The sequence below is a fragment of the Solanum verrucosum genome, unplaced genomic scaffold (genome assembly GCF_900185275.1).
Source record: "Solanum verrucosum unplaced genomic scaffold, falcon-dt-bn FXZP01000059.1, whole genome shotgun sequence".
Taxonomy (NCBI): domain Eukaryota; kingdom Viridiplantae; phylum Streptophyta; class Magnoliopsida; order Solanales; family Solanaceae; genus Solanum; species Solanum verrucosum.
The window spans coordinates 385,983-458,071 of NW_026020346.1; the positions used below are offsets into that span (position 1 = coordinate 385,983).

At 32.4% G+C, this 72,089-nt stretch overlaps 2 protein-coding genes across 2 annotated transcripts; both read right to left on the bottom strand.

The window, feature by feature from the left end:
• Positions 1-33,527: 33,527 nt before the first annotated feature.
• On the bottom strand, positions 33,528-35,036 carry LOC125837472 (cationic peroxidase 1-like). The gene is made up of 3 exons (XM_049516582.1): positions 34,821-35,036; positions 34,539-34,733; positions 33,528-34,079 (listed from the first exon to the last, which is right to left on the bottom strand). The coding sequence occupies exons 1-3, from the start codon at positions 35,034-35,036 to the stop codon at positions 33,528-33,530; spliced, it is 963 nt and encodes a 320-aa protein (XP_049372539.1).
• A 14,592-nt stretch (positions 35,037-49,628) lies between these two features.
• LOC125837471 (cationic peroxidase 1-like) lies at positions 49,629-52,064 on the bottom strand. The gene is made up of 4 exons (XM_049516581.1): positions 51,815-52,064; positions 50,933-51,124; positions 50,678-50,843; positions 49,629-50,024 (listed from the first exon to the last, which is right to left on the bottom strand). The coding sequence occupies exons 1-4, from the start codon at positions 52,019-52,021 to the stop codon at positions 49,639-49,641; spliced, it is 951 nt and encodes a 316-aa protein (XP_049372538.1). The 5' UTR covers positions 52,022-52,064; the 3' UTR covers positions 49,629-49,638.
• Between the last annotated feature and the right edge of the window lie 20,025 nt (positions 52,065-72,089).

Below are 72,089 nucleotides of genomic sequence, written 5' to 3' on the forward strand. Positions count from 1 at the left end.
TGTTCCAAGGGGGAGATAATGTAACACCTCCAAATCTAGTAAGCTAAGCTAGGGGCTAAGTGCTAAGTCAAGGGCTAGAGAAATTGACCTTGGCACCCTCCGCGAAGGTTCACACGGGTCGTGAAGGGAACCACGGTTCGTGGTGGTGCGCGTGGACCTAGACACTGAGTGACCAAAGGAAGGTCACCTCCCATGAGCACCAAGACGGCTCGTGGTGGTCACCAGGGGTCGTCGTGACACTCGTGGAGGTGAGGCAATGAGCACTCCAAGTCTGCCCAAAATGAGACCCTCTCCACGAGCCACTAGACGGCTTATGAAGGCCACCACAGGCCGTGGGAGAGGTGTGGTCATGAGTTAGGTTGAGAGGGGTTTAGGGGTGGTTTACCAAGTCACTGGTCCAAGACATAGATGGAACCACGGCTCGTGGAGCCTCACGTGGTGATGGGGTAGTTCACTGAAAGTTAGGGTCTTTTGGCTCTTTTCCGATTTTAATTAGATTAACACTATGTCATTTTACCTAAGCCTAGGACCCCTATATAAGTAATTTTAACCCCAAAACTCACCCATTCAAGTCATTATTTCCCAAATCGAAAAGAAATCTCAAAGTCTTCTTCTCAAATATTTCTCTCTCTAGAGCTTGAAGAAGATCAAAGAGTTCAAGCTAGGATCTAGATCTAGGTCAAGCCTCAAATCCTCAATCATTTGTGGGCTTTGTTATCAAGGTATGATGGTTTTTAATCCATGAAATCCTTTCTTCCATGGAGTCCCTAAGATTCGCCAATTGAAAAGTAGAAATTCCCCAATTTGAGTTAGGATTTTCTTCTAAAGTTGTAAGTATTGATGGATGTCCATCCAAATGATTGGGTTATGATTGTTTATGCATGAATTGATAGGATTACATGTTTTTAGGGAACTTTGATGTTGTTTTAAATTTCCGCTCATTTCTATTATCTTATGTTATAAAAGCTAAGTGGCTTGTATGAGGCCTCTTGGGGTCTTGTACACCTTGTTACATTTGGGGGTACCCCTGAGTCATGACAAATGATTACTCAAAAAGGCCTCTTTAAGAGGTAACTGCTCTGTACTGATTTTTTTGAAAACTCTTTTACATTTCTTAAGATAATACTCTCTTTATTTATGTAAAATGAAATATTTGAGAAATACTTAGTTCTCTTATACTCTTGCTCAAATCTAGGTTACAACTCTTTCTCAAACTCTTTTTTACTTTCTCAAAAACTCAGTTTAAAACAAAAAAGTTGGTTTTAAAAGATTCTCAAAATTTAATACTCAAGATAGGGTTCGTGCTGAAATATAGACAGTTCATATTGAAATATAGACATGAACAACTCAACTCTAATTAAGATCTCAACAACAATATAGAAAAAAAATCAATTCTTAGAACTCAACTACACTACATCTCAAGAATAATCAACTAATAGGGTTCATGCTAAAATATAGATATGCACAAATCAACTAAAGAATATCAATGCATAACATATAGCAGCTCAACCATTAGAAAAATAAATCAACTAAACCCATCTCAAAAATTCTCAAAACTAAGGGTATAACCCTAGATTAAACTTTTACCAACTGAATTGAGATGTAGGGTGTAAAGTAGAACTCATTCAATCACTATGAATAGCCTTACATATCTAGAAAAACAGAGTTCGTGAAGAATCTTGAAGAAGAGTTTGATTGGAACACTTGGAACCCTAAATTGAAGAAGAACCTTTCTTGAGATTCCTAATCTAGTTTCTTGAAAACTCTATGACCAAGAATTATGATTTTTATTAATGATTCGTAATTGTATGAAGGAATTTGATTTGGAAAGAATGAAATTCTTGGAGAAGGACATACTTTAAAGAAGAATCTTGAAAAGATTAAAAGAATCTTGTATGAAAGTCTTCTGCTTTGATTTTTTCTTAGGGTTTTGCCCTATGGTTTGAAGAGAAGAGAATGAGAGATTAAGAGATGAAAATCTGATTGTTTTGGGTCTTTAATTAGTCAAGAAATTTCTTTAGGTTTTCTTAGAGGTAAAAAGATAAAAACGACCCCTTTTAATATTTTTTCATCGGCTAATTCATCATTGCACTATATCAGATTACTAAAATGATCATAACCTTTTATCGAAACTTAGATTGATGCGAAATTGGTGGTGTTGAAAAGAAGATTCAAATACCTTTAATTTGATAGGTTATGGGCCACATATCTCTTTATATTCTAAGAGATATGATCGTTTGAAGTTGACTAAAGTAGAATCTTACATCAAAACTTAATCGGTATGGAAACTTTCAACTCAACTTTGTGCTAGGAGATTCTAATTACCTTAATTGATATCAAAAATCATTCCTACATTAAAGAATTGACCTTAGCACCTAATAACAATTTTGAATCACTCAGCACGACCTTATACATACATAAGAATAGTTTGATACTTAACTAAGAAATTTTCGAAGTGTAACAATGCCTTAAGCTAATATGCCTTAATTTTTCATTATACATTTTATTATGAGCTACACATAGTAATCATACTATAACAAAATATAAAAATGAATGGCATAGATTGTGGAGACAACTTAATATCTAGTAAGTTGCTTCTTAACCATTTTGCTTCCTTTTCGACATCTTCTAATGCAATAAATTCAAATTCCACTGCGAATGAGAAATATAAGTTATTTTTTTGGATATCCAACTAATGGCCCTAACCCCCCCCCCCCCCTCTTCCACCCACAAAGTAAATATAACCTAAAATAGCGTTATTATTATTTGTACTTGTAAATAAACTCGCATCAAAATATTCTTTTAATATGATAGAAAAATCATTATAATATGTCCAAATATTTTATTTTCTTTAGATATCCAAGTACTATTATCATAACTTTTCAATGAATATTATTTGGATTGCTTGTAAATCTTAAAAGTTTATCGACTGTAAATGATGTATTAGGGTCTGTTGTGCATTGCATATATTAAACTATCCCAACGATCTATTGTACTTGTATACTCTAATTAAGTCACATTTCTTTCAATATTTCAGTAAAATTTATACCTAAGCTATATAAAATTTTATATTCATCTATGTCTAAATAATTGAACTTGTTAATACAGTAGGTTTGTCATAAAATCACTTCTTATTATTTCTTTTGACTTTGATATCTAAGGTATTATCTACTATTTTCAGATCTTTCATTTTAATTAAAGACTAAAATTAGACACTGCCTATTTTTAGAAAGTTCAAGCATGCCTGTAAAATATATCAATTGTCATCAACATAACAATTTCATAATCTTTGTAAATTTGTAGTAAATATATTTATCAGAATTATTAGGTACGAACCCATTTGATAATATCATGCTATCAAAATTTTTATGCCATTGTTTTTGGGTGTTTGTTTCATATCATAAGAATATAATTTCATATGAATTTCTTCACTTAAGTTTTTATTTAGGAATGATGTTTTAAATTTCAACATACATTTGATGTATATAAATATCATGTAAAGATGCCAAAATAAAAGTAATTTAATAGATGTTATATAACTTGCAACCGGAGTAAATGTATTAAAGTAGTCAATACCTTCCTTTTGAGAAAAATGCTTTGCAACAAGTCACGCTTGGAGGGTTTGTATAAAACTGTATGTATTATATTTCCTCTTAAATACCCATTTACTATCTTTAGATTTAGATCCATGAGACAAATCAACTGAAACTCCAGAATTATTGGACATTAATGAAATCACTTCATCATTAGATGTCTCTTTTCAAAAAGCAACATCTCTTGAAGACACAACTTCTTTAAATATTTTATAAGGATCTTCTTATATACTCCCTCCGTCCACTATTGTTTGTCAGGTATACTAAAAATAAATGTTCAAAATTAATTGTCAATTTAAACAATCAAGAAACAATTAATCACTTTTTTCCAATTCTGCCCTTAATAATTTACATAACTATTGGTTTCAAAAAGTAGTCATTTTAAAGATACAAGACTACTTTAATGTGAAAAAAGTTGCTTTTATAGTTTTCAAAAAGTACAAACCATTTTAATAATAATTGATAGTAGGGTTATATTAGTCAAATTGCACCTTATATTAATTTTTTCTTAAGGATTATGCATGATCTTATCCTGACAAACAATAGTGGACGGAGGGCGTATTAAACAAAGTAGACATTTGATTAGAGACTTTAGTCTTATCTCTCTCCAGCAGAAAAAATATAAATTCAGAGGAGCTAAAATCAAAACCAATTTTTTTTCTTTCATAACTCTTTGACTTCTTCTTGGCTATAGATGAGTATTGCAATTTATTTTTAATTAAAAATAATTTCAGAATGTAACATCTTTTACATTCTGATTTGCTCTCGTCAACTTCTTATCAACAATATCATTAAAATATTTATTTTCGAAAAATTAAACATGAACATACTCTACAATAATATTACATTCTACGTCGAGTAATTTATATGCTTTTGAATATTGTGTGTATCCTATATAAATATATCTTTCATCACTCTAAGACAATTTTATCCTTTGATGGTAAGAAACTCTATAAAAAGATATATACACCTATACTTTAAAATAATAGATATTTGATTTTCTATCAATTTAAAAGTTCATAAGTGAAACATGCATTCTTTTTTAAGGTACTATATTTAATATATGACAAGCAGCAAGTAGAGTTTCACTATCATGATTCAACTTATCGAGTCGTGCAAACATCAATCATTTCTTTTTTTCTGTTAAATTTCATCACAAAGCACGTTCTATTATATTTGGAGTCATCATATAAAAATTTGAATATCAGAAATGACGTCAGACAATTACTGCTATGCTTGGATGGATGATGTTGATATTGTAATTTGAGAATGAAACATAGAGATACTTTGTGATATCAATATGAAATGAACTTTACATTATATTGATCTATTTTCAAATTTTACTTGGATAACTCTCTCCACTATCTTTAAAAAATTAGGAAGATTATTAAAAGTTACTATTAGCTTAATAGCGCCATAATATAACATCAAGCACCTGTGCGGTAGCACGGGCACACTATCTATTATTATATACATTTATATGCATATGTGATAACGAATTTAGCTAACATTGAGATAAGTGTGTACTTACATTATTAATAAATCAATCATCACCAATATATGTGCCTATCTATAAAAGTAAATTATATATCCATTTCTAGCATGTCACATTTACCAATATATAAAAAATAATTCACCAAGACATTAACCTAATCCTCAATAGTATATGAATAAATAATAAGTCACGTAGAATTAGAGAATTCATATTCCCTCAGGCCTTGCACCTAGCTGTATCATTTCTGCCGCTTACCAGTCACCTCTTATACTCACTCACTAAATCACAAGTTTGTCTCTCATTTATATTTACATGCTAAATTTTTTAAAAAAAATTTATCTACGTAGTCATGACCTACATGGAATTCTAGGTGTCCATGTACCGCACCGATATGGTACACAATCCAACCATCAAAATAGTCACTGGTCCATAAGTTCACATCAAACTCAAGTCACTCATCATTAAAATAGTAAATGTATTCTTATCATATCCATATTATATCTCAATAAGCTAACATCTGCAGTTACCTCTCGGGATAACACATTAAGTACAAAATGATCATAAATTCATAATTATAAACATCAGTTAAGTTGACCCATTAATACTGTACATTCATATCCACACAGGCAATCATTAATTCAACTATTACAAAACACAGACTGCGTCCGAAGACCAATCAATATGTTATACAACTTATATCACATATCAAAGACCAAAAACGTCTAAGTCCAAATAATATTTTTAAATATCTCAGTTGTAGTACTTATATCATTCCTTGAGGTTACACTAGTTAGTTTTGAGGACAATACATTATTGTGTTGAACCCTTGGAAATACACCAAAAGTCCCCTATTTATCCTATTTTGTCCCAATATTTAGTTAGTATATAAATAATTCACCAATCATGTAACCCTCCTCCTATTTCTCCATTAGTACATCAATATCACAAAGTCAGCCTTTTCTTATCCATAACTAGGGGAGGTAAAATAGTTAATTTTTTAAAATTATTCATTCGATTCAATACATTTTGAATGGGTTGGGTATTCAATCATTTAAAAGTGTATAAAATACAAATCAAATCACGTTATGCATCATAAAATATGGGTAACCCATGAATGAAAGAAACAAAAGAAAGAAAGAAAGAAAGAATCAAAGAAAAAGAGATAAATAATAGAAAGAGGGGAAAACCTAGGAAAATATAAGGAAGGGTAATAATTTTATCCTCTTTTAACAATTTTATATGATATTTGAATTTGAACTGAAATGAAATTTGAGTTGAAATGGAGTTTAGCCTCTTAACCTGTCTTTACATATTGTAACATCTCACAAAAATTCCGAGCTAAAAAACGACCAGACCATACATTGTAAGTGTATCAGCTTGGACCAGGTGATTTCTTACTTGCACATGTGTTTTAATATCCATTTTCAAGTATAAAAAGTGTATGAGATGTGGCTTAGGATCATAAGGAACCTCTAGCACTAAGTTGAGTTCATTGCTTTTCTACTGGATAAATTTTCGCATGAGTTCATATAAGAATCAACTTCAAATGACCATATATCTCATCATATAATGATTTAGGTGGTCCATAACATATCAAATTAAAGTTTTATGAGTCTTCTTTCCAACGCCACTAATATTGCATCAATTTGAGTCCAGAGTAAAAGTTATGATTGTTTTACAAGAAATACTCCCAACAGAGATTTCAAGACTAAAGTTTTACACGTAAAATCTATGGCTCGTTGACCAATCCACATACCGTAGATTTTCCTCATGAAATGAAGTCTTGAAACTTGATTTTTCGGTCAGTTTTTCCTGGATCTAGTCACTTGTTGTAAATCAATATACAAGTCGATAATAGGACTCGTAAAAGGAACTTTTGAGACTTCAATTTTCAGTCTGAATTCCATGGATTGAATCTACAGGTCATAGATCAAACCATGGTCCATAGATAGCTTTGCAGATAAGGTCATTTTTGTCTTTTTACACTCTTTTAACTTTCAAACCACCACAATTTAGCTTATCCTAAGTGGGATTAAAGTTAATCAGTTAATTAAACTTCCCCATTCACGCCCAATACTCAGACAATCAAATCCAATATGTTCTATATTTTCTCAAGCAAGAATCTAAGATCTTCATCTTCGAGCTTCAATTCAAGGATATAAACTAGGATTTTCATTCCATGTATGAGAAATTTCATCTGTAGATCCCCTTTCACCTATTGAGTCCCAAAGAAAACCTTATTTCTTTAGTTAACGATTCTACAGAGTTTAGGGTTCTTATAAAAGATATAATTTTCATCATATTTCAGTTCTTCTTCATGGATTGTCATTTATTATATTTTCTTACTTACAATTCAATATAATTACATAATTATTTGCATGAGGCCTCAGTTAAGAGAACTTTATGTTTTCGAACCTGTAATAGCCAGATTTCATATTTCATTTAGAATACAGAAATTCATCATAATCAGTTTAATACTCATTTTTTCAATTCCACGTATATAATTAATATGCTTTCAGATAAAGTATATATTAGTTCAATATCAGTTTGCAATATTTATGAGCTATTAAGTTTACTAGTATTATTTTGTTTATCAATTTAAATTTGATTGAGAGAATTACATGACACTGAGTGAGCATAGGGATGAAGAATCACCCGTCTGTTTAGGACTGAGACCCATAATAGCAATCCCTACGTCCTAGAACTACTTGTCACCATAGGTTAAGGGTCACCCGTTAGATCAGGACTGACCCCTTAGTCCTTTTGGATATCGGTTTAGTGGATCCATGTCATGAGTGTTCTTATTCTTGGAAAGGTACATAACGCCCTCGGAATTTTCGTAAACTCCATTTAGCTAAACAGAGTTTGTCGATTGGTAGTATCTCTCATAGTCGAGCTTCAATATTATTGCATTGACATTGTATTAAGGTATTTCAATTTCATTATGTACCAGTTGCATGCTTTACCATTTGGTTATTGCATCATTTCATGCAATACAATTAGTACGAAATACGATTTATAGATGACGAAATTATTCGTCCTTGATAATCAAATTTGTTGTAGTGTCAGTATTGAGTTCGCGATTAGTACGATCATGTATCAGCTCAATGGTAGAGTGTCACGACCCGAGCTACCCCCGAGATGCGGACACGGGACCTAGGACCACGAGTGATCCCAAGCTAACCCTGCTGGCATGATCATGAGCATACTAAAGATAATAAACTGATGCGGAAGCTAATTCATAAATAAATCTGAAAAGATGGGGAATACCCATATACTATAACTGAATATATCAAATCTGAGAGTTTAATACAAAAGAAATATCAAACTCAAAACACTAAGCCGAATCTAACTATGTCTGAAATAAGCCTCTAAACTGACTAGAAATGTTGGGACATGCCCCAACTAGATCTAGCAAAACTGAAACTAAAGACTAAAACCGATAAAGATAAACATGTCACTAGTCCTCGAAGAATGAGGACTCACCACTGATGCTGCTGAACTGAAGATCGAGAACTGATCTAAGCGTGATCTGGATGCTGAGAACCTGAACCTACATCACGAGAAGATGTAGCGCACGTATGCGTCAGTACTTGAAAGGTACTGAGCATGCGAGATAGAGTAAAGCTGAAATAACACATAACTGAACAAAGCATACTGAGCAATGATATAATCTGAACATGATATAGATACTGAAAATACTGAATACTGAGCTAACTGAATGCAATGCCCAAATTTATAACATGCTGAGACTGAATACTGACTGTACTGAAATATGGTCAATGCAATAGAGTCTGACTAAACTGTGGGAGCTACTAATAACCGACATAAAACCACATGAGCTAAATGTGGAGTCCGATGTATACGCCCCATCGAGAGGACCCAATATACCCTGCCAGAGGTATAGAGGCATGCTGGCGTGATCACTAAACTGATGTTGCCCACAGAGGGGACTTACACCTACGTGGCTCGTAGTTCTGGGACTATATGGGTACGCTGAAACCCTAGTCCAACTCAGTATTATGCTACTCCCAATGAATTAAGTGGTTAACTAATTATGACTGAATTTCTGTAAATACTAGATAACTCGAAACTGAACATGCAAACTGAGAATGCAACAATTAATCTGATAATGATGCATTCATAAACTGAGGCATGTATAACTGAATATATTATGAAATACTGAATAGCTTAAAATACTGACATGTAGATACTCATACTTGAAAACTCCTTTTTAGAAAACAATACTCTGATCATTGATGACTTGGGAAGTCATACTGCATAAACATTGATGGTATATCTAGATACCATACTATTCATACATTGATGACCTACTCAATTGTCATACTAATCATGTTTTAGAAGCTCTTTCTCAAACTCATCTTAACTTTCTCAAAAACTCAGTTTAAAACTCAAGTGTTGTCTTAAAGAAAAGCTTCTCAAGATTTATAACTCAAAATAGGGTGTATACTGAAATATACTGATAATGTGGCATAAAACTGGAGCATGTATATCTGAATAACTGAAATATCTGACCTAGCATGTGTAATTCAAGAACTAATGAAATACATAGCTAGGGTTCTGAAATTTATGTAAGAAACTGAGCAATAACATGATAATCTGATTTGGAACATTTAAATAAATAATTCATGATGATCTGTTGAAATTCTAGAAACCCTAGGTCTGTTCATAATCATGAAATCAAGAATTTGACTGAATTCTAGGGACCTAATGGGCGAAAGGAACCCACTAGTGAAATCTCACATACCTGGTGACGAATTCCACGGAGAAATCCTTTGATTTCGGGGCTGGAACTGATGGAACCTTGTTGCGTTCTTGAACTAGGGTTCTTGACCTTCTTTTCTCCTCTTAGCGTTCTAATTCTTCTAAGTTTGATTAATGATTTGACTTAGGTAAGTTCTAGTTATGTTTCTAGGTTTAAACTGATTAAAATCTCATGATTTAGAGTCTAAACGACGTATCTTAGGGGTTAAATGAAATAGGAAAAGACCAAAAGACCCTTGAATTAGCTGCTGTCGGAGTGACTGACGGACCTGACTGACGGTCCGTCAATCAATCGACGGTCCGTCGATTGGGTCCGTAGGTCGAGTCTGCCCGACAGGGCTTCACTAAAACGGGCATAACTTTTTACTCGAAGGTCGGAATTTAGCAAACTCGGTGCCGTTGGAAAGATAATTCAATTATCTATCTAACCATAGGTCATGGGACACATAATTCGTTTTGTGCTAAAAGTTATGACCATCTGAAGTTGACCCATCAATAGTTTTCATCTAACTAGCTGCTAACCTCATCTACGGTCAGACATATGGACCGTGGATCGAATGACGGTCCGTGCTGGTCGACTGTAGTTTGTGTCAGAGGCAGGTTAGGAAAGTCTCGATCCACGGACACAGACCATGGACCGTGGTTTGATCTACGGACCGTGGGTCTGTCCGTGAGTCGGGACTTAGCCAATTTTCTGAGCTGGTTTGGGGAGGGGTTGCAGTGGTGAACCACGGACCACCAGCACGGGCCGTGGTCTGACCTACGGTCCGTGGATGGTGACCGTAAGGTGCACCTGCAACTTCTCAAAATCTGCATTTTTGTCTATTTTGAATACGGGGTGTTACATAGAGTTTGGTAAGTCCTTATCTTTCGAGGACAACTCTTATATTTATATTAGTTTTTTTAGTCTTTCAATTTTCAGACAGTTGAAGTTAGCTTGGTCTTTGTCCCAACAACTCATTTTAGTAGAGGCTTTCAAACAATCATATAATATCTTCAGCTTATATTTTATTCGAATATTTTGTTTAGTGTTTTGGATTTAATAAACTACTAAAATTCGGATTCCGCGTCAATAAATTTTAGTTGTTAGTTATATACATCTTAATGTCATGGCAGCACATGAGTTAGCTAAGGGTCGCTAGTGGCTCTAAGCACCGTGTTATGATTAGGGGTAGTGTCAGATCGTGACACATATGCTCCTACAGTGATGTATCATGTGAAACTTCTTTCTCTCTCTATTAATTTGTTTTCCTACTATAGTCATTCTTAGTTTAAGTGAGTAATATTTTTCATTTGATTTTTTTATTAAAAAAATTACAGACAATTATGTTAATGAAAAATAAAATTACTTTTAATTAAAAAAATTAGTTAAGCTTTCATCTCTTAAATTTGTTATCATTTTTATATTATTATTTTATAAAAATAAATTATTATGTTGTAGTTTTATGGCTTTCTTAGATGATCTATTTATATATTTCAATGTTGCGAGAAATTTTAGATGAAGACTAGAAGGTTGAGTAACTAATAAATTTTCTTGCTACTGTATTGATTAGTACATATTTTATAGCAGATTTTATCAATATATTGCACATGTATGATGTAAGGTGTTTTGTTTCTTTTATTAATTAAATAATTATTTAAAAAAAGGTACTACAATTTTTGTGAAAGATTACTGTGAATTGTTATAAGATGACTAATTTATTAATATCAATACGACTAGTTATCGTCTTAACCTAAAAAATGGAAAAATCAAATTGCCTCAAAACTTTAATGCCTAGATATAATATGGTACACTGTAACGATCTGTTTCCGTCGTTATGGAAAATCCAATGGGGAAGGATTTTGGGCCAGAAAACTTGTTTTGTAGTAACTTGGAAGTTCTAGCCTAGGCCAGACTTGGACTGTAACATCCGGCAAATTGAAATAACTAAGAAGAGGCTTAGAATTGGAAATTTTTAATTTTGGAAGGAATTTGAAAATCTGGAATTTTTTGGCTAAGTATGGAAAAAATGAGTTTTTGGCCAACTTTGAGCGGTCATAAATCCTAGCTCAGAATGATTTAGGAGTATTTCCAGTTATGGTTATTAAGCTTGTGGAATGATCTTTCCAGTGCCGCCGAGTTTGCTCAATTCCGAGTTCGTATGAGCGAGTTATGCCCTTTAGAAGTTGGGCAGTTGGCAGGGAAATCTGTCCGGAAAATTAAGGGCATTTTGGTCTTTTCCCTAGCAATTTCTTTTGAGGTTATATTGTTGAGTTAGGCTGATACTTGGATCATTTTGTTCCATTTTAAGAGAGTGAAAACTAGGGCTTGAGTGAGGAGAAGAAGAGAAGAAGAGAAGAAGAGAAGAAGAGAAGATCAACAAGATTCGTCGAGATCATCGTGGATTTTCGTCGGGGGTGATCCCTATCAAGGTATGTGAGCTTTTAGTGTTGGGTGATCCTTTCCCCCACACGCCAAACTCGTTTTACTTTCGAGAAAAGATTGATAGTGTTTGTTGAAGTTGTTGGTTGTATTTGTTGAAGTTTATGGTTGTGTTGGTTGAAGTTTGTGGTTGTGTTGTTGAAGTTTCTTGTTGGTTTGGTGTATGTTTCCGGTGGGGTTTTTGAGTTGAATCTATGGTATATTGAGGGTTTTAATGATTCTAAGTGATTTGGGGAAGAAACCATTCGATTTTAGGTGAAATAAGGTGAGAAAACGAGAAAATAAACTTGCTGAAATTTCTGGGTTGGGGGCCTGGCGCGACGCGCCTGCCAGAGCGCCCCAAACTCCCCTCTGAAGTTTAGGGCCTGGCGCCCCGCGCCACCCATGGCGCCAGGGTCACTTGCCTCATCTTTTTGTCGTCGGTTGCATCGTTTGAGCTCATTTAAAGTGCGCATTCCCTCCCTTTCGATTCTAACTACTCTAAGCTACTTCTAAACACCTAAAAGTCATTCCTAACATGATCAAAATCTTGAATTCATAATTCAAATTCAAGGTAGAGTTGAGAGTTATGTTTTGAGAATTCTTTCAAATATTCTAAGGAAATCCCTTTGAGTCTTTGTGAGGAGTCGTCTACAATTTCTAGTAACTTGTTTCAAGACTAAAGCAAGTGAGTAAGAAAATGAGAAGTGTCGTAAACATGAGATCATTACCCTTGAATCCATAATCCAATTCAAGGTGAGTTAGATTCTAATTCAAGTGAAGTTAGTTTCCAATTCAAGTGAAGTTAGTTTCCAAGTCAAGTGAAATTAGAAGTCAAGCTTAGAGGTTAAGTAAGTCCAAGCAAGTCTTCAAAGCTTTCAAAAGTCTTCATTGAACGTTGTAACTTCATTCTAAGGCTCAAGTTCCAAGTTAAGTATAAGAGTTCCAAGTTAAGTATAGAGTTTCAAGTCATGTAAAGAGTCTCAAGGTTCAAGCTAAGACAAGAGCATAAAGTCGAGTCCATTTTTCCAAAGTTATTAGGGAACTATGTACTTCCCAAAGGAGTCTCTAAATGTTTTTACATTTAAGTAAGAAAGGAACCATGTTTTCCAAAAGGTCCTTTGGGTTAAGTTATGAGTAATTATCTCAATCAAAGAAAGAAGTTAATTTAAAAGCATGAACCAAAGTATTTTTGGGAGTAGTATTGAGCACCGAATTGGGGACACGAGTTCATACTAACTCAACTCTCCATAAGAACCATGCGCCAACATGGGAATTGACGTATCATTCTTTTTAGATGATCACGTAAGTTTAGGCTAGTGGATCCACTAAGCAAAATTAAGGTCCTATATCACGGCAAGGTATAGGATAGTCCTCGGGCAACGTGAGGTATGACGTTGTATCATCACTAGGGATCATAGTGGTGGCTGTCGGTTAAAGAACCTCCCACAAAAGTTATATTACTTAACAATAATTAAAGTTGAGTTTGTTATTGTTTTATCATTAACGAGTTAAGTTGTTTACATTGTTTTACAAGCTATTTATGTATTGCATGTGTCTTATTGCTTTACATATTTGAGTTTAGTTGTTCATGAGTCGAACAGAGTCAAGGTAAGTGTTCTTTTGTACTCCTATCAAGCTTAAGTTGTGGTTCAGCTTTCCAGGTCGCATACTCGTACATTCTATGTACTGATGCCAGTTGGCCTGCATCTTGTTATGATGCAGATACAGGTACCCCGGATCAGCATCCTGCACGTCGTTGATCCAGCTGAGCACTCCAGAGTCAGTGGTGAGCCTCTTTGCATTCCGGAGGACTCAATTATTTTGTGTACTTAGTTTTGTTCTAGTAGGATGTTGCGGGGTCTGTCCCAACATCCATCTCAGTATTTTAGAGGCTTCATAGACAGTCAGTCAGTTAGTATTGAGTCTCTTATCTATGTATATATGTAAATATTTTATTTTGAGACTCGAGTTGCCTTTTGGCATGTTATGCATCAGTTAAGTTGTTTTATAACCTTTCATTGTATTAAGTGGTGCTGTTGAGTTTAGTTTCCGCTGAGTGAAGAAAGTCAGGCCAAGGGTTCGCCTGGGGCCAGCAATGGTCTTCGGGTGCCGGTCCCGCCCAGAGTGTAGGCTCGGGGCGTGACATAGACGAAATCTGAGTCAAGGGAAGTCTAGAGAAATCTCATAATGAATGGGGATCTAATTATGAATTTGATCACATGAGTGGATAGTCAAGACGTTAAGGAGCCTGTTGTCACGCCCCGAGCCTACACCCTGGGCAGGACTGACACTCAAGAACCATTGTTGGCCCCAAGCAAACCCTTGGCCTTGCTTACTACTCAGCGGAAGATTTCAATAACAAGAAACAGTCTAAAATTATAACTCATGAAGTAACTTAGAATGTCTTAAAAGAACATTCGACTAGCCAAGATGGCAACACAAGATTCAACATAAGCCAATAACAAGAAGATGACAATGAACTAACTAACTGTCTATGAAGCCTCTAACAACTTAGATGGACGTCGGGACAAGACCCACGACTTCCTAATGAACTAACTAACAAAGCAATAAAAAGGGGTCCTTCGGAAGCAAGGAGGCTCACCAACAACTCTAAAGATCAACTAGAATCAACGAAGCGTTGGATGCTAATCATGGTTACATGTATCTGCATCATAAAATGATGCAGGCCAAATGGCATTAGTACATTGAATGTACGAGCATGTGAGGTAAATTCTAAACAAAACGTAAGCTTGACTAAAATTTGATAGAAATACTTATCTCAGTTTTCTCAACTCATGGATAACTCAACTCAATGCAGAAATAAACAACAGTAAAAGATACATTTTATATAAAGCATTTAAACAGTACATAGCAACTTAATGTAGTGGGGAAATACAATAGCTACTCATTTTATGTATATAATAAAGTAATATAAATTATGTGGGAGTTTCTCTAACCGACAACCATCACTATGAGCTATGTGATGATACAGCGTCTCGCCCACGCTTCCAAAATTGTCCTATAACTTGATGAGATATAGAACGCCTCAACTAAGTGGATCCACTAGTCTATGCTAAAAAGCATTAAGGAATCATCTAAAAAGTATGATCCTTTTCTGCCCACGTTGGACTCATGGTTTATGGAGACATTAAGTTGTTATGAACTCGTCGCTACATCAGTGCTCAATACTACTCCTAAAATACTCATCTCATATGTTTAAAAACAATAACTCTTTCAGTGGTTCGAGATAATTACTCAAAAACTAGCTTAAAGGCTCTCTTGGAAATCAGTGTTTCTTCTCTTATTTAAATGTGAAAACATTTACTCTTTGGGAATACTTAGTTCTCATATACCCTTTTTGAAGAAATGAACTTCATTTGTTACTCTTATTTAACTCAAAACTCAAGTCTTAAAACAAGATTAAAAAATCTAAAGGCTTCTTGAAAAGACTCTAAGAACTTTCTAAACTTGACTCTTAACTTTCCTTGAATTTGAACTTATGGATTCAAGGTTATGATTCATGTTTATGGATGATTTCTGGGTGTTTTGAAGTCATTTAGAGTAGTTAGAATTGATAGGAAGTGTTAGCACACTTTAGAAGGAAACAAATGGTCTAAACGACAAAAAACGAGTGGGGGAAGGCGACCCTGGCGCACTGCTGACGCGAGGCGCCAGCCCCTGAAGTCTCTGGGTTCTGGAACACTGATGGCGCACCGCCCCAGCTCCTCTAGCGCATTGGGGGTGCTTCACCCCATACCATCTAGTGCATCGGGAGCGCGTCGTCGCAGCCCCATCCCTAGAACTTTCTGACTAATTTTTCTTCTTGTTCTCTGACCTTAATTCGATTAGATTTGATTTTTTTCTTAATTTCTCTTTAGATTCCGTTACCCAATACATGTACCCAAGAATATACTCAAAAACAACTCTCAAAATCGACACGATTATCTCAAGAAACTCATCAATCCCATCCTAATTGAAGAATAAAAGCAAATTCAAGAACACAAATCAAGAACATCAAACCTTCAACTTTTTAGGATGAAATTACGCTGAAATTAACATGATTGCCTTGTGGGTGAATGAACTCAATGATATGTGAACTCACATACCTCTTAGGGATAAAACCCTTGGCAAAATCCGAAATCAAATCTGCAAGAACTCGACGCAATTTAGGCCTTTCTCCTCTTTTCTCTTCTTGAACTCTTTTCTAAAACCCTAAAGTGAATTAGTATTGATATTGCACTTGCTATTTCTTTGTTGAGTACAGGGAATCTTCAGGTGGCTACTGACAAATCTCAGTTAGGAGACTATTGAGCATGACCGGGTGAGCCAGTTCTTTAGGCTGCCATGGATCTTTCTTGTTTAAGTCCACTCTTCCGAACTTAGAGTATTGGTTTAAGCTGTTTTGTTTAGTTTTTGGAGTTGCGCCCCCTTTTCTTAGACTTGTTAGTTAATCAGAGTTTTGGTACAATGACTTTCAGTTCTAGGAGTTAAATTTCCGCATTAGTTATTTTGTTAAACCTTCGGAGTTTATGGGAAATCCATAATTTCTTTTAATCATTTAAACATGCTTCTGTATCTTTAAATGTTTAATTTTTAGTTAATTGCTTAGTTGGGTTGTAGTAATGGTTCTCCCACCAGAGGGTTTGCGTGGGTGCTAGTCACGATGGTCTGGGTGGTAATAAAGTTGGTATCAGAGTCCTAGGTTCATTCATCTCGTTGTACCAAAACGAGTCTAGTCGACTCTTATGGAACGGTACAGAGACGTCTATATTTTTTTTCGAGAGGCTATAGGACTTTAGGAAATCTCTCTGTCTTATTCTCCTTTTGTGCTATAACTTAATTCCAATTGATATCTAGTGATCCAAATTGGTATCTAATCTTGTTTACTCTTCTATCCGCAGATAGTTAACACCTGATACAACGACGTTAGGCTTGTAGCCCCCATCAATGAGCCAATAGAGGAGTCCGCAGCCAGAGGTCGTGATCGAGGCAAGGGCAGGGGAAGAGTAAGGGGCAGAGGCCGAGGAAGAGTGGTATCCGCTAGGGGTGGAGCCCCAGGTAAGAATGTCTCTAGGGAAGAGGCCCCTCCTGCACCTCAAGAAGAGGTATAAGAAAATATGGAGGTTGATGACGAAGAGGATGTTGGACCAGAGGAGGGTGTACCGGATGGGAATATCGGCGTTCCTCAATTAGACCTAGTGTTAGCTCAGTGGATCATGTCTTTTTTGAAGGGTTTGGTCGGCCCTATATTCATTTCCACAGTGCAAATTGCTCAACCTTCAATCAGCCGCCCAGTTACTTCTACTATTCCCAGAGTGCATGGAGCATTAGGCACTGATGTCTTCTTCCGTCCCCTATTTGGTCTTGCGATGACTGGTACTGAGTATGAGATGTTGACTAACTTCTGAAGTTGAACTCGCCTGTGTTCTATGGCTCTAAGAGTGGGGATGCCTATGAATTCATTTTGGCTTGCTATGAGAGACTTCACATGTTGGGCATTGTACATCAGCATGGAGTAGAGTATGTGACCTTCCAGCTTCAAGGTGAGGCTAAGCAGTGGTAGAGGGCCTATGCGGAATGCAAATCGTCGGTTTTTCCCCCACTTACTTGGACGCAGTTCCAGGCTCTGTTCTTGGAAAAGTATGTGCCCTGGACTTTGAGGGATCGTAAGACAGATGAGTTTATGGTTTTGGAGAAAGGTGGTATGATTGTAGTTTCCTATGAAGCGAAGTTCCATGCCTTTTAAAGTTATGTTACTCAGTTGGTAACTTCAGAGGAGGAAAGGATTCGTCTGTTCGTCAAAGGATTAAACTCTGAGTTACTGGTATTGTATGTTCACATGACCTCTGCAGGTAAAAGTTTCAATGAAGTGACATAATTTGTAAATAAAGTGAAAGGAGTTCGACGTGATGGGTATGTTAAGGCTTTAGCTAAAAAGCCCAAGAGCACAAGTAACTTTCATGGTTCCTACTCTAGAGGTTCAGGTAGGCCGACACTTGCAGCCCGACCAATTCAGTCAGCCATGCCCACATCTATAGTTGGTTACTCGGGAACTCCACAGCAGAATCTTATTCAAGATAGTTAAGGATCCGCACTTGTGTCAGGTAGCATACCATCTTTTGACCGCAGTTGCTACAATTGTGGAGAACCTGGGCATATGATGAGAGATTGTCCCCATCTGCGAATGTCTTACCCCGTGCAGCAGCAGACCAGAGCAGTGCTACCAGCGGGTAGTTGTAATAATGGTAGAGGGCATCCATAAGGTGGGTGAGAAGGAAATCAGGGAGGTCGTGGGGGGCCGGGGAAATGGTAATGCAGGTAGAGGAGCAGTGCAGCCACGTAAGGAGGTCGAACGTCAAGATGACAACGCTCAATGTTAATCTTTTTCAGGTAAGACCGAGGCTGAGGCATCTGATGTAGTGATCACAGGTACTATTCTTATCTGTGACTGGATGGGTACTGTCTTGTTTGATTCGGGTTCTACTTATTCATATGTGTTAGTTCAGTTTGCCTTGGGATTTGATATGGTTTGTGATGTACTTGACGTCCCCATCCATGTTTCTACCCCAGTTAGAGAGTTTGTCATAGTCACATATGTGTATCGTGATTGTCTTAATTTGTTTATGGGTTTTCAGACTTGAGCTGACTTGGTTATTTTGGACATGACTGACTTTTATATAATCTTAGGCATGACTTGGTTATCCCTATTTTATTGTACTTAATTGTAATGCTAAGTTTGTGACTCTAGAGATCCCGAGTAGGGAAAAATTAGAGTGGGAAGGGGTGTACAAGCCTAAGCCAGCTAAGGTCATATCCTCCATTCGGGCTAGAAAACTGGTGGGGTAGGGGTGTTTGGCATATTTGGCTCATATTCGGGATGTTGAGACTGAGTCTCCTTCTATTGAGTCTATTCTTATAGTATCTGAATTTAAGGAAGTTTTCCCTACTTATTTGCCTGGTATGCCTCCTCATAGAGATATAAATTTCTGCATTGACTTGGAACCGAGCACTCGCCCCATTTCCATTCCCCTTATCGCATGGCTCCGGCAGAACTAAGAGAGCTTAAAGCTCAAATCCAGGAGCTTTTTGATAAAGGTTTCATCCGTCCTAGTGCTTCCCCGTGGGGTTCTTCTGTCTTGTTTGTTAAGAAAAATGATGGCAGTATGAGGATGTGCATAGACTATCGGTAGTTGAATAGGGACACCATTTGAAATAAATATCCATTTCCTTGGATAGATAATCTTTTTGACCAATTGCAAGGTGCTTCATTTTTCTCTAAGATTGATCTAAGGTTTGGCTACCATCAGTTAAATATTAGGCATGAGGATGTGCCCAAAATGACATTCAGGACCCACTATGGGCACTATGAGTTTTTAGTGATGTCGTTTGGATTTACCAATATGCCTGCAGCCTTCATGAGTTTGATGAATGGTGTGTTTAAATCATTCTTGGATTCTTATGTTATCGTCTTTATTGATGACATTTTGGTTTATTCAAAAAGTATGGAAGAGCATGTCGACAATCTTCGTATTGTTTTGGGTGTTCTTGGGAAACAAGAATTATATGCCAAATTTTCCAAGTGTGAATTCTGGTTGACTTCAATTACTTTTTTGAGGCATGTGGTTTCAAATAAAGGGGAAATGGTAGATCCCCAAAAGATTGAAGTGGTTAAGAATTGGGTTCGACCTAGCTCTGTAACTGAAGTTAGGAGTTCTGTGGGGCTCGGTAGCTACTATCGTCGGTTTGTGAACAACTTTGCTTCTATTGCCACACATTTGACAAGGCTGGCTAAAAAGGAGGTGTCTTTCGAGTGGACAGACAAATGTGAGGAGAGCTTTCAGAAACTCAAGACTCTTCTGATCACAACACGTATTCTAACTCTGCCAGTTGAAGGTAAAGATTTCATTATTTATTGTGATGATTCACATTCGGGCTTGGGTGTTGTGTTAATGCAGAAAAAAAATGTCATAGCTTATGCATCGCGTCAACTGAAGGTGCATGAGATAAATTAACCGACACATGATTTGGTGTTGGCAGCAGTAGTGTTTTCTCTCAAGATTTGGCGACATTACCTTTATGGTGTCAAGTGTGATGTTTACTGATCATCGTAGTCTACAACATGTATTCACTCAAAAGGACTTGAATTTGAGGTAGAGGAGGTGGATGGAGTTACTCAAGGATTATAATGTTACCATTTAGTATCGTCTGGGTAAGGCTATTGTGGTGGCAGACGCACTAAGTCGAAAGACGGTAAGTATGAGTAGTTTAGCTTGCTTGGATGTGTCCAAGCGACCTTTGGCCAAGGAGATTCAGACTTTGGAGTCTAAGTCCATGCAGTTGGGCCTCTCAAAGAAAAGTGGAGTGTTAGCTAGCATTGAGATTAGTCCCACTTTTATTGAGAAGATCAAGGCCAAGTAGTTTGAGGATTAGAGTTTGAATGAGCTTAGAAAGAAGACAATGTTTGGTAAGGCACAAGATGTGGTTCTTGATGCGGGAGGTGTGCTTAGTTTTAAGGGGAGAATTTGTGTTCTTCGAGTGGTTGACTTGATTAAGAAAATATTGATAGAATCACATGGTTTGCGGTATTCCATTCATTCGGGTGTGACCAAGATGTATCGAGATTTGAAACACCTTTATTGGTGGCTTGTATGAAGAAAAACATAGCTGAGTTTGTGGCTAAGTGCCAAAATTGTCAGCAGGTAAAGTATGAGCACCAAAGGCCTGTAGGTTTGTTTCAGCTAATGCCAATTCCGAAATTAAAGTGGGAGAGGCTAGCTATAGATTTCGTAGTTGGTCTTCCCAATACCTTAGGAAAGTTTGATTCCATTTGGGTAGTGGTTGACCGACTGACTAAATTAGCCCATTTTATTCCAGTCAAAGTAGACTATAATGCTCAGTAGTTGGCTAAAGTTTATGTGAAAGAGATAGCATGGGGTCCCCCTTTCTATCATCTCAAACCGTGGTACGCAGTTCACATCCAAGTTTTGGGGAAAATTACATGAGGGGTTGGGAACTAAACTCACTTTCAGCACAGCTTTCCATCCACAGACGGACGGGCAGTCATAGAGAACGTCAATTCAAGTGTTAGAGGACATGTTGAGGGCATGTGTGATTGACTTTGGAGGACATTGGGATAAGTTCCTACTGTTGTGTGAGTTCTTTTATAATAACAATTACCACTCCAACATTGACATGGCACCGTTCGAGGCACTTTATGGAAGGGGATGTAGATAACCCATAGGGTGGTTTAAGACTGGAGATGTAAAACTTTTAGGGATTGATTTGGTGAAAGATGTTCAGGATAAGGTGACAAGTATCCAAGCCAGCCTAGAGTCGACAGAAAAAATATGAAGATGGTAAGGTAAGGGACATGATATTTCAGGCTGGTGGTGATGAGATTCGGAAAGAAGGGAAAGCTTAGTCCTCGATACATCAGACCATTTGCGATTATTTATTGTGTAGGGCCAGTGGCTTATAGGTTGGCTTTACCGCCTAGCCTATCAGGGGTCCATCCAGTGTTTCATGTGTCGATGTTGAAAAAGTATCATGGTGACGGAGAGTAAATCATAAAGTGGGACTCAGTTCTGTTAGACAAAACCCTTCAGTATGAGGAGGAACCAGTTGCAATTCTTGATCGCGATGTCCGGAAGATGAGAACCAGGGAGATAAAGTCTGTGAAAGTTCAATGGAAGCATCGTCCAATTGAGGAAGATACTTAGGAAACTGAGAAGGACATGCGAGACAAGTATCCCAGTTATTCGGCAACTCAGGTACCACTGTACTCTTGCTTTAACCCTCTTCTCTTAGTTGTCACTCGGGGATGAATGATGGACAAATTGGTATCTATTATAATAACATGTTTCCATCGTTATGGAAAAGGCAATGGGGAAGGATTTTGGGTCAGAAAACTTTTTTTGTAGTAACTTGGAAGTTCTAGCCTAGGCCAGACTTGGATGAAATCTGAGTCAGGGGACGTCTAGAGAAATCTGGTAATAAATGGGGGATCTAATTATGAATTTGATCACATGAGTGGATAGCCAAGACATTAAGGAGCATGTACGGCTTCACGGAATCGAATTTGGGCGAGTAGAACTCCCAAAACTGAGCTTGGTGTGAAATGATAGTTTCTTAACGTCAAGGGTTAAAGGTGCGCTGTGAAATGGGAGTTTGGAACTCAAATTCTGAGCTTCTATCTCCATTCAAGCCGCCGGGGCGGGATTATTCCTGCCAGGGCGGGGCCGCTGTGGTGGGACAGTCGTGAACTTAAGTCGGGAAAAACCCCAAAATCGTTATTTTCTGTAAAACTTCATTCTTGAGAGCTAGGAAACGACCCAGGGCGATTCTTGACAGTTTTCCACGATTTCTAACTCTAAAAGTAGGCTAATTACTCCCCCAATCCGTATTTCGATTCCTAGAACTTAGATCTTGGGTAAATATTATGGGGGGAGGGTTTTGGTCTGAAGTTAATAGTGGGAAAAGCCCTAGTTGAACATTAGGATCATGGGTTTGGTCTTGGGTTATTAAGTTTGTTATAATCTGGGTAAATTAGACCTTGTTTATTGATCCTTTTGTAATTACTCATTTGTAGACCAATAACAAGCGAAAAGAATCTGAAAAGGGAAGGCTCAAGTGTCTTAGGAGGATTCAAGCTTGGTTTCGAGGTAAGTGATGACTTGATTTCCTCTTGTGTGATAGATGCCGGATAATTTCTTCATTCTATGTGTGCATGTATGTGAATAGGGAAATGTGAATCAAATCTAATGAAATGATTATGTGTGCACAATACATGTCATGAACCTATTACTTGATTGTATGACTATGAGTATTGTTCATTGTGGGTGTGATTGTGACTGTGGTTGTGCTAACTAGATCAGGTGTCACGTTCCGACACATACATTGAATCGGGTGTCACGTTTCGTCACATATATTGGACCGGGTGTCACGTTCTGACACATACATTGGATCGGGTGTCACGTTCCGATACACTAACAATTTGGGATGGATTCCATGACAGAACTACTTGTGATTATTATGTTTATGTCTATATATCATTGATAATGGGAGATTTTTATGTTTCTCTAAAATGATAACTGAACTGTATTCTGTATATGTGTGCTTACTGTGTCGTAATTGTTCGTTGTATATTATGCTTATGGGTGTAGCCGTGTGATCCTACCAGTACATTGTGTTTTGTGTACTGATACTGCACTTGCTCTTTCTTTGTTGAGTACAGGGTATCTTCAGGCAGCTACTGACAGACCTCAGTCAGAAAACTATTGAGCGTGACCGGATTCAGCGGGTGAGCCACTTCTTTCAGGCTGCCATGAATCTATTTTGCTTAAGTCCACTCTTTTCGGACTCAAACTATTGGTTTAGGCTGTTTTGTTTAGTTTTTGGGGTTGCGCCCCCTTTTCTTAGACTTGTTAGTTAATCAGAGTTTTGGTACAATGACTTTCAATTCTAGGGGTTGAATTTTTGCATTAGTTATTTTTTAGATCTTCGGAGTTTATGGAAACTCCGCAATTTCTTTTAGTCATTTAAACTTGTTTCCGTATCTTTAAATGCTTAGTTTTCTGTTAATTGCTTATTGGGTTGTAGTAATAGTTCTCCCACCAAAGGGTTAGCGTGGGTGTCAATCATGACGGTCTGGGTCGTGACATAGACATTCATAAAACCTCATTTGTCCTCTTATAATATTACTTGATGCAACCACGAGTAAAACATTTAATCCAAACTTCTAAAATTGTTGTGCATGTGAAAAAAATTCTTGAGCTTGTACTATTTTTCTAATTAAAACCGATCCGTTCGTGAGCTAGGTTTAGTTATTTCACTAAGAAATACTAATAAAAGATAAACAAAGGGACACAGACGCAAAATCTTAAATAGTTTCAACTCTTAACCTCATCTATAGAATTGTAACTACATGAATTTACTAATAGCAAGAATAAAGATATTGTAATTTTCTCTTTTGGGTTAGCTAGTTGGGTATGACTAGTTATGATTTTATAATGTTAACTTTTGTTGATTAATACAAAAGTTATTTACCAAAAAAGGAATAACACTATAACAAAAGAGACATGTAGTGGTAATAGATTGTTATTAGATACTACTGCAAAAATATTTATTGGCAATTGAGTAAATGTCATTGCATTCAAAGTCACTAAAAACTGTAACGATATTTATAGAGTGTTGGTACTAAATACGCATATTTATTATTGCCGCTAAATATAATATAACAATGATTATATTATTTTCTTTAAATCTTTTGTTTGTTGTAGTGTAAATAGATTGATTCTTGACAAAGCTTACATAATAAGAAGATAGATAGGACAAATATAAGATTTTTTTCATTCTAATCTTAGCATATATAAAACTTTGCTAGAAAGACATAAAATAAAGTGAAAATTTAGAGGATAAAGTAACTCTGAGTTTCAAGAAATTAAAGGAAGGAACTTTAAAATGTAAGTAAAGCTCTAATAAAGGTGAAAGAGGGAATAAGACCCTTTTGGATCCATGAGAAACCACACCAAAGCCACAAAATCCACACATATAATATGAGAAGGAATGAAAACAAAATACTAGATAGATTCTTGGAGCTATTTTAATATTTTTATTTCAAAATAAAATATGATTCATACCTACAAAGAGTGTATACTAAATTCAAAAAATGAAATTTGAAACAGATTGAATCATGAGAATATCAAGACCTTTTTGTAGACACGTGATTTTTAACCCTTTCCGAGTTTCATTCTATTGTTTAGCTTTAAAAATATATTTTTATAACTTTTATTTATTTTAATTTTTATCTCATTTTAAGTGGATTTTACTTGAGAAAATTTAAAACCACAATAATAGTCGTATTTTTATTAGACTATACTCCTTTTTTTTATTTGCAAGAAAACTGAAAGATTACAAAAAAAATATCTTCTTTGAATTTTCTCATATTTAATATTTAGGTAATATTATATTGTGGGTTATTTTAAAATTAAATAAAAAAGATTGAACCCAATAGAAAGTTACCACATACCAAATTCTATTCCAATTTTAATCAAAAGCATATTTCATTGCAAATGAGAATATTCCACTTTTCCCTCCCAATTATTTGTCTTATCCAAAATTCATAAGGATATTTTAGAAAGATTAGAATAAAAATAGACCACATGTTACCCTAAACCTAGTCTATAAAATAAAAATAAAAATGACTCAAGGACCTAGAGGAAGAGCCACCGCAGCAACTGGAAAAAGGAAAAATATATTATCTAAAAAAGGGAGCTGCAACCTTCTCTTCTCATTGAAACCATTCTTATCCTTTCATGATCTTTCACCATCTAAAAGAATTAATCATCTAACCATTGCGTTGCTAGTTTTAGCTATCATATTACCTTGAAATAACCCCAAAAAATCAGTCACTGATCTCCACCAAAACAATCATTTTTCTCTCCCCTATTGCACCACCGTTATCCTCTGCTAAGTACCTTTAAAATGTCGCTTCAGCCGGTGTCATAAAGGGTGTCAAAGTTTTTTATTCGGTGTTGCCGTCAGGATATTTTGTGCAAGCATTCGTTCAAGCTTTTTAATTCAAAGTTCTTCTATATAAGGTACATTTCTCAATCTATATATTATTTTATATTCTTACAGTTCATTGAACTATCTTAAGTGTGTTGAATAAGTGTTTATTTGCTATTGAAAAAATGTTTAAGATGCACTACATATCAATTAAAATTGATAGACCTTGTTGTCTTGTTTTGTATAGATTCTTATCGGATATGAAGGTGGACGGTAAGATAAATGAGTTAATCACTACAACCTCCTAGTAAATAGAATTTGGGTCCAAACATTCGTTTAAGGTCCCACTAATGTGTAAATGAATGAAGAGGGACAAATTGATTATCTCAAAATAGTAAAGTAAATGCTCCAAGCATTAAGCCCTAATCAAGACACGGATAATCTAAATTGAGATAGCAATTTTGCGTCTTTGATAAAGACAATTAATAAAATATTATTTACAACTTGACGGAGTAGTAAGTATTAATATATGACTTTAGATGTGTACAATAAGTTAAAAATTTTGCATGAAGAATTAATTTAATATAAAAAAGATTTATATATTGAAATACTGAAATATTTAAAAAGCAAACCATTTTATTCTTACCATAACTTTTAAGATTCCTTAATTTGTGAAATATATTTTCCTCTTACTTTATAATTTACAATTCCTTAACTATTAATTTTGCTAATACCACTTACCATATATTATGTGATTCAACTCCTTGTATTAGTAGAACATTATTTATCCTGCAATGAACTTTTATCTTGAATTAGTAAAATATATTATCCAAGAGTTAATTCATAATGAGGGCACTAAAAATATATCATCCTAGTGGAGATCGTAAGTTTGTGTCTTAGATAAAGATAATTAATAACATTTTGTTGGCGTATATAAGTCCACCACAAGTCCAAATATCAGGTCCCTTGGCATAACCATTTAATAGAATGTAGAAGTTAGATGTTAAAGGTAAAAGGCACAAAGTATTTATGTGAAAACCTCTTTCTTGGAAGGAGCAAAAACCACGATCTTCATTACAGGATTTCTTCGTGCTCCACTAACTTTAACCAACTTGTAATTACATAGTCGAGTAATTACAAAGGATTAAACTGTTAATCCTACCAACCTTGTCACAAATCTATTACAAGACTAGTGCAGTAACTCTACCACCCACACATCAACTCGCTCTAGTTGACTCTCTTAGGTAACTCTACTCAAGAAAACACCAAATAAATGATGAAAGGAAACTTGACTAAACTATTGATGATTTGAAAACTCTAGTTAATCCAATTCGATTATAAGACTTAGACAAGAAAATTATCTACTATCCTTGATAAGTTAGGAGTAAATTTGCAATATAAGAATACAATAGATAAAATTTATAATACAACTAAAGATGTGGCAACACTCGATTAGGTTCCTTGTTGAGCATTAACAATGTTTTTCTTTGGAATGACTTTTGATTTTTTAGATAAATTTATTTGCAAAAATTAGGTTTTGATAATGTCACTTATTATTCCTTTTATATGAGAGATAAAAATCTAGGATACGTGCTATTAGTCAAGATTGGTCTATGTATGCAGTGCCTAAGATACAGTGCCCACCAAAGCCTGAAGAAAGTGCAATTTAATAGTTGTACACAATTCAATATTTGTAGGTCAAAACATTTGCAAAGCAACTTATATGGTTCTATTGATGGACAATTTAAACTTCTTCATCAAGGGTTTTTTATTTTTAAGTGAACATGTAATGTTGTTATTACTCTCTATGCCACTTGTTGGGTTTTAAAAGGTGTGAATGGAAAATGAAGAGTTGCGACTTTTATGAAAAGTTGTGACTTTGATGAAAAGTTGCGACTTTTATGAAGAGTTGTGACTTTTATGAAAAGTTGCGACTTCATGAAAAAGTTGTTACTTTTATGAAAAGTTGTGACTTTTATGAAAGTTGGTAATCTTTCCGAAAGATTGTGACTTTTTCAAAGGTTTGTGACCTTTCCGGTAAGGCACAATAAGAACATTTTCACACTACCCTTTGTTTTCTATAAATTGAGGAATTTCCTCTCATTTTAAAAAAACAGAATTTTTCTGGACTTCTTCTACTACTAAATCTAGTATTCTAAGTGTACTTTACTGCCGTTGAGTGGCTCGCTGACACCAATGTTTTGGGTATCAATACACTGGTGATTGAGATCATTCTATCCTGAGAGGACATATTCCAAATCAAACCTCGGTTACTAGAGGGGAATAATTTCCTTAAGGGGACACTGTGCATTCAATGGGCTTGATCTTCTTTCTATTTTTCCAGATTCTGGTATGTGTTACAGATTTTAAATTTGTGAATTAATTTATGTTCTTCTGTTCTTCACTAGTTCATTGAACTTTGTTAACTTCGTGTTTCTGCAAAGTTTGTTGGAATTAGTAAGATTCTTTAAACACGTATTGACAACAATTCTTCTTTAAGGAAAAATATTTCGTATATTTTTTCTAATCTGTTTCTAATTCTAGTTTCTTTACTAGTTTTAATTTTCTAGTTGTGAAAATGTTCTTAAACTTTATTGTGTTTTACCAAGTTCTTCAAAGTTTTGTTCTAAGTATCTTAGGAATACAAGACGAATAACACCACTATGTCTTTCTTCCTCAGACTCTTTCCTATTGATCACTTCATATTCACCACAAACATTTTCATCTTCATCATCATAAATAATAATGTTGTTATTATCTGGTTCTTCATCATCAAGAATCAATTCATCATCATCTCCTGATTGCATTATCATGTTAAATATTCTATTTTTGTACTTCTAAAACTCAGTAGGATACTTTAATGCACGAACAATGATTTAAGCTTCGGTCGAATTGAATATATCACTAGGCTTCTTCTCTATGGATGAAGAATTAATTGACATGCTATCGATCTCCACTCATCTTACACTCTAACAAGTAAAACAGTAATAAGGAGAAAATGTATTGAGGGACTTAAAAGTTTATCCAGTCCCTCGCTTATGTACGCCTTGTTCTTGGATTTTTAAAAATCTATTCGTGTGTAAGAAGAATAGAAATCAAAAGTATGTTAATGAATTCATTCTCCACAGGGAAAAAACCTGTTGAAATATTCGAGTTGTCTCAATATTCTATCATTGCTTGTGCATTAAAACATCTTTCAAAGTTTGAGAAATGAAAAAATAGAATATTCAATATGATAATGCAACTCAGAGACGATGATGACTTAATTAATGATGATGAAGAAGAAGATGACAATAGTACTACTCTTTATTATGATGAAAATGATAGTGTTTCTGATGAAGATAAAGTAATCAAGAATGAAGAGCCCGAGAAAGAAAAATAGATTGGCGTAGAGGGCAACTACAATGTTACTTGTTCTACAAATATGAAATCCTTGATGAAGAATGTTAAATTTTTCATGAAGAAAACTATGAAAGTCGCTCTTCTAAAGGTACAAAACAATTGCGATACAATTAAAGGAACAATGAAAAACATCACCATAGAGTTAAAGAAAGCATTCGAGATTGACTTTGTTCTACAATTGAATGTTGTTGATAAAAAAGGAACACTAAGAAAGAGGATATTAGTGAACATGTCCAGCGAACGTGTAGAAGTTTCTCTTTCTCATGTAAGACAACTTTATTCTAAGTTATTTTTTTTCAAAAAGCAGTGTGCAACAGAGTGACAAAGGTAATTTTAAGAAGATGGAGACTGACCAACATATTCAACACAAAAAACTTGATAGTGAATAGAAAAAGAGAACAATAGATCAATCACTATACAACATCGGAATCTTAATACAGGATCACCAACAAAAGAGTGCACATGTCACGACCAAAAAATAGATGTGATGACACTTGCCTTATCCAACCAAGAAAGTTCAACCTAAATCCTAAATATAAGAATAATGTGGAAGTAAAATAGAACTAAATACTATCATAATCTCAACAATGCGGAAACATAACATAACTAAATTATAACCCCAAAAATATGGTTCTCACATGTAAAAGCCACTAAGTATTACAATAGATTCAAGAAGTAAAAGTCTGAATGTCCTTATTTCTATAATAGTACAAGAACATACTGAAAGTGGAAGAGGAGTATACAGAGATGACAAACAACTACTTTACAACTCTCCACAGTAAGTGTAAGACGTAGAAGAAAAGCAGGAGTAATCACAAAGATCCAAGCTCTTAATCTACACAAGGGTTGTAATAAGGGAATGAGTACCAACGACACGGTTAACTCAAAGTAAAGCAATATAGAATTCATATAATCCTAACACTTAATCGAACATCCACAACTACAACCTTCACAAAATCAGCAAAACATAATTGTTCACATTTAATATAGCACATAGAATGTATAACAACGACCCAATGTATACATGTGACCATTACAGAGTATCATATCCATCAATCAAAATTTCCATCAATAGGCACTCACAAGGTTCAGAAACGGTAATGATGTGCAATGCAATGAAATGAAATTTTAATTATAGTGATGCACGTCTGTGCTAATGATACACATCTATTGAGACTCGTCGTAAACCACGGGGGACTCATAAAGTCCATGTATCCGCTGGAACCATTTCGCTTCGGCACATATCAATCGCCAGAAATATTTCACTTCGGCATCACAAGAACAATTTTCCTTCGGCGCATATCAATAGATCTTATCACAGTGTTTCTAAACCAATGCAAAGAGGTATGCTCACATAAATAAATAAGGAGATTAAAAATTACTAATTACAATCCATATCCACACAATCATGATACATTATCAATAGAGAATTAATTAAACAATTTGAATTATCCAAAACACATCATACATCAATATACCATCAAGTTGCCTTTTTATTTCCCTTATTTATAATTAGTCATTCAAAATGATCATTTTACCAAAAATATCAAACTACTCACCAAATCCAATTACTCTCCGTACACATAATATGAAAAGTACGAGATTCTATATTCTTAACAAAGGTTAAGACCTTCAGTTTCCTCAAAAAAATAAACAATCGCTGGTAGTTGAGCATTCATTTTCCATTGGGTCTCTAAGTTACCACAATCTATTCAAATGAGTAATCACAATAAGAATCCAAAACTAACAACACCAATATGAAAGATTTTTTAAAATTGGGTCAAATTGACCCAAAAATCCATTTCTGAAAAACCTAGAGTTAAATTTTGAAATTCTTTTAAAATCATGTGACCCGAAGAATTTTGAAATGATTAGTGAAAACAACACCAAAAACGGAGTTGAAATGAATCTTAAATCACCATTTTAACCAAACTTTATGCTCTTGAAAACCTCCAACTTTGAAGATCTAAATCCCTAAATTGATGTTTAAAATCATGAATAATAAATGGAAAATAAAGATTTAGGGTCACAAATACTTACCCAAATATCTTATCTAAAAGTAACCTTGAAATCGCCTCTACCAAGCTTTACATGATCGCGAAGCACAGACAAATGAATTTGTGTGATTGCGACAGACCACACGTGATCACGATACACCATAAAATGACTCTACGTGATCATGAGAGAAAGTCCCACAACCGTGATGAAAAAACACTGGCACTAGAACACAACAACATCAACAATTCACACAAGATACAAAATCATCGAATGAACCCTCAAGGTTCGTTCGAACTCCAAATACATAAATTAGATATGCTACCTAACTAAACCCAACTTTCCACACTCAAGGGAACCATCAAAACATGGATCTAAGGTCTCCTTGATCTGATACTCGTGAAAGTCGCAATAAACTAATTTAACACTCAAAAATACAAAATTTCCCTCGAAACCTCGAAAAATTCAACCAAGACATCACGTAGACCTTAAATCATCCCCGAATCCAATGAAATTGTCAGAAATGCATTCAAACTCCAAATGTTGACCAAATTCAGCTCAAGGTCTAAATTTACTTAAACTTCCAACTCAAGGCCTCGATTCCATACGAAAACTCTAAAATAGAAAAAAAACTCCTAGAAAAAAATCCACATTCCGAAGCTGATGGAATTGATGAAATTCCATTCCTAGACTTGAAACTCTATTTTATTTTATTTTACCAAAAACCACTTTTAACAACTTTGTCATCATTGGCCTTGTCATAACGACCGGGACAAATTGTTACAGTATTGAGATTTGAATTTTGAATATGAAAAAAAATCATGGTTTGGGAGATTGAGTTTTACGATTTGGGAATTCAAAAGTTGAGGTCTTAATGTAGGTATTGAACATCGAGTGAAAAAAAAGTGAATATTTATTTGAAATTTGAAACATTTTGAGCAACAACAAAAATTTCTACATAAGGGATTGTAATATTTGAATCGTCACTTCATTAAGATGAAATCATGAACTGTAAGCTTGAAAATTATAAAACTGATAGGTCATGTTGGACGGATTTAGTTATAATTCATTGTTTAAGTCATGATAACTCATTGTTTAACTTATGTTAACTTATCTTAAAACTCAGAGTACCTCAATTTTGGGCAGAGTTGGGTAATGACCCAATTATTACTTAAGATCATCTTGACCGGCCATATATATATATATATATATATGTATATATGTGGAATCAATTTTAAATGTGTTTAAATGTGCATGAATTATGTAATAAAAATGGAATTAAGTAACATAGATGATGAAAATGATATGATATCAATGCACACCACTCATTTACTTAATAGGTGATTTTAAATTGATCTAACCTTTAGACTTATCCGATTGAACTACTATGAAATAGTTTAATTAATAGGCATAATATATAAACATAATCATTAACTTGACTTTAGCGGATAACTATGCCCTCTAAAGTGTGCATAAGTAGGCACTTAAATTTGTGTAAAATTGAACAAGTAGACACACGTGTCCTACATGACATAATACACGTAGGACACAAAATTGTCATGTAGGACGAATGTGTCCATTTGTTCAATTTTATACAAGTTTAAATGCATACTTGTACACACCTAATGTTAAATTTCATAATTGTCAGTTGACGTTAAGTATTATGTATTATGCCTAATTAATACTATGTCTTCTCTTCAAATGGATTATGGAAGTCCAAAAGCAAGATATGCAGTAATAGTATCAATTTCACTAGTTCTCATTCTTTATTTAGGGAAGAAATAATGATTATTTTTTTTGCCTTACATATTACAAATTGTAGTAGTACATTGTTAGCTGCTTTGCGTGTGTCTCGGTACCATCATCTCCATATTTTTTTAGGTTTATGTAGAACAATAATTATATGTTTAATTTTTTGTTATTTACTGTAATTGACATTTGACACATTAATTATAGTATAATTTCTTGATGGAAACATCCATGTAAAAAATTCAATGAAGAAAAAGGTGAACCTCATTCAAAAAGTTATAAATTTGAAGCAGATTTTAATAGGAGTACGTCAAGAATATTTGTAAAGCCCACACAATTTTGCTCTTCGGATAAACTGGTGTACACTATGTTATAACCGTGTCTAAACGTGTAATACACGTGCAAAGCACAAAACTTAGCTAAAAGGAAATTATCTCATTCAACAAGTAGTTCCTTAAGCATATTCAATTACATAAAAACCAATCAAATTTTCAAAGTAGCTATAGTCTATAGATGGAAGTGGAACATAGAAGTTCCTCAACTTTATTACACACTCATTCACTTCATTAATTAATTTCTTCACCATAGTCAACACCTCTTAGTTCAACTTCCTGCAGTTTACCCTAATCTGACCTTGATTCCCAGTTAATGGCTTGATATTACCCATCTTAATCATAGAATTAGCAAAATCTTTAGAGAAAATCCAAGGATTTGTGCTATAAGTGTTAACAAGATTATCCGTTCGACCACCACTAAACAATTCTTGATCAGAGTGCAAAAGCCCTTTCTTTGCTACCAAATTAATGAAATATTTTGTGTCGAAAAATGATGGAGTCTGATCAAGTGGTGCAAGATTTGAATCACCCCCTGTTCTCGGACAACTAGATTGTCTTTGTTTTGCAAATTTTGAATCAATGCTATTAGTCTCATTGTAAATGCGATTCCTGAAAGTGAAACACTGAGCAAACCCTAATGTGTGTCCACCGGAGAGTGCAACGAGATCTTTTTCATTCAATCCTTGATTCTTGAAATTGTTGATTAGTGAAGATAAGTCCATAAATGGAGATGGAATGTCATTGTTGGCTTGTGTTCTGCTGGCTGTGGTTGAATCCCTTCTTCCTAATTGCACTTGCCATGATGGTCCTCCTAACTATATAGAAAATTTAGAATTACTTTGTTAGTATCATGAGAGGAGTATATATAGAAATTAACTTTCTATACGTGGATGTTAAAAAATAATTTTTATACTATCGTGTCACTATTCATAATTAATGAATTAGTCATTTACTTGGAAAATAAGGTATGTGATGTGTAAGAGAAAACTATATTGTCAATGTATATAAGTTAAAATTGTTCTGTGTATTGATTCACATATTGTGCAATAAGTTATAAATTGTGTCTTAAACTAGCATTATGGAGGATGTTATACTTTCATTTGAGAACATTAAGTTCTCCGTGTGGTAATTTCAATACTTACTTTGACCACAAAGTATTGTAGTTAAATATAACAAAATCATGATGATATCACAAACAATATTTCATTAGTTTAAAAATATTTAAACTTCGAAAGTTGATATAAGGATGGAAATGGAGCTATAAATATACATACTGCAACTACGGAGTCACGTGCTGCAACAGTTAAAATATCTGCACAAGATACAATTGAACGTCCACAAACTTTATCAACCTCCGACTTGATCTTGTCAATTACTTCAAATCCTCTGGCTGAATTGTTATTAGCAAAAGCAGTTTTCTCGCTATCAATTGTAGTCGTTTGATCTAGAAGAATAGAAGCATCACAACCCTATAATTACGGAGACATTAGTAACATACCACACGCAACAATATAATAGCTTAGCCAAAATGAGTACGTACACGAAAATAAACTCACATTGACAAAACAATCATGAAAATGCAAACGCAATATAGAGGCTCCCATTCGCCTTTCTTGTTGAACTGCATCTTGAACAACCCTTTTAATAGTTGGCAAAGCCTTGGGACATACTTTGTAGTAGAAATAAGGTGAAAGAGAGGCTGAAAATGCATGGCTAGTAAGTGAAAATATGACTAAAGAAGAAAGAAGCAAGAAGGTTAGTGATAAGGCCATTGCTTTTCTATGTATTGGTTTTGATATTTGTGTGTTGGAAATAATATTAGGTGGATGTATTTATAGTAAAAGAGATCTTTTGACTTTGGCTATATGACAAATGTTCTAGGTGTAGCAACTCTCACAAGAATTAATGTGATTCATGCATGAATGTTTTAGACAATTAGTAGTTCTCAAGTTTGAATGGATCGTAATTGTAATCACTTCGTTCACGAATATTTGAATCAAACCTACTAATTTGTCAAATAAAACTCCTACTCTATTAGTTGTGACTTCTAATTTACATTATATATAAAAATAAATTATTTTTGTAAATTGTATAATAAAAAAAAAAACATTTTTGGTTAGTCTTTGTTCCAATTTGGTAGTATTTTAGATTCATGCCAGAAAATTTCACTGGGAAGTAAAGTGTTGCTTATCAAAGATGATTTCATTCACATGATTTCAATCTTAAATCTCTGATTAAGTACGACAATGAAACTGATCAAAGGGTAAGACCGATGAAGAGAAGGCTTTAGCCTCCCCCAATTCTTTTTTGAGGCGCCACTATTTACTAGTTAGAGGTTCATCCGTTCATGTGTTAATCTTTTTTTTTTTTTTAAAAAAAAGGAAAATCAGTGTTTAATAATTCAAAGAAAGTACATGTTTGTCAAGAGTGTTATATTTGAAATTTTCAAGGCGTATGAAAGTATTTTTAATTTCTTATTTAGTCGTAAAAAATTGTGATCATTAGATAATGAGAATGTGGGAAAAGGAATATTGTATTACACTTAAAAGCTTCTTAAAATATGGTAATAATTTTCACTTTGATAATGATGATTTATTAAGAAAAATAGTATAACAATACAAATAGAAGATAGGATGCGTTCTCCATTACTCATGATCATTCTCTCCACTTTCCCAAGTCCATATTGGAATGGAAGCCATATGTCACATTTAAGAGTTGTGAGATATTTGACAATTTTTTAAAAGTACATAAATAAATTATTTGTTATTTTAATCATAATTAGGATCTTGTTTTGGATAATTAAATTACAATTTTTAATTCTTAATTGTGACATGTGGCTTCCCTCCAGAGTAGAAACTTTGAGAAATTAAATTGATAGAATGGATAATGGAAATGAGTCTTGTCCTAGAAGATAACTATGATAATTTAGTTTTCTTTATGGAGTACTTGCCTATTAGACGGTGATAATTCAACTTCCGATCCATTATGACTCACTTTCTTTTCTAGTTAGTTCAAACAAAATAACACATTTTTATTATAAAGTAATAATTTACCTTTAAAATGTTATTTTACTTTTAATAAAATAATTTATAGTTAAACAAACATCTATCACTTATTTTATACCATAAATTCTAAAAAAAATTCTTTTTTTCTTAAACTCCGTGTTAAACTAAACTAACTTGTATAAAGTAAGATGGAGGGAGAGAGTACTAATTAGTTAATGAGTTAATTTCGCGTGGATATGGTCAAGAGGTTTACTTTTATCCTATTTACAGGAAGGTGCTTTCAATTAAGAAGAAAAAGTCTTTCACATATTATTATTTGTAATAAATGATATAATAGTGCTTAAAGAAAATAATAGCATAAGTCAACGTATTTTGGAGAAAGTTGTTTTCCAAAGCTCATACATTAATTTTTAACTATGAAAACTTGCTGCAATAAAGAGCAAATGTCAAAGTATTTTGGAGAAAGTTGTTTTTCAAAGCTTATATTATATTTTAAACTATGATAACCGGCTGCAAAATTATTTTATTGTCATGATCAACGGTGGCTAGCTAATGTTGAGCTAATATTATGATAATATAATAAACGAAATTGCCCAACTCAGCCTTTTGACATTTTAAAGTCAAATTTGCTTGTACAATAATATCCTACCTTTGAGGTGTAGTCAATACCAAAGACAAAAAATTTAAAAACCGTTTTTTTTAAATAAAAAAAAAAGGTGGGGAATTAAGAAGAAGAAAAGAAATAATGATTTTGAATAATTGGTATTTGGTACGACATTACTTATGGGGAGACGATTAAAATGTGGAATCGAATTCTCACTAATAAGGTGGAAATTCAAGTAGCCAACCAATTGTGTTATGCTAAGATTCCCCACTATCACAACGTAATATAGAAAATAGCCATTTTTAAAAAATAAATGTATGAAGACATAGGTAAAAGAAAAATACACTTGATCAACAACTTCTTTATTCACGATGGTTAATTTGTTTACTTAATAAATACGTCCTATGCTATTAAAATGTAAAGAATGCTGTCTTGTTTAGGAAGTCCCAATTCTGTCAAAGTTGATTTCTCGATTGATAGTTATTATCTCATAAAATCATTTTCTTTATTGAAGAAAATGAAAATCTAGAACAAAAATAATTTTCTGAAATAATAATTATTTACGGTGACAATCCGAGAAAGCAGCCCTATTTATCTTATTGTTTTTTCTTATTTCTTTGATTTTGATGAATGTGATGAGCTTGTGAATGTAACTCCAGCCAAAAACATCGTATTTGGAAATAATATGGGACTAAATCCTAATGTTTTGTCAAGATGAGATATATTGTGTATCGTTATACATATTATCAATATGAAATATGTAACACCATATATATTTTAAAACAATTAACCCATTAAGTTGTAGACATATGTGTCGAATTTTTTTGCTTTACGTTGTCCGGTGATGAATTGTCGGGAAAATGAAATTTCAAATGGGTGATCATCATATTATGAAATGAATATGGTGGTAAAAAGAATTAAGTTAGAGTTTTAGGCCTAAGGGAGCTTTGATAATAAAAATTCTAGTTCACAATTATTACAAGAAAATTGTTGAGAGTGACAAGGACAAGGCAGTGTGAACCTGATCATTCGTATGTGTTCCCTAATCAGTGTTACTGTATAACTAACTTTCCATTAATTAGTTAGTTACAATTAGCTGTAAGTCGGTTAGAATAATTAAGTGTGATTAGCTATCATAACTACTATAAAAGAGGAGATCTACAATGTAATTAAAGATTGATTAAATAACAAAATATTCTTCTCTCTACTCTTTTTCTTCTTCTTCGTCTTCTTCTTCACTATTCATAAATAACTACATGGTATCAGAGCTATATCAACTGATATCCTAATTGAATAAGACAATCAACAATTCTGCTAAGATTGATCGCAATTGTGTAAAGAAACGCAAATGACGAACAGTACAAATGCTACAACAGTTTTTGGCCCAAATGCAGAATCAAGTTCAGAAAATGGAGTTGGAAATCTAACTTCAGCAATTGATTACAATCATCCCCTCTTTCTTCACTCATCTGATACAAGTTGTAATCACATCATTTCTTTTCAATTAGTTGGTTCTGAGAATTATTCGATATGGTATAGATCGATGAAGGTAGCCCTGTTAGGAAGAAATAAAATGGGGTTAGTGGATGGATCATGTCCAAAGGATAAATTTCCAAGATTAGAAAGTATCTGGGAGAGGGTAAATGTTGTTGTATTATCTTGGATCATGAATTCTATAGAGAAAGGGCTTCTTGGAAGCATCATGTATGCAACACGTGCTAAAAATGTCTGGGAGGATCTATATGAAAGGTTTAACAAGATAGATGGGTCAAGAACCTTCAATTTACATCAGGATATTGTAGTTATAACTCAAGGAACAAGTTCTGTGTCTGTTTACTTCTCAAGATTAAAAGGGTTGTGGGAAGAATTTGAGGTTGTGGTGCCTACCCCGTCATGTGAGTGTGACAGATCCAAAGAGTTTGTAGTACATTTGCAAAAGCTCAAATTATTTCAGTTTCTTATGGGCTTAAATGACTCTTACTTACGAGCAAAGTCTCAGATCTTGTTGATGAGCCCACTTCCATCAGCAAATAAAGTGTATTCAATGATCATGTCTGATGAGAATCAAAAATTAGTAGTGGCTACAACAAGAATATTAGGGTCTAACCCCAATTCTGGTCAACAAGCGTATGAGTTAGCTATGTACTCGAGAAATGGTGATACTCATAAGTTCAAGAAGAATGAGAACTTGTATTGTGATTATTGCAAGCTTAAGAATCACACTAGAGATAAGTGTTACAAGTTAATAGGGTATCCTCGAGGTTTTGGGTTCAAAAAGAAAGAGCCTAACACTGCATATAATGCAATGTTGGAAAGCACAAGGCCTTAGGAACAGGTTCCTCACAAACATCTGACTACATGTCATCCTACTCAAGTCAATACAAGTGACTATGGGCAATCTTCAAATGAAGGGAAAGATCAATTAGAAGCTTGTCATCTGTCAAAGGATCAATATCAACAATTGCTCCAATTTCTAAACAAAGCTCTAAAACAAGTGTATTCAGCTAATGTAGTAGGTAAGGGACCACATATAGACACTTGTTTCAACTCTACTAAAAATATGGTTTTATTCCTTGTTGGATTATCGATACAGGTGTTACTAATCACATGGTGACAGACCTGAGTTCTTTAAACAAGTCCACTGTCCACAAATCTGATAAGCCAAAGAAAGTACATTTACCAAATGGGGATGTTTCCTTAGTTGAATTTATTGGCTCAAGTGTCCTTCACAACAATGATGTTGTCACTGGAGTTTTCCAAGTACCTCAATTTAAATTCAACTTGTTATCCATATCTAAACTCACTAAGGAACTACAATGTTCTGCTACTTTTTTTCCTAACTTCTGTGTATTTCAAAATCTCTCACATGGGAAGGTGAAGATGATTGGTAAAGAAGATGGTGGCTTATACATACTATCAAGCAATACAAGTCCAAGAGATGTCAATATTGCAATTAGTTGTTATGTTCCTTTACTAAGAATAGATTCTAAACTAGATATAGACTTGTGGCATAAAAGATGTGAGCATGTATCTAGCTCATTATTAAATAGAATGTTGTCTTCAGATTTGAGTAGTATAACTGAAACAATTAATAAATGCAATGTTTGTCCTTGTGCTAACCAAACAAGGATACCTTTCATAGTTAGTACATCTAAAAGTTCTGCATGCTTTGAATTAGTTCACATGGATCTATGGTGTCCTTATAAAACCCCCGCTCATGATGGAAATAAATACTTCCTTACTGTTACAGATGACATGTCTAGATATACGTGGATATTTTTGTTGAAACTAAAATCTGATGTTAGTACTATTATTCAACAATTTCTAGTACATGTTAAAACACAATTTGATAAAACTATTAAGTGCATAAAATCAGACAATGGTATAGATTTTTTGAATAGTAGGTGCTCAAACATGTTTACTTCTTTAGGCATTGTACATCAAACAACATGTGTTTATACTCTTCAGAAAAATGGTTTTGCTGAAAGGAAGCATAGATTCATTCTTGAGCTTACAAGAGCAATTAGGTTTCAAGGGAACATACCTATTAAATTTTGGGGTCTATGTGTTCAAGCTGTTGTATATATTATAAACAGGCTTCCTAGTCTTGTTATTAACAACAACACCCCTTTTGCAAAGTTATTTAGAAAGCCACCTACAGTGTCACATCTAAGAGTAATAGTATGTTTGTGTTTTGCTAAAATTTTACAAGAAACTGATAAACTGAAAAGTAGATCCAGAATGGTTGTTCATTTAGGTTATGCAACTACTCAAAAAGGTTACTTGTTATATAATCTAACTTCTCATGTTTTCTTTGTACACAGAGATGTGGTATTCAAGGAAGATAAATTTCCTTTCAAAACACAAAGTCAACAACATACACCTCTGTTCAGATTCACTGGTTTAAATGATGGATATCCAACTTCTGTCACTAACTTCCTACATCATTTACCCATTGTTGATCAGTCTTAGGTTGAAGGAATAGGTTCATTTGAGGAGATAGTTGCAGAAACCGACATTCCTGCACTAAATAGAGATCAGGTTCCTGGTCCATTGGTGATACAAGAAGAAAATAAAAGATCTGCAAGGGGTAAGAAACCACCGCTATTGAAAGATTTTGTGTCCTTTCATACTCAACATACTCCATATTCTTTGGATAAATACATGTCATATGACAAGGTAAACCATTCCTATCAAACATATTTGTGTAAGATCCCTGTCAATACAGAACTTATCACCTACAAAGAAGTTGTTACTGATCCTAAATGGGTTGAGGCAATGAAATCTGAGATTGATGCACTACAAAACAATCATACATAGGAAGTATTTACTCTTCCAAAGGGAAAGGTGCCTATAGGTTGCAAATGGATCCATAAGATTAAATATAAGAGCACATGTGAAATAGAGAGGTATAAGGCAAGGCTAGTAGCAAAAGGTTATAGCCAAAAGGAAGGTATAGATTATAAGGATGGTGATGATAAAGACTGTGAGGACAATATTAACTATTGCAGCTCAAAGGAATTGACATATTCATCAGATGGATGTGTTCAATGCTTTCCTACAAAGGGACCTACCTGATCAGATTTACATGGACCTTCCTCAGGGATTTAAGAGTCAAGGGGGAATAAAGTGTGTAGACTCACTAAATCCCTCTATGGACTAAACTAAGCACCAAGACAGTGGAATGCTAAACTATCTCAGGCATTACTGAAATTTGAGTTCAAACAAAGTGAACGTGATCACTCCTTGTTCATAAAGAAGACAACAACAGGCATGGTACTTGTTCTCATTTATGTGGATGACATGTTGATCATGGAAGTAATCTACTCCTAATTTAAGAAACAAAGGATCAGTTGAAGCAAGCTCTTAAAATGAAAGAATTGGGAGAGTTAAGGTACTTCTTAGGAATTGAATTTGCTAGATCAAAACAAGGTATTCTAATGCATCAAAGAAAGTATGCACCAGAATTAATTTCTGAAACTAGTCTAAGCGCAACTAAACCAGCTGGAACTCCAATTGACACCAACTCAAAACTGACTACTAAGCAGTATGATGAGGAGACACAGATGCCAGAAAATGATCCACTAAATTATCAAGGAGCTTATCAAAGGATTGTTGTCAAACTACTCTATTTAATTATGGCAAGACTTGACATTTCTTATGGAATCCAAACATTAAGTCAATTTCTACAACAGCTTAAGAAATCTCATATGATTGCAACATTAAGGATTGTGAGATATGTGAAAAATTAACGAGGACAAGGTCTACTATTGTCCAACTATTCAAAGAATACTATCATTGCTTATTGTGATGCAGATTGGGCTTCTTGTCCTCTAACAAGAAGATCAATAACTGGTTACTTTGTGCATTATGGGGGTTCACTAGTTTCTTGGAAGTCAAAGAAACAAACAATTGTTTCTAGAAGTTCAGCTGGAGCTGAATACAAAAGCATTGCAACAACTGTAACAAAAATCATATGGCTGAAAGGTCTAATAGAGGAGCTCAGCATTGAAGTCTCACTACCTATCAACATACATACTGATAGTAAAGCTTCTATGCAACTTGCAGCAAATCCAGTCTATCATGAGAGAACCAAACACATTGAGATTGACTGTCATTTTCTAAGAGAGAAAATCACACAAGGTTTGGTGTCTACCAAGTACATTCTCACACAAGATCAATCGGTTGATCTGCTCATTAAAGGACTCACAAAATTGCAACTACAATATCTCAGCTCCAATCTAGGAGTTCTGAATATCTTCTCAATTCCCATTTTGAGGAGGAGTGTTGAGAGTGACAAGGACAAGGCAGTGTGAACCTGGTCCTTCATATGTGTTCCCTATATAACTAACTTTCCATTAATTAGTTAGTTAGTTAGTTACAATTAGTTGTAAGTCGGTTAGAATAATTAAGTGTGATTAGCTATCACAACTACTATAAAAGAGGAGATCTACAATGTAACTAAAGATTGATTGAATAACAAAATATTCTTCTCCTTATTCTTCTCTCTACTTTTCTTCTTTTTCTTCTTCGTCTTTTTCTTCTTCACTGTTCATAAATAACTACAATAATATTTTAAATAATCTCATATGTGATCTAACTTGAGAAGATTATATCTTCTGATCTATAATGAAAACGTCCTAATATCTATGATATTAAATATAGTTTAGTCTAGATTTCAAAACATAAAATCGCTTATCATGTCAATCCGACATCAAAGAATAAAAAGTAATTATCATTTTATCTATAAGTTTAAATTGTATATATATATAAGGATGTTGGAACTTCAAGTATATGAAAGTATTATCTACAAGACCTCTCACAAAATGTGTTGTTAACAGAACACTCAATTAATCACACAATAATATTCCTCCAACTAAGAAAAGACTATTGAATCTTGGTTCAAATTATTCGATCATGCATAGTTATGATTTTTTATTTTTTTGGAGATATCAAGGTTTATTCAAAATATCTCAAGCAACTTGATTATAAATTTTTGGAGATGTTTCGAAACGATTGAAGATTATTTTTTATATATAAAAAATTCAAGATTGAAGACCTCTATCTTCCTTACATATCTTTATATATCAATGAATATCCCTTGTATATCTTTGTATATGTTTCATGTATATCCATGCAACTCTTATATTTCATGTATATCTGTGTATAATCATGAAACTCTATATGTGATATACAGTAATACACACGATATACATAGGTTAGTTATATGAGATTTTTTGTGCGTTTATAGTAGAAAATGGATTTTTTTTTTTCTTTTTCATGAGGATGGTGCAAATATTGAAGACACAATAGTTAGTTAGTAGTTATATGACGTGGCAAAGTAGTTAGTTAGGGAATCAAGTTAGTTATAACTGATCCTTTCTGTTAAGCTATGAGAAAGAGATGTATATATATGTACACGTAATGCTCAGTTGAGATATTATTAAATACAACACACATTTTATTTTCCACGTTATTGTTCTTCTTCTTAGAATAAAGTATTAGAAAACCTCCATTAGAGGTGTTAATATGGTATCAGAGCAGGTGACTGAATCAACATCAATGGCTACGGAGTTGGTTATCCCCTACACTCATCCTCTTTACTTACATTCATCTGATGCTTCAGGATCTGTACTTTGTCCTGTTAAGTTGACAGGGACAGAGAATTATGGATTATGGTGGATATCAATGAGAATTGCTTTGCAAGAAAAACGGAAGTTAGGATTTGTGACAGGGACTTGCAAGAAGGCAAGCTTCGAGGCTAAGTATCATGATCGGTGGGACACCTGTAATGCAATTGTTTTGTTTTGGCTCATGAACATTGTTGCTCCTAGCCTCTTGAGTGGTATTGTGTATGTGTTTGATGCATCTCTTGTTTGAGAGGATCTGCAGGAATGATTTGATAAGGTCAATCGTGTAAAGATCTACCAATTACTAGGGAGATAGCTACAATTGCACAATGAACTGATACTGTTTCAGTCTATTTCACAAAGTTGAAGGAATTGTGGGCTGATTATGATACGATGGTGATATTTCTGAGTTGTGAATGCCCAAAATCGAAGGATTATGTTGAGCATTTGAGACAACAACAACTGATTCAATTCCTTGGAGGATTGAATGAATCACATTCTCAGGCGGGGAGGAAAATTCTTATGAAAACAACTGAACCAACTCTTAATCAGGCATATGCGATGATAACAGAGAAGGAGAGTTAGAAATATGACATGGATCGCAGTACTGTGGGGATGAAAATTGTAATTGAAGAAAATGATGTCACGACTTTTTTGACTGATAAACAACCTTCAAAACCTAGATACAAGAATCCTAATGTATTTTGTGATCACTGTAAGTCGAAAGGTCATGTGAGGGGTGATTGTTATCAGCTTATAAGATATCCTTCATGGTTCAAAGGAAAGAAGAAAGAGGGATGCAATGTACAGTACAATACACATGTTTCCTCTCAGAATCCTCAATTGTTTAATTCTGAATATGGTGTTCATAATGCGAAACATATGATTGCACCATCTTATGGAAATTTACCTTTTCCTCAGAATCATAATGCAGGTGAGATCTGTAAGCAGGGTGGAGGACATGGTCACAGATCTGGTGATTCTACTTGTTTCTTTCCATCTGCATCTCAGGGATCTGGTGGTTACAGTCAAGTTGCAATGGACAATTATTCTCCTGGACATGGAAATGCAGGCATTTATGGTCATAGAGGAGGAGTAAATATGGCTTTCACAGGAGAAGGTCATCATGTTTCACATGGATCACAGTCTCCAGATGTTGCAGGTATCAAGTATATAATTCACCTGGTTCTAGGTGGATAGTTGACACAAGAGCTACTAATCATATGGTATCCACTCACACGTTGCTTTATGAGACTTAAAATATATCCCCAACTGAGTCAAAGAAGGTTCATTTACCTAATGGTCAACAAATATCCATTGCTCTCATTGGGAAGTCTAAGCTTGAGAGGAAACATATCTCATGTTTTGTACATTCTTGATTTTAATTATAACTTATTATCAATTTCTCAACTGACCAAAGAACTTCAGTGTTGTATAGTGTTTTATCATGATCATTTGTATATAGCAAGACCTTCACACTGGGGAGGTGAATGGGACTGGTAATTTCAAGAATGGATTATACTATTGGTCACACAATGTTGGTCTTGTTGCTGCACCATCAACTGCTCTAAGTATGATGGACACTGTTGATTTGTGGCATAGAAGATTAGGATACATTCCTCACAGAATTTTTCAACAAATGCACTTACCACATGTTTCATCTACCTCATAACAACCCTCTTGTAGTATTTGTCCTTTGGCAAAATAGACTAGATTACCTTTTCCTCAAAGCACTAGTAGATGTAATGGTGTGTTTGACTTGATGCATGGTGATGTTTGGGGTCCATATAGAACTCCAACTTCTGATAGTAATAGATATTTTCTTACATTAGTAGACGATTGTAGTAGGATGGTCTGGATATTTCTCCTCAAACTGAAAAGTGGTATTTCCATTGTATTGAAGGATTTTCTTGATCTAATACACAGACAGTTTGATAGTCATATCAAAGTATTCAGAAGTGATAATGGTTCTGAATTTTTTAACTCTCATTGTAGTGAATTGTTTAGAGCTGCAGGTATAGTTCATCAAATTTCTTGCCCTTATACTCCTCAACAGAATCGAGTAGTAGAGAGGAGGCATAGGCAAATTCTTGAGGTTGCAAGGGCCATTAGATTCCAAGCCAATTTGCCTATCAGGTTCTGGGGTCTATGTGTCCAAAATGTTGTGTACTTAATCAATAGAATTCCATTAACTGCACTTTCAGGGAAATCTCCTTTTGTAGTGTTCTTTGGAAGGGAACTTTCTTTGCAGCATCTCAGAGTTGTGGGGTGTTTATGTTATGATGTTAATCATAGTACACATGGGGACAAGTTTGGTGCTAGATCCATTAAGTCAGTTTTCTTAGGTTATTCTGCTACACATAAGGGGTACAAACTTTATAATCTTTCCACCTAATCTTTCTTTATTAGCAGGGATGTTGCTTTTAGAGAGAATGAATACCCTTTTCAGCAAGACCTTGAGTCCACAGAACCTACAACTTATCCTATCCTTGACATGTTTGATTTTGATGACATTCCAATTGACAGGCCTAAGATACCCGTTTCTACCATCAATGAAGCACTTGAGCAACCTTATATCCCTTCAGCACCTCATCAACCTGATATTTTTGAGACACAATCGAGAAGGTCAACTAGATTATCTAAGCCTCCTGGTTGGTTACATGGTTTTGCCCATAATGTTTCATCTTCTCCTTCTGTTCAATGCATTGTTCTACTGCTCATCCCCTTTATACATATATGTCTTATGCCTCTATAACTCCTAGTCATTGTGTCATTTTTCTACTGTAAGGGAACCAGCTTCTCATGAAGAAGCTATACACAATCCACAGTGGATTCATGCCATGGATCAGGAGCTTAAAGCTTTAGATGACAATCATACTTGGCAACTGGTTACCTTGCCTCCTGGGAAGAAGGCTATTGGCTATAAATGGGTCTATAAGGCTAAGTTCATGCACAAGGTGAGGTGGATAGGTACAAAGAAAGACTAGTAGCTAAAGGTTACACACAGTAGGAGGGGTTGGATTATCAGGAAACTTTTTCTCCTGTTGTCAAAATGATTACTGTAAGGGTGGTTCTATCTCTGGCAGCTATGAATGGTTGGGTTTTACATCAGATGGATGTCTTTAATGCTTTTCTGCAGGGTGATCTAGTTGAGGATGTTTACATGGTTCCTTCTCTTGGTCTGTTAAGTGAGAAGGAGTTGTCCAAAGTCTGTAAACTTCAGAAGTCACTTTATGGTTTGAAACAAGCTTATAGGCAGTGGAATTTGAAGCTATGTGAGGCACTTATAGGTTCTGGTTTTGTTCAGAGTCACCATGACTATTCTTTGTTTAGAAAGGGCTCTGATTCTGACCTGGTCCTCATATTGGTTTATGTTGATGATCTTTTGATCACTGGTTCTAGTTCTCAGTTGATTCAAAAGACCAAGTCTATGCTTCAAGCTCATTTCAAGATCAAGGACTTGGGGGAGATGAGATACTTTTTTGGTCTTGAAATTGCTAGGAATAAGGAAGGCATTGTTGTGAACCAAAGGAAGTTTTCCTTGGATCTTATTTCAGACTTTGAGCTGGAAGGAACCAAACCAATCAGTACTTTTTTAGAGGTTCACCAGTCAAGAGTTTGACATGCATTATGAGCCTCATGAAACACATGAAGATGTGACACTTAGTGATCCCACATGTTATCAGAAATTGGTTGGTAAGTTGCTCTATCTCACAATGACAAGGTCATACATCAGCTATGCAGTACAAAACCTTAGCCAGTTTATGCACAAGCCAAAGAAATCCCACATGGATGGGGCTTTAAGGGTGCTAAGGTACTTAAAGAATGCACCAGGTTTGGGGATCATATTGTCATCTAAAGCTTCCAAACAACTCTCAGTTTACTATGATGTTGACTGAGCTACATTTCCTATGACCAGAAGATCTGTGAGTGGCTTTGTTGTGAAGATTGGAGACTCTTTGATTTCATAGAGATCAAAGAAAACAAAATACAGTTTCAAGGATCTCAGCTGAAGCAGAATACAGGAGCATGGCTAATGTTGTGGCAGAAATTGTTTGGTTAATAGGCTTGTACAAAGAATTAAAGGTGGAGTTGGAGTTGCCAGTCAGATTATTTTGTGATAGTAAGGCAGCACTACAGATTGATGCTAATCCTATATACCATGAAAGGACAAAACATATAGAAATTAACTGTCATTTCATTCGAGAAAGTATACAAGAAGGTGTCATTCAAACAAGTCATGTACCATCTAAATTGCAGTTAGCAGATGTGTTAACCAAAGGGTTAGGGAGGACTCAACATGATGTTTTGTTGTCCAAGCTTGGTGTATACAATCTGTTTGCACCATACAACTTGAGGGGAAGTATTGAAGACACAATAGTTAGTTAGTAGTTAGATGACGTGGCAGAGTAGTTTGTTAGGGAATCAAGTTAGTATAACTGATCCTTTCTGTTAAGCTATGAGAAAGAGATGTATATATATGTACATGTAATGCTCGGTTGAGATATTATTAAATACAATACATATTTTATTTTCCACATTGTTGATCTTCTTCTTAGAATAGAGTATCAGAAAACCTCCATTAGAGGTGTTAATAGGAAATGATTCTAAAGATTGGCATTGGAGTTGCAACGACTTGGAGCTCCGAAATTTGGGTAGAAGTCCAAAAAAATAGTTTAATCCGATGAACCAGTTAATCATGTCAATCAATAAAATAGACAAATTAATTAGTTAAATCAATTGGAGAAAGCAACGTGATTGTTATGTAATTCATTGCCCTAGATCAATTTCAACCTATCGAGAACATGAAATATGTTCTTTCTAGGTTAAAAGTTTGTTATTTCTTTTCTTTTTATTTTAGTTAGTGTATAATTATGAATTTGGATTCTATATATTTCTTGTTTAGATAATTATATTTGCATTTGTTGAAGTTTAGTTGAAAGTTAATCACAAGTCTCTATGAGTTTAACATCCGACTTTGAATCACTTTATTATTACTTGATAACTATGTACCTTTGCGTATGTGTTTGGCTGCAACAATTTTTTGCTATGATTGATTTTGGCATGCTACTTAATTGGATCGATATATATTTTAATTTGGCTTCAACTGACAATTAAACACTTCAATTGTGATAATGCACATCTAGACACATCATCTCGTCCTCATTAATTATTTCTTGTGGACACTCGATGCTAATATGGCACATAAATAATTTGGAGGTGTTTAGACTATCATTTTGTAAGTTGGAGTGCTCAACTGACTCCATGGAAATGAGTCAGAGTGTCTAGATGTGTATCCTCAAATTTAGAGTATCTGATTGTCAATTGAGACCAAATTAAGCTCATCTATGTTTTGTGGCATTGACTTATATGTCAACATCCTTTTAGTGTTCTATGCAAAATAAAATTTGAATAAAATGACATTTAAATCGTTAGTTGTTTTCTAATATAGTAAAAAGATATAAAATTTAACACTCTTTTTTATTTCACTTCTTGGAACGTTTACATATTGGAATTGGAGGGGGGCGTTACTTACCACCTTTACCTCCAAAAATGCAAAACATTAAAGTTGGCTGTAAATAGAAAAAGGGTCTAAACATTGCAACCCTCAATAACTTGTTTCTTTTCATAAATCTTAGTTTGTTTTCCTGCAATTTTTACGGATTTGTCCATTGGTTCCAGTAAGAGGGCTAAGATTTCCCATTTTCACCATAGCATTTGCGAAATCAGTGGAGAAAGTCGCGGAATTGGAGCTATAAGTGTTAACTATTGAGTCAGTAGATCCTCCATTAAATAACACTTGATCAGAATGAAGAAGGCCCTTTTGAATTTGCAAGTTCTTGTAGTAAGCATTGTCAAATGAAGTTGGGCTTGTGATGTCTAGTGGGCTAAGATTGTTGTCACCACCACTTTGTGGACAGTTTGCTTTTACTGTAGTTGCAAATGAGGCATTTATATTGGCTTCATTGTATAGGCGCGTTCTGAAAGTAGTACATCGCGCTTGGCCTATTGTGTGACTTCCTGAAATATTCCAAGAAATTAAACATTTATGTGACAAAGTAGAATCATACACTCTCCGTCTCAAAATATTTATCGTATTTTTTGTTTACATGTTTCTTAAGAAAATATTACTCCTTAATTAGGAGGAGTATTTGACTATTATAGTCTCATTTATGTCTTAAATGACAAGAATATTTTGAGACGAAGGAAGTACTAAATAAATAATTGGTAAAGTTGAGGACAAGTATGAAAAGCTTTTTGTCAAAGATGAATAATCAATTTGCTAGGAATATTACTTAATGGACATACTGACAATAAGTAACAAACAAATGACTATATATAATTGACGGTTTTTTAAGTAATATAAATGAACAATGAAAAGGACGTTTACTCTAATAATGTAATATAATTTGCTATTGCAAGTTATTTACTATATTATAATTTAAGGTTAATTACCTTATGCAAGCTAAACAAGCTACAACATGCAAATGAGGCATAATACCATTTTTAACATGTGGTAACTTGTTTAGTTACCATTTTTATCAGGTAACCAATTACTTTATTAAAAAGATTTACTCGTAAATATTAATTTGATTGTGTAAATATTTTTTACTAGATGAGTGTAGAGAACTTATTCTAGTTAATTAATAATTTTGGTTAAAAATAAAACAAACCTGAGAGAGCGACCATTTCCCTAGCGGTTAAACCTTTGTTAGAGAAGGAAGAAATGAGTGCACTGAGGCTCGAAGTTGGTCCAGGAAGATTGCTGTTTGCTGCACTCAAACTTGCAGTAGTTGAGTCTCTTCTGCCTAGTAAAACAGTCCAACTAGGGCCACCAAGCTAACAAAATCCACAATTTATTCATTTTTCATTTTGAAAACAAAAATTACTATTTTTCAAATTTCAAAATAATGGTCAAGTCCACTTACTTTGACAACAGAATCTCGTGCTGCAACAGCTAAAATATCTGCACAAGATACAATGCCAGCACAAGAAGACTCCACTTGAGTTTTGATAGTGTCTATCACATCAAATCCTCTTATCGATCCACTATTTGGTCCAGCGGTTTTCTCTCCCGTAAAGTTTGATGTATCATCTAGTAGCACCGATGCATCACAACCCTGATTCAATTAAGTAAAAAATGTCACTTATGTTTAATTTATTTCTCGTCAAAGTAAAGTTGTTATGAATATACATTAATTGGTCACATATTAATTTAATTAGTGTATGTCACATTAGTCGTTGCTTGTCATCTCAGTGTTATCTTAATCTCATCATCATCTATAGTAGCTTCAATAGTAACATAGAGAAGAAGACAAGAATTATTAATTAGTTAAGATGTTATTTCAAGATTATAGAACTTATTTGTAAGTCAATGGCCTGTAAGTCAAAATACACACACACGCACTTAATTAGTGGTCAATATCAATGTCTTATACCATACCTACCTAGTGCTACTATAATCTCAAAAAAAAAAAGCAACTATTTAAGTTTCATATATGCCACTCAATCAACTATGCTTCAATCTCAAATTAGACAGGTTCAACACACACAGACGTATCCAATACATAATCTATGGGTTCAAGCGGAACCCATAGATTTTGACATGGCCTATGTATATATGTGCTAAAAAATCCACTAAATATGTACAAAAGGTCATATTAATTAGAGTGTTTTAGTCATATATCTATATGAGAAAAAAGGAAATTTTCTTGTTTTCACGAACATATGTATGCATGCATGGACATTAATTATGAAACAAGAAAGTTATTTATTAGCTAGAGAAGGAAATAAGGTTAAAGGTAACTCGCATTAACAAAACAATCATGGAAATGAAGACGAAGTAACGAAGCCCCCATTCGAGCCTCACTAGAAACAGCAGAATTCACCGCGGTTTTAATAACCGAGAGGACATTTGGGCACGATGAAGAGTAGAAATTGGCGGACAAGGATTGAGCAGAGCTCAATCTAAGAAGAAAAGGAAATATTATTAGTAATACCAATGATATGCTAGCCATAGCTACTAAAAAAGATAGAGTAGTAACTACTAAGTAGAAAGAAAATTGCTTTTGCTTCTTATTAGTGTGTGTAAGTTGCAATATGCCCCTTCACATATTTATAGTAGTTTGAGTCCACCCAATTATATTGTCCAATTTATTATGTGTAACTTTTCGTTTTTTAATACTTTGTTTGTCATTTTTGTAATTTTTTTAAAATAATAAAGTGCATATCAATTATTGCAAACTTGCTTGACTGGAAATTTGTATACCAAGATATTTTCTTTAAAGCTTTCGGGTGTGTTTGGCACGAGGTAAAGTACTTTTTGATTTTCTCATGTTTGGTAGGTTAAATTTTTTAAAATATTTTCTCTAGAAAATAAATTATTTTAAAAGTAAATTTTCTAATAAAAGTAAAAAAAAAAAAAAAAGTTTCATAAATGATATTCTAAGATTATTGTATTTTCTCACCATCTAATTAACACACCACACCTAAGCCCAACCCCCACGCGCATATCCCCATTCTATCCCCCATTCCCACTGCAATAATATTTTCTTCTTATTTATCGAACATCAAAAAATAAATAAGGAACTTCATTTTATGATTACAATTTCATGATTAATGTATTTTCTTTTAGTGTGTGTAATTCATGTTTTATTAAATGTAGCTGACATGGTCTCATGCCAACTTGTTTAGTCATATTCATATATAGATTTGTTGTTTTGCTCTGATAGTACCGCTTTTAGAGGAACCAATAATGCTTCAACACTTGTATTTGTCACAGTTCAACCCTTTAAAACGCTATTTGGAGTGGAAGATAGGAGTACTAATTAAGCAAACTTCACTTTTCAATTTACTTGAGTTATTTTATATTCCACCTATTTTCAAATATTTTCTTCAGTTTATTAAAAAAAATATATATATAGTTTTTCTTCAATTTATTCACATTAGTAAATTATATATTCTTTTACTAATTTTTATTTTCATTATTAAGTAACCATTTCTTAAAATGAATTAGAGAATTAATATAGTTAGTTTTAAAATTTCTACTATACCTTAAAATATTATAATTGAAGTAGTAAATTCACTGATCATATAAATAATTTGGGATGTCAAACTCAATTTGTAACTTTTTCCATATCAATAATAAATAGAAGCTCAGTATAATAAAAATAAAAATAAAATATTGAAGTAGTACACTCCCCTTGCATTATTTTAATTTCACTTTATTCCACTTGACCAAGTCAATCAATATTTTCTTTCTTATTGAAATATTCCCAAGTGTGGTTCCCTTTCTTTAGTCACATTTATGTTCACTGGTATTTTATTTTATTTTTTTAATTAAAATTGTTGTAAAGTTTATTTCACTACTTCCAAGTGATCTTCAACCGGCTTTTTATCCCCTTCATATAATAATTAACATGAAGGTCAGAAGAGTTTTTTTATGATAATTGTTGGTGTTTTTAAAAAAATGGGGCAATAGAAAAGATTTATTGAAATATTTCTCAATTGATTGGAATGGCTTTTAATAGCTTTCAAATAAGAATTAAATTTTAAATATCCAACATAAAAAACATAATCGGTATAATTAGAAATTTAAAACAACCTAATCATCAGTTCAAACAACTAGGGGTGACGTTTGGAATTCGAATCGGGATTATCAAATTTTGGATTCGATAATTTGGTAATTGGTAGTTAAAAGTAGATATCAAATACCAAAAGTTTAAACTTCGATTCAATAATTCGATAATCGGTAAATTAAATTTCGGTTTGATATGATATTCGGTAATACTGTACTGAAGGTGTAGCCGATTGTATTATAAAGCTAATAGTATATATTCTCCAATTATTTCTATTTTTTTATGTGGGGGCACGATAAAGTAGGAGATAATAAGTAAGAAGACATCAAGAAAAATAAATTGATACAACTAAAAGACATGTATTTGGATTGTTTATGTTTATTCTTTAATTTTCTATTTGGACTTGTATTAATGAGTAATGGACATGTTGATGTATGACCTTCATTTAGTAAATAATTCCGTATTCTGGAAATACTAAATATCAAATGGTACTAATGTCTCATACCAAATCCAAACCCGAATATCACAATTCTAAGATTTTACTCCCGAATACCACACCAAATACACAATTACCGATTACCGAATACAAAATAACAAATTAAAAATTCGATTTGATTCGATAATTCAGTTTTCGATATTTCATTACCATCCCTACAAACAATGTAACTAAAATTCCAAAATTCAAGTTCATTTTAAACTAAACAACTTATTTTGCTAAAAAATACTACAGTAATTAAAAACAAACTTCAACACTCCTCCTTTGCTTCAGTTCATGCAAATGAAAAAATGGTCATCCTCAATTTTTGCTTTGGTAGTTGATGCTAGATTCATTACTTTTTAACTTGCAAAATTTCTTCTTCTTGTATAGAAGCTTTTTTTTTTGAAAGTTTTTGTATTTGGACAATTATAGGATTTGCAAAGTGTTGTTGTAAGTAGTTGTTTTTCATCACAACAATATATATGTAATAGGTTATAAAATATGATTTCATTTTCACTCACCAAATTTGACAGTTTTCGTCAGTGAGAATTTTTGGGGCATTCAAAGAGAGACTGTTGCTTGCCATTATTTTTGGTTAAAAATTAGTTTAGAAAAGCTTGTGCATTGAAAAAATACGGGCAGACAATAGTAGCTCTGACGAATTAAAATAGGTAGCCATAATGAGTTAAAAGGGTATCCTTTACGGGTTAAAAATGGTATGATAGTTCTTTGAAAGATATCACAGATTCTATAATATCAATGAAACTTGTGATATCACTATTGATGTTTTTTTTTAAAAATGGGGCAGCAAAAGGATTTATTGAAATATCTCTCAATAGATTGAAATGGCTTTCAGTACCTTTCAATTAAGCAATGGGCTTTAAATAGCCAAATAAAAACATAATCTGTATAATTTGAAATTTAAAATAACCTAAAATATCTTAAAAATTCAAACTAAATAACTTGTTTTGTTAAAAACTGGTACAAAACTTCAACAACAATCAAAGAAATGATAAATGAATTAAGTAATAAAGCAATTATTTAACAAAAGCCTTGACTTTCTTTTTTGTTGATAAATAAGGATATTATATTAATAATTATTATGCATCATTACAAAATAGTAACAGCGCGGCCTGGTATTGTTTGGCGGGGCCGGGGGGGGGGGGGGTCTAGTATTAGTACTAATATGACCTTACTACAACAGACTAACACGTTTTATTTATTTTTGTTTTGGAATTGGAAGGATTTTTTTTTATTGAATAGATGATTCATCTATACAAAAAGGAACTGATCTAAACAATATAGTTTCATTGGCATCTCTTTCAAGAGATTTTGAAACATAGGAAGGAGATGTTTCAAAAACAAATAACTTCTTTATAGACATATTTGAATCCATAGTTTTCCTTCCATATTCCTCTTATATATCTGCTACTAGGTTAGCTTCCCTCATTATGTGTTTCACTGTTGATCCGTTCATCAGTAGGAGTAATGACCTGCAATCAGAATTAATGTGTGAGTATATTGACTTAACACTTTCTAAGGTGTTCAGTAATACCTGAGAATCGATTTCCACCAGCAAATGATTAATGTTTATTTATGCGCTAAGTTCAGCTCCTAAAGCAAAGCTAATATAGTTCTGCGTGATGAGAACTAATGACTTATTTTGCAAGCAAACTCTATCAATTTTGGTGGGATGTTCGGATGTAGGTATTTTGGATTGTATTTCTTATTGTTCTAGGCATATTGAAGGATAATTTTGATAAATTCGAGTTATTATTTAGAATAAGTTGAGATACTGAATTGTTGTGGTCATTTTTTTAGGGGACCTTCAATTGCTTTACATAGTGATCAGTACAAGGCTTCAATCCAATTCTCTTCCCATATATTAATTTTATTCTCATTTCCCACATTCCTTAACAATCCCATATGAAGTAAGGAAAATGTTTTTTATAAAACTTTTTCAAATGTATGAGTCTTAAGGGTAGTATTTGGTTATAGTACATTTTCCTCTATTATTATATTTTTCTTGCGAGTACTTTTGTCCAGATCAGTTGGTCGTTATTATGAAGGACTCTCCAATTTCGGCTGGCTAGAAGGGAAAAAATCTTTTCCGTTTGTTTTTTATATTTCTAGCCCACAATCTTTAGTAGGAGTAGTCACAAGGCCTCAATTTGCTAAATGGAGTCACCTCTTTTCTGATGTTGAACCCCCCAGAGAATGTTTCTTTGGATACGATCGATATGTTTACAGTTTTCTTTAGGAGGGATGTTGCATTGCATGGCATAGGTCGGGATGGAAGCTAGGACTGCTTTAACTAGTGTTGTCCTTCCTGCTAGGGTTAAGAACCGAGTTTTTCACCCTTTTAATTTGTTATTCATGTGGTCTATGATATATTGGTAATCCAGACTCTTATGGTGATAACTAGTTATGAGAAGTCCAAGGTACTTCCCCATCCTATTTTTTTTGTCGGATGTTCATAATAGTGGAGAGTTCATTTTTATCCTTTTTAAAAACATTTGTTGAGAAGTTAACTTAGGAAAAAAAAAAAAAAAACTTAGGATTTGTTGAAATTATTTTTACCCCTGATTGCGTTGATAGCGTATTAAAGATTTGTATGGTAGTAGCGGCATTTTATTTATCTGCTTTAGTCATAAGGATGATATCATCAGCAACTAATAAGCAAGATATATGTATACCTATTCTATCAATCTTTATCGACTGTCAATGTTACTTTTGGGTCGCATAGTTTATTAATCTAGTAAGCGATTTCATACAGATTATGAAAATGTATGAGGATAGTCGGGAGGAAATAATTTGTAGGAGTATCATTTATTAGGATTGAAATTGATGATATGGATATGCAAGACATTATAAGGTTAATTATATTGTTAGGAAATTTTAGAATGGTAAGAGATTGTTTTATAAAAGACCATTCTAATCTATCAAAAGCTTTTTATAAATCAATTTTGAGTAGCATTTTTCCAAATTTTTGTTTTGTTTTTTGAAAGGAATGTATAGCTTCAGAGACTATTATTGCATTATCTATAGCTCTTCTATCGGGGATAAAACTACATTGTTGAGGGCTAATGATTTTATCGAGATAAGATCTGATTCTATTTACTATGATTTTGGTGATTGTTTTGTAAATAATATACAGAGGCTTATGGGCCTATAATGAGTAATTTGTTTAGAATTTTTTATTTTTAGAATAAGGCAAATGAAAGTTTCGTTTAATTCCGGGGGAATGGAAGTTCATTTATTTTCTTCTTTTTTCTCCCTTGTTTTGTAGGGGTGTGCAAAAATCGAAAAGATCAATAAATAAATTTTTTAAAATTTTTATTGATTTATTGCTATTGAGTTTATTGGATTAACATATTTTTAATGATTTTATATATATAAAAAATAATTATCAATTCGATTTTATTTTTTTAATATTGTGTTATTGGATAAACTGATAATCCACTAATACTATAATAATTTATTTACCCTTACATAAATTATAAATATTAATATTAGTGCCTTACAAATTATTGTCCTTGTCAATATTTAGCTTTTAATTCACACTTGACAATAACTTTGAGTTAACAACTTCACATTATACAAAATGGCATAACCTAAAGTAAGTTTCTTTCTTTAATTACTGGGAACTTTAAAAGTAAGTTTCTTTCTTTACTGGGAACTTTTTTTTTGTTTCTTTATTTTCAAAAAAATGATATCATAGATTGAGGTAACCTTGACCGATCGGCCATATGGTTGACAAAGGGCTCTTTTTTCCTGTTAAGAAAAATAAATGGAAGAAATTTTAGAAATCTACTCATTTTCAGCATTGCCTATTCCTCTTAATTTCTCTTTAGTAATCCTATTCAAATGAGCATTTTTTTATTGGTTAAATTGAAAAATGAATCGTTAAGAATCGAAAACTGATTAAAATATGTTATTGATTTAGCATATTTAAATATCAAATATTGATAAATCAAATCGATAATACAGAAAATTGAACCGATCAATCCACACCCCCATTATTTTGTCATAAGTTGAAAAAAATAAAAATATAAAATGATGGATAAGATTCAAGAAGAAAAAAGGTGGAAGAGAGAGGAAGTGAGGGCAAGGGGCGTGGAGAAGTGATTGTAGAGAGTAAAGGACCAACTTTTTAATTTATATTTAATTTACTATGAAACGCAAAATTATATCAATCATACGAGTTCATATATTAAGTAATTTTCAATTATTTTAACGAAGAACGGCCTAAAATGCCCTTAAACTATGAGGTTTGGACCGTTAAAAATAAGGATATTTTTTAGCCAAAGGATTGACGTCAAGGATATTTGAGAATTGAAAAACGAACGGAGAATAATTTTATACCAATTCAAATAGTCAAGATGATTTTAAATCCTTTTCCGCTTTTAATATTAATTAAATTAAAGAAACCATATGCCCAATCACCTTCATATAAAATTAAATTGGATTGAACAATCATTATAGTATATTGTGCTCTTGTTACTGGTGGCAAATATTTAAAAAAATATATTTTCCCTCTAGGTAGTATATGCGGCCTTGCTGGAATTTTAGATCCTAATCCAATATTGACTTAATAGGCATCATGCAAAGACATATGCTGTGTGAAAGCAGTAAAGTTGGAAAATCCTTCGATCAATTAGGGAAAAAAATGTACAATTAAGCTTATAATATTGAGGAAAATTCTTTCTTTAGAGGCACAGTTGGAATATAATTAAGGAAGATTATATATGACTTTTGCATGTCGTTTTCCAATTTCAACTTTTTTTAGTATGACTTTTAATTTGCAGTGTCATTTGTGAGTTGTTCTTTTAACTTATTTAGTAGTCTTAATAGATGCTCGTTGGACAAACGTTTTTAGGCAATTATAGGGCAAGTTCCTTTGACTTGACATACTCTTAAGAAAGTGTCAATTAAAAGTATATTTTACAAAATTTATATTATTAATGATGTTTTGTAACTCTAAATTTGATTATTACTATTTTATATAGTAGTTATTTCATACTAAAGATATTTAGAGAAATATCTCAGATGGTCACTCAACTATGGATAGTTCTCTTTGAAAGTCACTCAACTATGGACAATTTTTTTAGAAAATCACTCAACTATGGATAAATTTCTTAGAAAGTCACTCAACTTTATTTTATAAAGCAAAAGTCACTCAGCTAAGGGTAGTTTTTTTTAGAAAGTCACCCAACTATTGCTATTTCACCTAGAAAGTCATTCAATCAATTTAAATATTTTTTTAATTAAATTTTATTAAAATAAACTTTTATTTAAAACAAACTTTTAAAAAGTAAAAAGGTACCCATTATTGTAAAACAAGAGGAAAATAACACTAAACAAGAAAGGGAGACAAATGGTGATGGAAAATATAAATTAAAGTAGAGAGCCTTATTAAATCTCTTCATGTGTGTCTTTCACAAGGGTTGAATATTTCCTTAACAAACCATTTGTTAACAATCTTAAACCAAATGCGTTAGTACATCTTTAAGACATACATTACATTTGGTTGTTGATGGAAAGAAACATTCACAATTAAATGGATTTGTAACACTCCCCCTTGGATGTTTATAGATAATGTGTCTCGTTAAAATTTTACTTGGAAAAATCCTAGTAAAGAAAAAAGAGTACACATATCTTGTAATACGCCTTGAGTGTTGCCTCGTAAAAAATCTTACCAGGAAAATTCAATGGGACAAAACTTTGGTTAAGGAAAAAGAGTACAACACGTATTTTACTTCCCCTAAAGTAAACTTTATTTGATATCTCGTAGACGATACATTCCAATCATATATCTTAGCGTCTCAACTGTTGATGTTGGAAATGCCTTGGTAAATAAATCTGCAAGATTATCACTCAAACAAATTGTTGAACATCTATCTCACCGTTTTGTTGAAGATCATGTGTGAGAAAAAACTTAGGTGAAATATGTTTTGTTCGATTTCCCTTGATGTATCCTCCTTTTAATTGAGATATGCAAACAACATTATCTTCATATAACATTGTTGGTATCTTTGTTTGCACAGAAAGATCACATTATTGCAAAATGTGTTGAGTTATTGATCTCAACCATAACATGACTCTCGACTGGCTTTATAAATGGCTATTACCTCTGCATGATTTGAAGAAGTAGCAACTATTGTTTGCTTCATCTAACGTCATGATATAGTTGTACCTCCATATGTGAATAAATAGCTTGTTTGAGATAGGGCTTTATGTGGGTTAGACAAATATCTCACATATGCATAACCGATCAATTTTTATTTAGATGCATTAGAATGCAACAATCCCATATCAGTTGTTCCTCGAAGATATTTGAATATATGTTTAACACCTTATCAATGTCTTCTTCTTGGACATGAGATGAATCTCGTCAATAAATTTACTACGAAACAAATATATGATCGGGTATTATTGGCAAGGTACATTTGTGCCCCAATAGCACTGAAATATGTAGTTTCATCACCAAGAAGTTCTTTATCATTTTCTTGAGGTCGAAATGGATCTTTATTTATATCAAGAAATCTCACAATCATAGGGATACTCAATGGGTGTGATTTTATCCATGTAAAATCATTTCAAAACATTTTCAATATAGGTTGATTGATGGATAAATATTCCAATTGTCAAATGCTCAATCTGAAGGCCAAGAAATTTTTTTTCTTACCAAGATCTTTCATATCAAATTCTTTCTTCAAACACTCAACAATTTTGAAAGCTCTTTAGCGTTCCAATGATGTTCAAGTCATCAACATAAGCAAATATTATTACAAATTCATATTATGACCTTTGTATAAAAATACAAAGACAAATAGGGTCATTCTTATACCCTTTCTTTAGCAAATATTCGCTAAGACGATTATATCACCTTCGCCCTAATTTTTTCAATCCATATAAGGAAATCTGAAGCTTTATTGAATAAGTTTCTTTTCAAATTTTATATGCTTCAGGAACTTTGAGTGCTTCAGGGATTTTCATAAAATATTGTGGTCTAGTGAGTCATAAAAATAAGCTATGACAACATCTATTAGATGCATTTCAAGCTTTTCATGAACTGTCATATCTATTAGATATCTGAATGTAATTGTATCTACCACATGAGAATATGTCTCCTCATTATTAATGTCAGATCTTTGCAAAAATTCTTGTGCCACAAGTTATATTTTTTATATTACGATTTTATCATTTTTATTGTGTTTTCGCACAAAAATTCATTTGTACCCTATTGGTTTGACACTTTCAATTGTTCAGACTATTGGTCCGAAAATTTCACATTTTTCAAGTGAAGTTAATTCTGTTTAAATTGCTTCCTTCCATTTTGATCAATCATCTCTCTGTTTACATTCATTGACAGCTTTTAGTTTAAAATCCTCATTTTGTTGAATTATTTCAATTGCAACATTATAGACAAAAATAATATACACCACAATATTATTTTGATTCCATCTTTTTCTCGTCAAGACATAAATTATTGTGATTTTCTCATTCTCATTATTTTTAGATACATGGCCTCCTCTGTGGTGTTATCATTTGTTATGTCTCGAAGCTCTTCATGATAAATTGCTTCCATATTATGATCATTTATTTCTTTTCGTTTTCAATTTTTTTTATCTTTGAAATCAATTGCATTACCACGTTTTAAGCGTGGTCAAGACTCATTTGCCTTAAAAAAAAATTTCTATCGGGACATCAACTTGAACTTGAGCATTAGCAATTGGGATATATAATTTAGTAAGCCGTGAAAAGTTAGTAAGTGCATATGGCAATTTATTTGCAATAGTCTGTAAATAAATCATCTTTTAAACTTCTTGCTTACATTGATTTGTTCGAGGATCTAAATGAGTGAGCAAAAGTGAATTTCAACCTATCACTTTCCCAACTTTTTTTGTTCACCCTAATGTTGGGTATACTAATTCATGAAAATGACAATCAACAAACCTTGTCGTAAATAAATCTCGAGTTATAGGTTCTAAATATTTTATAACAGAACGAGATTCATACCCAACATATATCCTCAACCTTATTTGGGGACCCATCTTTGTGCGTTGTGGTGGAGCAATTGAAAATATAACGCACAATCAAAGATTCTAAAATGGGAAATGTTTGGCTCCTGCTCAAAAATAATTGCAATGGGGAGATGTCATAATAACTAGTTGGCCTTATGCGCACAAGTGTTGGTGCATGCAAAATAACATGCCCTCATATGTGAAACACACAATTTTGTCCTCATCAACAATGGTCTAGCTATCAATTGGAGACGTTTAAACAAATACTCTTCTAGATCAGTATGAACACGTACGACATGATGTTCAATTGTTATTCTAGTGGACAAACAGTTATCATTAAATGCTTGAGATGTAAGCTCTGTTGAAGATGAAGGAAGCTGATGATTGGAACATGTCAAAGGAACAGGTCCAACGAAGCTGACTGACGTGTTTACAGGGAAGTATTGAAGATGAAGGATGCTGGAGATTAGAACCTGTCAAAGGAACATGTCCAACGAAGCCGAATGACGTGTTTACAACATTGTTGTAGAGGTAGAGTTAGAGTCACACTAGGATTAAACTACTTGTATCAATTAGGATTATATTACGACTAGGATTAGATTACGATTAGTATTATAGTACAACTAGGATTAGATTATTTATAATTGCATTATTATTATTATTATTATTATTATTATTATTATTATTATAGTAATTATTATTATTATTATTATGGTAATTATTATTATTATTATTATAGTAATTATTATTATTATTATTATTATAGTTATTATTATTATTATATTTATTATTATTATTATTATTATTATAGTAATTATTATTATTGTTATTATAATTATTATAACTAGTATACGTGCCCGCGCGTTGCGCGGAGATTACTAAAAATTATTTAATTGTTCAAATATATTTCATCATTTTGATTTTATTAAAATATAATTATCATCATATTTTTCATGCAATATACTTAATATCATAAATTTTTATATAACTAAAGGAACAAATCATATAAATGCATGCGCACGATCATCAAATAACATTTTTGATAAAACTAAATATTATAATTATATATTTCTTATACAAACGTTTCAAAAATATATTATGATTAAAAATAAATAAGAATGAAAGAATTAAGAGAATATGTTGGTACACTCTCTCAAATTAATATATGAAAAAAAATTATTTATTATTTTCTTTCAATGGAGAGATTTTGCGTAAACTAAATAATTTATTCATTTTCAAAAAAATTTCATAATAATTTTAAAATATTTATCTGAATAATAAATTCCTCATGTTAATGTTCAATTTAAAAGTTGTGTATAAAAATACATGACATCTCTTTATTCATTTCATATTGATCAAGTGTCTACGCTTCTACTCCTCTAAGTGTTATCTAAGTAAGCTAAACATTTTTTATATATATAAAAAAGGAGGACGGACTCTTCAATTATAAAAAAAAAAATTATTTTTGAGTTGAAAAATTGTATATCCACTATAAAAGTTAAATATGTGATAGTTATAACTAATAAGGATTACATTAAGTTATGGAATAGTTTAAAAATTAAGTACAATATTAAAAACATGATTTATATTTTAGATTATATAGCCATATATTATGGGAATGTAATTAATCATTTCCATAAAAATAGACTCATTAAGAGTTGAGAGATGATATATTTGAAAACAGTTATAAATGTTAAAGACAATATTTCTCAAAAGTTTGAAAATAATTTAATAACAGTTAAAATTATTTTAATGTTAATTATAAATACTGTTATTTTAACATATTCATTGTTGCCTACATTTTTGAGAAACAATTGAATGTATTTCAAATTCATTGTTGTCCATATTAGTAATTATTAGGTTTAAAATTTTTATTTTATAAAACTTAAATTGTTTTAAATTAATTTTGTGAATTCAATATAAGTTTTGTTTTTAAAAGACTCCATTATGCATGGAACAATTATTTCAGCCACGTATTCATAATTAGTTAATACTTATTTATAATTAGTTAATATGTATTTTAATAATGATACAATGCAATCTAAAAATACAAATGTGTCTTAATATTTTTGAAATCAAGTATTTTTCTTAATTGTTCTCTCCAAAAGCTTTTGCCCTTTTTTAATGTGTGAGATTATGCATGTATATGTATATTGTGTTGGGGGCAGAGGTTGACCTTTTTTTTGTTTTAATTTTTTTATTGAGTTTGCAGTTTTTATTTAAAAAAATTTAACTTTTGTGATGGTTACTGAGTAAGTTTACACATATTTTTAAAATTTTAATCAAATTATTTTTTATTTTATAATCTTAAATTGCAATTTCAAACTATTTAATTTTCCGTTATTTATAAACTAATTTTAAAAAGGATAATGAAATTTTTGGAAAAGAGTTACGTTGATTGGTGAAGAATTATCCGTTTGTTTGAATATTTTATCACTAACCACTCCTTTAATTTAGGTTAGAAGTGGGAAGTTAATGTGCAGTTAAAATATTTTTTTTTTCATTATTATTAAATAAAAATGTGCAGTTAGATGGTTCAAATTTTAAAAATATCTTTCCAATAAAAGGACCACGACGTTGAGCTTTTTTAAAAAATATTTTTTTTATTTTTATTTTTAATTTTATTTTTAGTGTTTGAAATTTCTATTTTTATTTTTAGAATTCCAATTAATTTTAATAATTTACAAATTTTGTTTTTTTTTGGTAGTGCTGACAATAAACATTATAAATATTTTAAGAGTCCAAAACGTGTTAAACAATATATAACAATCATCTTTTTATTTATTAGTTTTATTTTCAATATTTGATGATTTATGTAATTACGGGTATATAATTTTTTTTTTTTTTTTTTTACATATTTTAGATTTTAATTTAATTCTTCTTTGTGGTAATTTTTTTTTCTGATTTTTATAATATACAGATAAATTATATATCTATATATAGATTATTATTATTATTATTATTATTATAATAATTATTCTATTGTTATTATTATTATTGTTTTTTCTTTATATGAGGAGATTGTGGAAGATGGTTAAAATTTAAAATGTACCTTTCCACAAAAAAAAGGACCACACCGTTAGATTTTTAAATACATACACATAATTAATTTTAAATTTTTTTAAAATATGGTTTAGTGTGGTGCTGACATGTGACACTTTTTCTTCTCCTTTTATATGTGCAATTAGATGGTTCAAATTTAAAATTTTAATTAAATTATTTCTTTTTTTATTTATATTTTATAATCTTAAATTGCAATTTCAAACTATTTAATTTTTAGTTATTTATAAACTAATTTTAATAAACTTTATTATAACAGCTTTTAAAACAATTTTAGAAGTAGAGAGTTAACGTCTACGGTTAGAATTTTTTTAGTTTTTTCTTTTAAATATTTTTTACGTGTAATTTAGTAGAAGTAGATAATGTTAATAAACTTCATTAAAACACCTTTTATATATGCTTTCACTAATTTTTTTTGCATAAATTTTTTTAAAATAGCATTCTTTTTCCGTCTATTTTTAAATACAGATTAAAAAAGATTGATTAAAATTTGTAAATTGTATTTTAATTTTAATAATAGATTATATAAAATTAATTTTACGTAATTATTAAATTAGTGATCATAATCTGAAGTTGCATATATAGATGAATAAGTATAAAAAAAGTATTAAAAATTTAAAAATAAAACAAAAAGTAATGGACTTATAAAACATATAATTAACTTTCAGATTATTTAAAATATAATATATTTAATTTCTACTATGTACATGCGTATATGTATATATTTTCTTGGAAAAAATGCTCAATTTTAAAAGTTTTTGACTAATTCTCTACTCGTTGAAAGAGTGAAAGTTTAACATTGAAATATGGAGATGATCTTCATGTAATTTTTCAATGTTATTGAGAGATTCATCGTCACTATCTAGGCCACTAATGTTATTTCATGAAACTATCTTCATTCATGTCTTTTGATTTTATGCTTTGATCAATAAACTTACTTTCTTGGTTGCTTCCATTTTAAAAAAAATAAAGATAAAACTTGCGTGAATTCATGATTGCTTTAAAAAACTTTCAAGCATATATGCAAAATCTTGTAAATATTCAACCTAAAGATAAATTATTTCACATCTAAATATTATCATACTCAATATTAAAAATCAAAAAATAATCCATAGTCACAACATAATTTTAAAAAATAAAATAATACATTCATTTTTTAGAGTTTTCAATTTCTTTCATAATTTATTTATCATTTTTTAATCCTCTATATAGTACATAAAAAAAACAACATATTTCCTAACAAAATAGGAAGAAAAACACAGAGGCCTCAAAAAAGTGAGATTTTTCCATAATTACCACAAAGTCTGTTCAGTACCATAGTTTGCAACAAACTCCTCTTTCTTGAGATATGAATTGCTCACTTAATTGTTCAACTTCTCTTGATTTTTCTCGATCATTTTTTCTTGACTCGATTATGATCATAAATTTGTGCCTTCTTTTAAGAAGGATAAATATTTTTTTTGAAAACAGTTACGTTGATTGAGGAAGAATTATCTGTTTGTTTGAATATTTTATCACTAACCACTCCTTTTATTTTAGGATAGAAGTGGGAAGTTAATGTGCAGTTAAAATATTTTTTTTCTTTTTTTTCACTATTATTAAATAAAAAATGTGCAGTTAGATGGTTCAAATTTAAAAAATACCTTTCCATAAAAAAGCACCACAACGTTGAGCTTTTAAAAAAAATATTTTTTAATTTTCTTTTTAGTGTTTGATATTTCTATTTTTATTTTTAGAATTCCAATTACTTTTAATAATTTACAAATTTTGGTTTTTTTTTGGTAGTGCTGACAATAAACATTTATAAAAATTTTAAGAGTCCAAAACGTGTTAAAAATATATAACAATTATTTTTATTTATAAGTTTTTATTTTCAATATTTGATGACTTATGTTTTTTACGGGTTTATTTAAAAAAATATTTTTATTTTTACATTATTAGATTTTAATTTAATTCTTTTTTGTGGTAAGTTTTTTTCTGATTTTTATAATATACAGATTAATTATATATCTATATATAGATTATTATTATTATTATTATTATTATTATTATTATTATTATTATTATTATTATATTATCTACATTTTTGTTTTTCTTTAAATCAGGAGATTGTGGAAGATGGTTAAAATTTAAAATATACATTTCCACAAAAAAAGGACCACAACGTTAGAGTTTTTTTAAAAATAAATACATACACATAATTAATTTTAATTTTTAAAAAATATGATTTAGTGTGGTGCTGACATGTGGCACTTTTTCTTCTCCTTTTATATATAGATAGATAGTTAATTTTTTCTAGTAAAAATTTCGGTTATTTTAAACTACCATTAGATTGTAGGATTTTTTTTTATCATTTAAATCTACTATCAAAATTCGTTTACTTTTTTTAAAAATAATTGTATTTACACAAATTATAAATTGACATAATTAATAAAAATAAAAGTAACTAACTGAATAACATTAAAAATATATCTCGTTTAAAGATAAACAAATCAATTTAACCCTTCTGGGAGATAAAATTGACCTTGCAATAGTTATAAAAAAGTAATTTCTCTTTTGATATAAAATAGAGTTTTAAAAAGTAGAATTTAATTTTTTAGTGGTAGCGTAAGTGTTTTATTTTCATTTGTTAAATTTTGTTTTTGAATTTTCGATTTACAACTTAAAATACTTTAACTTTATGAAATTTTTTAAAAGAAAAAAGAAGTATCAAATAAAAATAACTATAAGTAGAAAAGTATGGCACAATTTTCAGTTATTCCGATTTTCATATTTTGAAATTTTTAGCAATTGTTTGTATGCAGAAATTATATAAATATAATAAATTTATTTTATAGTTTAAATAGTTGATATAATTTTTTATAAATTTCAAAAATAAAAAGAAAGTAGAGAAGTCCTAAACATACATTGATTTATGGTTTCAGGTTTTAGGACTCCGACATGGAACGATAATGTATAGTTAGAAATATTTTGATATAATTTCACAAAAACAGGTCTTGTATTTAAAAATTTATTTATTTTAAGAATAGTTTTGAATCATTGCAAAGTATGTTATTATTGTTGTTAATATATTTAGATTTTCACCTCTTTTCAGATTGAGATGGTAATTGTTATAGAGTGAAATTGATTGTTAACCATTGATATATATGAGATTTGGACAAACCCATGAAGGCCCTCGACTAATGAGTAATGCTGCCACTCCTCTACCTTTATTCATAGTAACAACTTGCAATATCATCCAGAGGCTCCTAACATAGTGTTTTCTTATCTTATCTTGCTTGGTAGCTTAAACTATACAAAAAATTATCACTTTCTTGCAAATTATTTTCCCTGCAAAAAACAGAGAAAGAGAACAAAGTCATATTTCTATGTAATATATACATATTGTATATATTTCAAAATTCAGATCAATTAATGTTATCATATCATGGATCTAAGAAGTAGAGTAGTATCTATATCAACCGTCAACATATCTGCAATAAAACAAAAGCTAAACATAATTCCTTTCAAAATTTAAATAAGCATATTGATTAATAGTATAACGTAACACATACTCCTTTCTTATCTTAAACAAAATTAAACATACTCATTTTCATTGATATGAAAAACTATGAATTTATCTTAAAAGAAATATCAATCTATTTCTGAACTCTTCTAAACCAAATGATCTTCTCTTCATACTCATGAACTAATCATAAAAGCAAACTTGAAAAGCAAAAAATGTTACCATGCTTAAGAGAATAATAATTCTGAAATGAGTACAGTTTTTGGGAAGATGTAAATGGTGTAGTTAAGAATGATTTTTGTTATTTAAATGTGTGTTATGCGGTTAACTATTTTGTAGGAATAAAATTAGTTATTTATCTTTTGAAATTTAAAATTAAAACTAATCACTCAAATTTCAAAAACTTATCCGTTTGGATAACTATCATTTTCAAAAAAATTCAAAAATGAAGTAAAAAAAGGAAACCAAAGATGGAGTTACGTAATTTTTTATTTTATTTTATTTTATATTGTATTAATTGTTTTTGCAAAATCGTATCTATTTTGAGTGTTAACAATTTTTATTTTTTTCAGATTTTAAATTAATATTAATAATTCATAAATTTTGCATATTTCCTTAAAAGATAGATAAATAATTAATAATCTATAATATATATATTAAAAATATTTGTTTTTGTGGTAGTTATCTCTTTTTTTTTAAATAAGTAATGCTAAATTTTAATTTAATTCTTTAAGTGGGAAGTTATGTTTTTTTTTAAATAAAAATTTCAACTAAAATCCCGTGTTTTCGGTTTTTTTTTTTCCTTTTCTGTTTGTAATTTTTATTTTCCGATTTTAAGTTGATTTAATAATAATAATAAATTATTATTATTATTATTTACAATTTCAGATTTTATATTAATTTTCCAAATTGATGCCAACTTATTCCTGAAAATTCTGAAATGACTAACGTGTTGATTTTTTTTTTTTTTGAATTTTAAAATTAACAAATTACACTCAAATTTTACAATTCTAATTTTTATTTAAATTTTGAAAAACAGTAAAAAAATTAAAGTAACTGTAAAATTTTATTTTTTTATAAGCGGTAAAAACTGCTTTTTAGTGAATTAATAATTATTCTTATTTTCATTTTTTTAAAAATAAATAATATTAGTAATTTATTATTTAATTCTATTACATATAAAAAAATAATTTATAATTATTTTAAAACCCATTTTTGTGGTGCTGACATGTGGCACTTTTTCTTCTCCTATTATATATATATAGATTATAGTAATTATTATTATATTAATTATTATTATTATTATTATTATAGTTATTATTATTATTGTTATTATAATTATTATAATTATAGTAATTATTATTATATTAATTATTATTATTATTATTATTATTATTATTATAGTTATTATTATTATTATTATAGTAATTATTATTATTATTATTATTATTATTATTATTATAGTAGTAATAGGTATTGTAGTAGGACTCTAAGTATAGTTAACTTCTGACTCTAAAATTCTCTCCCTATATAAGGAGCCTGTAACTCAAGATTATTTTCATCAATACAATACTTAATTTCTCTAATTCTAGACATGAAATTTCTACATGGTATCAGAGCATAAACTCTCTTCCTCTCTCTGAGTATTGATAAAAAAAAAACACGTTAAATTGCAATGACCACTTCTACCAACACTATGTCGACCTCCTCACTTCACCAACTCATTGTCGCTTGCTCCATTAAACTTAAGCCAGCAAACTACCTAATAGGGAGGACACAGATATCCTAATTGTTTCAGGTGATGAAACTAACATATCTCATCTATGAACCAAATAAAAGTAGTTGTTCCACTGGACAGACTGTTAGGGAAGTTATAGCGGTTGAGAAGGATGCAAAAGATAGTGGCACCATTGATGATTGGAAGGAGAAAGATGTGTTGCTAAGGAGTTGGATCTCAGGCACCTTGATCGAAGAAAACATGTACCTAATCGTGGGCTGCTCAACTTCCAAGGAGATGTGGGAATGCTTGAAAAAAGCTTATATTCAAGCAACATAAATAATTTATTTTGCTAGAGGTTTAGGTCTCAAATACAAGACCTTTAGGACTATCATATTAGGTAAGACACCATATTCCACCCTTAATCAATTTGTTTATGTTCTTACGAGTTTTGATATAAGGAAAGATGAAAAAGAGGTGTCACAACAAAACCACAACATTGTATTATATGCTCAAAAAGGCATGGGAAAAGAAAAAAACAACATTAACTCCAGAGAAACAGGTTTCAAGCCTACTGGACAGGGAACAGGTTCTCAGAACAGTCAATATTGACCAGGTTCTCTAAACAATAAAAGTTCCCAAAGTGAAAATAAGGAGAGGAATAATATTGAGTCATGTCAAATCAGTGGTAGGAATAATCATACTACGCTTAAGTGTTTTTACTAGTGGGTGTAGTAGTATCAATCTGCAAATGAAATACCACAAGCAACGACTAGACATTACATTCATACCGAAGCATTGACAAAATAAGTTTTTGCTAGGTTTTTGAAGCAAGCTAGGAGTAACCGTTCCTCTACTCTCTATCTTGAGGGGAAGTGTTGAAGATGAAGGAAGCTGATAATTGGAACATGTCAAGAGAACAAAGCTAACTGACGTGTTTACAACATTATTGTAGAGTTAGAGCCACACTAGGATTAGACTACTGTCACGCCCCGAGCCTACACCCTGGGCGGGACCGGCACTCGGAGACCATTGCTGGCCCCAAGCGAACCCTTGGCCTGGCTTTCTTAACTCAGCGGAAACCTAACTCAACAGAATAACTCAAAGCAATGCAATATTTCAAAAACAACTTAACTTATAAAATATGGCCCTAAGGCAACCCGAATCTCAAAATAGGATATTTACATAAATACATAGTCAAGAGACTCAAAACTAGCTGACTGACTGTCTGTCTATGAAGCCTCTAAAAATACTGAGATGGATGTTGGGACAGACCCCGCAACATCCTAAAAAAATCAAAACTAAGAACACTCAATAATTGAGCCCTCCGGAATGCAAGGAGGCTCACCACTGACTCTGGAGTGCTCAGCTGGATCAACGACGTGCAGGCTGCTGATCTGGGATACCTGAATCTGCATCATGAAACGATGCAGGCCAACTGGCATCAGTACATGGAATGTACGAGTATGCAAGCTGGAAACTAAGCAACAACGGCTAGAAGGAGAAATCTGGAAGAAACTGAATAGCTTACCTGTCTCAACTCAACTCAACCTGACTGACTTCTTTCAATATAAGGCAATTTAGGACAAGTGCGATATAAAGAAAGACTGTTTAAAACATGCTATAAACTCTGTGGGTATACAAAGATACAATAAGCCTGAAATGTATATAGAAATACAATAATCTGATGTATATAAAAATACAATAATCTCTGAGTATGA

Coding starts and splice junctions, on each gene's coding strand:
- LOC125837472 (XM_049516582.1), bottom strand. CDS start 35,036: ATGGCCTTATCACTAACCTTCTTGCTTCTTTCTTCTTTAGTCATATTT. Junction 34,734..34,820: donor TTCATGATTGTTTTGTCAAT/GTGAGTTTATTT, acceptor CCGTAATTATAG/GGTTGTGATGCTTCTATTCT. Junction 34,080..34,538: donor CACGTGACTCCGTAGTTGCA/GTATGTATATTT, acceptor TTTTCTATATAG/TTAGGAGGACCATCATGGCA.
- LOC125837471 (XM_049516581.1), bottom strand. CDS start 52,021: ATGGCTAGCATATCATTGGTATTACTAATAATATTTCCTTTTCTTCTT. Junction 50,844..50,932: donor CACGAGATTCTGTTGTCAAA/GTAAGTGGACTT, acceptor GGATTTTGTTAG/CTTGGTGGCCCTAGTTGGAC. Junction 50,025..50,677: donor GGAAATGGTCGCTCTCTCAG/GTTTGTTTTATT, acceptor GGAATATTTCAG/GAAGTCACACAATAGGCCAA.